Source organism: Molothrus ater, chromosome 10 (genome assembly GCF_012460135.2).
Source record: "Molothrus ater isolate BHLD 08-10-18 breed brown headed cowbird chromosome 10, BPBGC_Mater_1.1, whole genome shotgun sequence".
In the NCBI taxonomy this organism is placed as follows: Eukaryota; Metazoa; Chordata; class Aves; order Passeriformes; family Icteridae; genus Molothrus; species Molothrus ater.
In genome coordinates this window covers 4,815,923-4,884,850 of record NC_050487.2, presented here as the reverse complement: position 1 = coordinate 4,884,850, position 68,928 = coordinate 4,815,923, and the positions used below count along the sequence as shown (strand labels likewise).

At 51.8% G+C, this 68,928-nt stretch overlaps 3 protein-coding genes across 3 annotated transcripts; 1 reads left to right on the top strand and 2 right to left on the bottom strand.

Annotated features, from left to right (window-relative positions):
• The first annotated feature begins 20,559 nt into the window (after window positions 1–20,559).
• Window positions 20,560–44,148, top strand: SLCO2A1 (solute carrier organic anion transporter family member 2A1). Its single transcript, XM_036388369.2, has 14 exons — window positions 20,560–20,698; window positions 31,270–31,407; window positions 33,505–33,667; window positions 35,144–35,359; window positions 36,407–36,505; window positions 38,034–38,161; window positions 39,185–39,266; window positions 40,105–40,269; window positions 40,549–40,738; window positions 41,743–41,902; window positions 42,239–42,402; window positions 43,190–43,254; window positions 43,356–43,479; window positions 43,566–44,148. Exons 1-14 carry the CDS (start codon window positions 20,609–20,611, stop codon window positions 43,684–43,686), a joined length of 1,905 nt encoding a protein of 634 aa, XP_036244262.1. The 5' UTR covers window positions 20,560–20,608; the 3' UTR covers window positions 43,687–44,148.
• Window positions 44,149–46,455: 2,307 nt separating this feature from the next.
• Window positions 46,456–52,863, bottom strand: SRPRB (SRP receptor subunit beta). Its single transcript, XM_054515893.1, has 7 exons — window positions 52,735–52,863; window positions 52,508–52,602; window positions 51,643–51,720; window positions 50,464–50,546; window positions 49,794–49,930; window positions 48,943–48,997; window positions 46,456–48,258 (listed from the first exon to the last, which is right to left on the bottom strand). Exons 1-7 carry the CDS (start codon window positions 52,838–52,840, stop codon window positions 48,042–48,044), a joined length of 771 nt encoding a protein of 256 aa, XP_054371868.1. The 5' UTR covers window positions 52,841–52,863; the 3' UTR covers window positions 46,456–48,041.
• A 2,300-nt stretch (window positions 52,864–55,163) lies between these two features.
• TF (transferrin) lies at window positions 55,164–68,726 on the bottom strand. The gene is made up of 17 exons (XM_036388389.2): window positions 68,572–68,726; window positions 66,374–66,537; window positions 66,103–66,211; window positions 64,723–64,914; window positions 63,714–63,849; window positions 63,385–63,440; window positions 62,201–62,370; window positions 61,893–62,079; window positions 60,396–60,550; window positions 60,189–60,282; window positions 59,514–59,543; window positions 58,693–58,851; window positions 57,421–57,565; window positions 56,881–56,945; window positions 56,585–56,769; window positions 55,804–55,990; window positions 55,164–55,405 (listed from the first exon to the last, which is right to left on the bottom strand). The coding sequence occupies exons 1-17, from the start codon at window positions 68,612–68,614 to the stop codon at window positions 55,368–55,370; spliced, it is 2,115 nt and encodes a 704-aa protein (XP_036244282.2). The 5' UTR covers window positions 68,615–68,726; the 3' UTR covers window positions 55,164–55,367.
• Window positions 68,727–68,928: the final 202 nt, after the last annotated feature.

Sequence of the window (68,928 nt, the reverse complement as noted above, 5' to 3'; positions counted from 1 at the left end):
TCCTTGTCTCTCCCAAATTTGCTGTGAACCAGGACACTGCTCCAGCCCTGTGCCCTGGCCACGGTGGGCCCTGCTGGTTGAGCACCGGGGGCTGCACAGCCACGACCCAGCTGCTGCTGGGATCAGGCTGGGGATCAGGCCAGGTCAGGTGTCCAGGTGCAGCAGATGGGTTGATGCAATGTGCCTGTTCCTGTTGGGCAGGGAATGTTGCTCACCTGCCCGGGGAGGTACACGTGCTCCATGGCTTGGCACCGCCTGCCAAGCCTTAATCTCCATTATTTGACAGCTGGAGCGCTGCTGACGTCAATGCCATGGCTCAGGGGGCTTTTGGGGAGGAATGGGCAAGTCTCCGCACACGTGGGCTTAGCAGGAAAACATCACTGAAACCACAGCAGGAGAGCAGGCAGGAGGAGGAGGAGGAGCTGGAGAAAGGACAAGGGGTGCAGTGCCAAGGGACGCCGCTCCTCTGCTGACTCACAGCCCGCTCTGCCTGGCTGGGCATCATCACTGATGCAGGAAAATGCCACCCTGCATGTCCAGCTGGCTGGGAATGGCTGCTGGATTCCCTCCCCACCCATGCTGAGGGTCTGTATGTGCCTGCCCTTCTGATCCCATGGGGACAGTGGGACCACTGCCATGGGAAGCTGGATGTTGTCTGTGCTGCTGGGTGACAGCTGCTCTCCTCTCATCCTTGTCTCAAGGCCTAGGGAAGAGGTGTGGATCTGCCCTTCCCTTCACTCTATTGTCATTAAAGAAGCTGCTTGTCCCTGTCTGCATTGTGCCAGCTTTGGACATGACTGTCCTGCCTCAAGGGAACATTTCAGGATGCTGCTGGGAAGCCATGCCCATGTCACTTTTGGCTTTGGTCAACTCAGCTCTGCTGCTCTCCTCATGAAGGAAATAGGTCCTGTGAATAGGTTATGGGAACAACACCCTGTGTCTCCTCTGGGCTGATCCTGCCTCCAGGAATCCATGTGGTACTCGGTGGTCTGGGGAATGCTGAGCATCCATTGTTTCTCCTTGCAGGGGTGGTCCAGGTCCAGCTTCCTTGTGTCTGTCTTGCAAAGCCTCACTTATCTTTGGAGCCTGGATAATGCTCTGGAGAGTCCTGGCATAGATATCACTGCTGCTTCCACTTGTGACCTTAGCAACACATCCTGATGGGAATTGCTCTCCAAGGTGGAAATCCTGTCTGCTCTGCTGCAGGGCTCCTGCTCCCCAAGCAGCACGAGGTCTTTGGCCAAGGCAGTCAACCCTTCCTGCAGGGAAATCACTCTTGTTCTCTGGCACAGGGCAGCCACCCCTGGCACAGGCCCCTATCCCTGGGCCGCTCCGCTTTAACATCCTTAAAAATATTCTATATTAAAAAAAAAAAAATAAAGGCAGCAACCCAGGGATTGAGGAGACAAAAGAAGAGGAAGTCAGGAGTTATCACAAGTAGCTCTGAAGGGATTATTTTTTTCCTGGCTTAGAAAGCAACTTGGTGGCAACTGTGCTGAAGCTCAACCTGGGTCGTACCTGGGAAGTGGAAAACCCTGAAAGCCATTCCAGGTCCTGAGCTGAAAGCCAGGAGGGTGAAAGAACCCTGTAAATAATCCACTTCTCAAATGTAAGTTGTTTTCTTTTGCCCCCCACCCCTGCCAGCAGAAAAGAACCTGAGTAACGCTGGATTAAATTACTCGACATCTTGCCTTAGTTTGCCTTTGGTTATGTTTGCACACTGGCATGTGACTGTGTTTCTTCCTGAGCTCATCTTTGAGGCCTTGGAAACTGAAAGTTGGATGATATCCACCAGGCAAGGGTTTTACCAAAGTGTCTCAGTTTTCAGGTCTCTGGGGAAACCTCGACCATGGCTTGGTCCAGAGGAGGGGAAGCAGCTCAAGTTGGGCCATGGTGAGTTTTTCTGGAGAAAGCTGGATTCCTCTCTGCAATTAGTCAAAGGCTGTGATTCAGCCCTCTCTCAGCAAATGAGGCATCCAAAAGTATGCAGGGAGTTTCTTTTCCTTGAAATTCTGCTCCAGAGGGTACATGTGGGCTGTATAACTCAAGTTTTCTGTCATAGAGATAAAAATTGCTCTTGATTACCCAAAAAGCTCACTTTTCTTAAGTGAGAATCCTCTGTGTATGACCTTATCTTCTGGTCCACCTTGCCCCAGGGTGCAGTGGCAAACCCCACTATTTTTTAGCTGATATTCCAACAATATTTTCTGTCTAATATTCCAGCCAAGACTTCACGTGTGCACGTTTCTGTAGCTGGGGGTATGGGACAGGCTCTGCAGCCCAGCCCAGGCTTTAGAGACCCACAATCAGTTCTGAGCATGCTGAAGGCACTTTGAATATCAAAATAATGAACAAATCAGAGGAAATTACCATAAAAGCTAGGAGCTTCCCTAGAAACTCAGCTGGGAAGACTTAGGAGAAGTTTTGTGCATACCTTTAGCAAGATAAGGCTGAGGAGGAGACGTGGTGTTTTGGTCAGAAATATTAATAAAAGGTGTTGCTTTCTGCTACAGACCTGACCTCCTGCTCCAATGACCCCGGGGTTGGCACGTGCTGCGATTTTAGCCATGACTTACAAAATTTGTGCTCACCTGAAGCGTCAGGGAAGAGACAGGGAACTGAGTGATTGCATGGAAAAGATGCAGCCCGGTGGCACAAGGGTGAGGAGTCAGAGTGGGGCATGGAATCCCTGGTTCCATTCTTCTCTGGAATCCCTGAGCCCCCTTGTCCATTAAAAAGTGGCTGGATCATGGACAGGCAGGGAGGGTCACCTAATCACTTCTACTACAGCACCTCATCAGGATCTGGCTTTCTCCCTGAGCCACAGTGGCAGATTCCACCTCCTGGTGGTCAAGGACCAGGGGTCCCAAACCCCTTTTTGAAACAATGACAGCCCAACACCATTGGCACAGGCTGGGCTCAGCTTCCCTAAGAGCTCCCATTGTTTCACTGGCCCCAGGAACCAGGGATTGTCTGCCTGAGAGATGGTTCCTGTGGGCTCTTTACAATCAAAAATCACATGTTTTCCGTGGAAGAAAGGCTGTGAAAAGCTGACATCTGATAACCCAGGGGTTTTGGTTCTGCTGCCACCCTCCTTGGTCACAGGGCTCCCTCTGGGCAAAGCCTGGCCAGGCTGGGTCAGTCTCCACCATGACCTTGCAGATTCCAATGCTTTTGCAACACACAATTCCTTTTTCTTGTTCTTTCAGCTCTGGGAAGAGCAGGGCTGGTGCTGAGAGCTCAGCCCAGCCTTTCTGCTCATTGCTTCCTCCATTCCAGAGCGCACGCAGGCCGTGTCCCCTCCTGTGCCTGAGCTGCCAGCACTGCCAGCCCTGATCCCTCCCTGCCACATTGTCTGTGTCATGGTAGGGCTCCAGATGTGGAACACAGGATCCCAGACTGGTTTAGGTTGGATTTAGAACCTTAAAGCTCATCTCATTTCACCCCCTGCCATGGGCAGGCACACCTTCCACTAGCCCAGGTGGCTCCAAGCCCTGTCCAGCCTGGCATTGGACACTTCCAGGGATCCAGGGGCAGCCACAGCTTCTTTAGAAACCCACTCCTCTGTTTGAATCCATGGTGTTTGATCAAAAAATGGTTTCCTCAAGTTCTGCCTCTTATTGGGCTCATTTCTGCTGTTTTCCATTGAGCTCAAGTGCAACACATTCCCATTTAATTAAGGAATTGAATCTGGGAGCAAAACCTGTTTGGATCTGCTTTTACCTGGGGGCACACTTGCTTTGGGCTTTTCTCTGCTGAAATCATTGATTTTCTTCCTGAATCCTTCCCAAGGAGAACCCTTCCTACAAGAGTTTCTTGCACACATGAAAGGTGGGAGAAAACAGAACCCAGCACCCAGATGTCTCCCCTCCTGCAGCTGTGTTACCCCCACAGCTGCCTCTTTGGTCCTGGTCCAAGTCCCAGCAGTGGCAGGGGACATTCCCAGTGCAGAGGAAGCCATACCAGTCAGCATTCCAGTCACCCTTTTCAAAATAATTGCTCCAAGCTCCATCCAACCTGGCCTTGGACATTCCAAGGATGGGGCAGCCACAGCTGCTCTGGGCAGCCTGGGATATGTTTATGGAGAGATCCCCTGGAATGAATTGCAAAGGGCTCTGGGATAATTCAGCTCCCAAGAAATGGGGGGAAGAGACGAGGAAGCATCCCAAGGAGGGAGAGGTCAGGAGATTTTCCCGTCCTTTGCTGCCTGGACCACTGAGTGTGGCAGGTCCTTGGTGCTGAGATGGGGTCACAGGGAAAGAGAGGGAGAGCTGTGGGATAGTAGAGGGGAAAAGTAATGTACATAAACACCAGAGTCTTAGAACCCAGGCTTCTTAGTCTTTCTAGTAACTCAAACTTACCTCAGTGCTCACCCATTTCTGCTGACGTTTCCCTGACCCTTCACTTCTGAGAAATGGCCTTTCCTGTTCACTGAGTTCATTAGACACAACGTGCTGATTTGTGTCTGGTTGTGTGCTTTGGGGGGTTTTTGCTAGCAGAGAATGTTTTGGTAGGAATTATCTTACTCTGTAAAACCTCTTCAGCCCTAAATCCAGCAGCTTTCAGAGAAAAATCAGATGTGGGTGAAGCTTCCCCCACCCTCACTCTACCCACCTCCGTGCAGATTTCCTAAATCCATGAAACTGGGTGGAGGAGGCTGTTCCTTACTCTCAAAAATGCAAGGCTCAGGCTGGTTGTGCCAGACTCTTGGCCAACCTGGTTTCTGTGAGCATGGAAGACCTCAATGAGAAGCTCTCCCCACCACATCAGCCGATAGGAAAACCTGCTTCTGGAAAAGGACTTTCTTCCTGCCTTTTAAAAGCCAACTGCAGGGTGTTCCTGGTGGAACAGGAATATTTTCCAAGGGCTAAATAATTATGTTTAATTAGTTTTCATTAAGGTTATGCCAATCCACCCTTCTCTTTAGAAACTCAGCTTCTGAAAGGGCTTGGAAACAATGAGGCAGGGAAAATATTGTACCTGTACCTCACTCATTTCCATCTGTCATGGAAAAGGGCCACCACACTCCCAAACTCCTGGGGAAAAGGGCCCAAACAGATTGCACATTAGATGTCCATCTCTCCCAGGTGATGGGAAGCCATGGAATGTCCTGCTGAGGGACACAGGGGATTCCCCTCTGGCACCTGTGTCTGCACAGCCAGGCTGGCACAAAGCCAGCTGGGGCAGCGGATCCCTGGTCCTCACTTGGCGTATGTCTGAGCCACTGGTTTCCAGTTCACAGCACCATTGTTCCATCTGGAGCATTAAACCCTGCAATCACAGAATGGTTTGGGGGGGAAGGGACCTGTCCTTTCCCTTCCATTGTGGATGTGGAACACAGAATCCCAGATGTGGAACATAGGATGCCAGACTGGTTTAGGTTGGACAGAACCTTAAATCTCATCTCATTTCACCCCCTGCCATGGGCAGGCACACCTTCCATTATTCCAGGTTGCTCCAAGCCCTGTCCAACCTGGCATTGGACACTTCCAGGGATCCAGGGACAGCCACAGCTTCTTTAGAACCCACTCCTCTGCTTGAATCCATGGTGTTTGATCAAAAAATGGTTTCCTCAAGTTCTGCCTCTTATTGGGCTCATTTCTGCTGTTTTCCATTGAGCTCAAGTGCAACACATTCCCATTTAATTAAGGAATTGAATCTGGGAGCAAAACCTGTTTGGATCTGCTTTTACCTGGGGGCACACTTGCTTTGGGCTTTTCTCTGCTGAAATCATTGATTTTCTTCCTGAATCCTTCCCAAGGAGAACCCTTCCTACAAGAGTTTCTTGCACACATGAAAAGGTGGGAGTAAACAGAACCCACCAGCACCCAGATGTCTCCCCTCCTGCAGCTGTGTCACCCCCACAGCTGCCTCTTTGGTCCTGATCCAAGTCCCAGCAGTGGCAGGGGACATTCCCAGTGCAGAGGAAGCCATACCAGTCAGCATTCCAGTCAGCCTTTTCAAAATAATTGCCAAGGAAGAGCACACACCCTTTGTTTGAATCCATCAAGTGTCCTGTTTATCTTTCCTCTTGGATGCTGCAGGAGAATGTCCCGGTATCACCTGGCCCAAGAAAAAGGGAATTACCCATAAAGGCTTGAAACATCCCCTGTCCTGGCACTTTTCTGAGTTGAAGAGGTGCCAGCAGCCCAGGTGAGAATTCCTGAGGTGGGGATTGCAAAAGAGGCTAAAAAACATTTTGAGACTTGGCACAGTGTGGTGGGGACGGCTCTGCCCTAAGGAGCTGCGGGTCTGCTTTCCCTCTTTGCACCCCACAGCTGTCAGGTTTGCTCTGTGCCACAAGATTCTGCTTCTGTGAATTGTGTTGTTGTGTAGAAAGTGCCTCGGTGCTGCAGAGGGATATGTTGGCCTGGGAACCCATCAGAGACACCTTGGGCAGCATGGCAGGAGCAGGAGAGGGGCTGGATTGCTCTGGGTAGGTTGTTGTGCAAAGAATGGTAAATTGCTTCTTAAAGGACCTCACCATATAAACACTGAGTGTGGTAAATCAAACCCCACATCACACTCACCATTCCTGTGTGATTCCCAGCACCAAGCTGGCAGTCAAAGCACAGCATTCTGCATGCTCCATGTGATGGGGCTTGGAGCAGCCTGGTCTAGGGGAAGATGTTCCTCCTGCCCATGGAAGGGCTTTGGAATGAGATGGTCTTTAAGGTCCCTTCCAACCCAAACCATCCAGGGATTCTACCCAGTGGTTCTATGTTACCTGCAGCAACCCCAGGGAGCTGCAGCTGTCCCAAACTCTCCATATGGAGCATCTTTGGACTGTGCCAAAGGTAGCTGGGGCACCCCATGCTGCGGTGAGACCCCAACACAGTACTATGTCCCCGACAAGGTTGTCCTTCCCTGTGAGAGAGCACTGCCATGCCCTGGCGTGCCCTGGAATGTGTCCATGGGCTCTGGGAGGAGAACCACCCCCGTGGGTGCTGGTGGGAGACTTGCAGCTTTGGCACTGGTGCCCTCCTCACCACGAGGGGAGCAACCTCCTGCTCTCCTTCTGCCTGGGAACTTGGGTGCTGAAGGTGATGTTCCCGAGGCTGGTCCCTCCAGGAGAGATGTTGGCTGTCACTCAGCGCTCTGTGAGTGGCTCTGCCTCTTATCTCTGGTGCTGCAGAACAAGGAGTCCCGGGCTGGTGTCCAGCTGGGGATGCCAGCAGCTCTGGACAGGCTGTTCACAGAGCGATTCCTCCCGGTGCGGCGCTGCCACGCTCTTGTGAAATGCCCTGGCTGCATCAAGCATCAGGGCTGGCTCTGAGGCTGGAGGAGGCAGGGAAAGGCTGGCTGCCTGGGGAGCAAAGACAGCACCAAATCCTGCTCTTTCAACCCCTCTGTGCCCATGACCTGTGAGAAGGATTCCCCGTGTCTCACATCAATAGTTATTTTCCCAAGGATCTGTCTCTAGACCATGGCAGGGCACTGCTCCATGAAAACCCAGAAACTTTGTCCATCTGGATGGCACCAACTGCATTCAAGTGCCAGAGAGCTGCTGACTGTACCCACCTCCACACCAGGCTGTGATCTTTCCCTTCTAGGTTCCTCTTAGCCCCAGGTTTGCATCATATCCTTGGCATCTCTTCTGGGAATTTTCCTGGCTGACAGGACAAGTTGATGTGCCTGTCCTTGGGTCTCCCCTGCATGGAGGGGCAGCAGCTGCTGCCAGTGCCAGCACCAGCAACCTCTGCAGGAGTTGATTTTCCTTAATTTGTATGAGTGAGGAACCTACTTCCTGATGCATGGATGGATCAGGCAAGATCTGCACTGCTGTTTGTGGCAGCAGAGGGGAACTGGCTGAGTCTTAATTCCTCGTGGCATCTTCCCATCCCTCTGCTGCTGCTGTGTTTGTGCCCAGACTGGGTTTGAGTTGACATCGTTCCTCTGAGAGCAAACCTGCTGGTGGGACTGGAAAAGGAGATGAGTCTCCAGGTGCCTACGGCCTTCTGCTGACATCAAGAGCCCACAGAGGGGGCAGCTTGGATCCCTGGAAGACCCCAAACCCCAGGGCCTCTGGGGATGGGAGGAGGTGCAGCCTGAGTCATGCGAGAGAGGAACTGCTGCTGTGCTCCACCTATCTCAGTTATGTCCAGCAGGGGAGCAGGCGACCAACGATGAGTCAGGCATTGTCCAGAGGGTCTCCAGGGGACAGACATCATGCTATCATCTTTTCTTGGCTATCTCCTCAACAACTGCATCCTACAGCTGGCCTGGCGGCCTCTCCTCCTGTTTTGTTTGCTTCCTCCTGGTCTCAGACTGCTGGAAGGGGAAGTGTCGACGGTGCCTCTCAGTCTATTCTACCTAAATTTAAACCACTATTTTTATCTTTCCAGGCTCATTGTGTTTCAAATTTGGTATAAAAAAGTCACGTGAGGAAAGCTGTTGTCTGATGTCGGGTGCCTTGGTGATGAGGACCTCGGGCTGGGACAGCCCAGCCTTGCCATTGAGTGTCCTGACTGTGAGGGACAGGGCTGTGTTTCCCACACACATTCCCCAAAGGAGCAGGGAGGAGGCAGGAGCAGGATGGGATGTCCCATTTCTCTTCTCAGTTGAGTGTTTCCAGTCAAGAGGCTCCTTCAGCAGCATGTCAACACAGAGATAACAGAGGTGGGCACATTTCAGGAAGCGGTTCCCAGAAGTGGGCTGACATTTCTCACTGGTGTGACCTGGTGAATTTTCAGAAGAAGGAAAAGCAAAGCCAGAGGTCAAACACAGGAACAGGCATTGAGGAAATTAATGCTGAAATTGCTGAACTCGTGTGGATGAAAAGACATTGAACATGTCTTTGGGTGTGAGTCAGAGCTTTTCCCTTCGTGGTGCTGAGAGGAGCACTGGGGTTCCTGGTGTCCCTGGGGTGTCAGGGATCCTGGAGTCTGGGCTGAATGGGGTGAGGACTTTGGTGGCTCTCACCAAGAGAAGGGCAGTGCTTGCGATGGGATGGCTGGGCAGCCCCACTGAAATCACCCCACAGGCTGTTTGTGAGGAGCTCAGCTGGCCCCAAAAACCGTGATGGTGTCCATGCAGCTTCCCATTGCTCTGGATAGACAGTGCCCACCTCTGCCAGGTGAAGCCAATTCTCCTTAACTCCAGCTCACAGGGAGATCTGAAGAAGGGAGGGAGCTGAAGGATGACTGTGCAATCCCAAATGCTGAGCAAACTCCCCCAGTGGCCTCTACCTCCCCACCCCTAGGGCAGCACTGCGTGGTCCTCCCTTCAGGTGAGTACCTATGGGGAGTTTCTCCTCTAAAGAACAGCAGCTCCTGTCCCTCTCCTTTTGCTCAGGGTGTGGGGAAACTTTAAAATGCCACTTCCAAGGAAAAACAGGCAGCTTGCTCCATGAGCTGGCAGCTCTTGAAATGATTGATTTTGGGAGAGCTTCAGGGGCCACGGTTGACCACATCCTTTTTACACTGGGGTGTATCTCCCCTTACAGCTCTGTGCTGGCATGTCAAAGAGAGCTGGAGTGGGGTCTCTGTGCAGCCAGCCAATGTGGATCCAGCTGGTGGGATCCCACCTGTGCCTTTTGCTCTGGAATTCAAACCTCATGACAGATCCTTCATCTGACTGTCAGCTGTCAGATACAGATGAGGAATACAATGCTCCTGATTCAAAACAAGTAATTTCTAAGGTAAGTAAAGTCAAGCCCATCAGGAAGATGGTTGGTCAAGGGAGTTCTTCTGGGTGGGAGTGCTCCATCATGGCTGTCAGAACAATTTACTGATTTCCCTGTGAAAATAAACACCTGCTTCATTTTTAGGGTGAGGCTGAGCAGCCGTGGCAGAGGATGAGGAGTCACTCAGTCACTCTCTCAGTCACCTGGCGGGCGGCTCTGAAGTGGCTCAGGCAGAATGTGAAGGCAAAATGTGTGTCATGGGAGCTGGCAGCTCCTCACCACACCTGCTCCTTGCTCCAAGCTCACTCCCTGGTGTGACCTGGGTCCTTGCTGTCCTCAGAGCAGCTGGGAACAGTCAGGCTGCCCTGCTGGCATTGCAGTGCTGACACCCTGGGCAGGGACTGTGTGGGCTGGGGCTGGTCCAAGGATGTGGTGCTGAGTGGCTCCTTCCTCCAGCCCATGCCCAGCACAGCCAGGGGGACACGAGCTGTGGGTCTGGGAGCTGAAGCATCACCTCCATCAGGATGCTGGATTGTGGAATCACACAATGGTTTGGGAAGGATATTAAATCTCGTGTTCTCTAGCTGCTCAGAGTGACTCTGAGAAATGTTAGAAAGTCTCTTTTCTTAGCCTGGCGCTCGAAGAAGGAGTCAGAGCTCTTCATTTCTCAGTCTCAAGGTTGTTTATTGTTTCTTATCTATAAAAGTTTTTCTCCTGTCCAGCTGAGGTCCACTCAGCAGGACAGTCAGAGGCACTCTGCCCACCTTGGTGTTATCTTTTTTTACTAAAAACTATGTGTACAATATTTACAGTTACTTCCCAATACCCATCACCTATGTTAGACAGTGAGCTTCTACTCTAAACCAGTCCCAAAGTGCCAACATCACAGCAGAAGATGGAGGCCAAGAAGAAGGAGAAAGGCTGAACATGCCCAGATTCCTCCATCTTGCCCCCTGAACCCCCATTCTATAAACCCCAAAAAATCTATTTTTCACCCTGTGATAACTTCACTATTATTCTACCTAAACTGTCATGGCTTGCAGATCTTCATGTAAGGTTGGTAATTTGCTCCACGGGTCATAATCAAAGTCACAGAGGTGTCTTGGGCTCTGTGCCAGGGTCTCTGAGCCCCCTGGCAGGGGTCCTGGCCATCCTGGACAACCAGAGGGATGCCCTGAATTCTGACAATTAAACCCATCCAGTTCCACCCCTGCCATGGGCAGGGACACCTTCCACTATCCCAGGCTGCTCCAAGCCCTGTCCAGCCTGGCCTTGGACATTCCAGGGATCCAGGGGCAGCCACAGCTGCTCTGGACACCCTGTGCCAGGGCATCCCCACCCTCACAGGGAAGGATTTCTCCCCAGTATCCCATCTAACCTGCCCTCTCTCAGGCTCAAGCTGTTCCCGCTTGTCCCATCTCCTAAAGGAGAAGAGGAAAGAGAGGATTCTCTTTCCAACACGTTTGACTGGAATACTTTGATTTTTTTCCTGTTTGTGTTAAAAATTGTTTCCAAAGAGGAAGGAAAAAAGGGGCACCTTTTGTTTCAAACCCAAAGCTTTTCACAATCATTTAGAATGTGGGGGGGGGGGAGGGGGGATAAGGGGAGGAAGATGTTTCAGAGTCCTTCCTCAGCCCATTTTTGAGAGGAAACAGCGGCAGATTATTTTGCTCAGAAATGATTGCTTATGAATGTGAGCTAATCACATGGTGCTAAAAAAGGCATGATCTAAAGGAAATGTTTTGAAATTGTGAAAGGGTAACGCTGCAGCCAACCTGAGACTGCAACTTTCTTCTGCTGATGCAGCTTTTCAAGAACAGAGTTTTTGTCCGGATTGGAGAGGCAAGAGGTGGGAGGTTCCTTGAGTTCTCCAGGTATGAGAAACCTGAGACTATAACAAAGCAGCACTCAGATGTCTTAACTGTTACCTGTTTTCCTTCCATTTCTTTATGGAAAACTGACAGGGGTTTTGGCTTCTCTCCAGTAGCTCCTCCTGTGCCCTGTACGTGGGTCCACAGAGACTCGCTCCCACGCAGCCCACAGAGGAGATGCAAAGAGGCCTCCTCCTCCTGCCAGGTGGAAACCAAGAGCTTTAAAAACCAACCCCAGGTCACCTGTTCTGTGATATGTCACATTTCAGAGCTGTTTTTCTCCTAATGTGTTGGCCTTCCCCCAAGGTCTCATGGCTCCTCAGTCCAGAACATGTCTCGCTGTCTTGCCCTCCATTTCCCACATGGAAAGAGGTGTTTCCATGAGCTGTGCCCATGGTGGCTGCTTGGATGGCTCTCCATGCCCCTGGGTGGGGTGGTTGGATGGCTCTCCACTGCTCCTGCATGTGGCTCCATGGACCCCTCCTGCTGAAGTGGGAAGGGCCAGAGAAGGATGGAAACTGTGATGGGACGACTCCTGTGTTTATCAGCAGAAACAAAATGTCATTTCCATTGGAAAATATTTCAAGGTGTTGCAGCCTTTCAAGATGAAACAAAATCTTTCCTTGCAAGATGTTGATTCCAGCCATTGTTCCAGTTGGACTTGCCTGTTCCAAGGAAAACAAATTTCGCTTGCAATGGCTCATGGCAATAGCAGCTCAAAATCAGCTCTTCCCTGCCCGCACTCAGAGCTTGGAGAGGCTCTTATGATCCAAAAAACCTTTTCACTGTTTTGATTCCAGCTTCTCCAAACAGAAAGTTTCCAGCACGTTTTGTCTGATGGACACTGCAATTTTCCATCCTGCCCTGGGCAACGCCTGTGTTCTCCTCTGGGAATGACGCCCTGGATGGAGCCAGAGCTGCCTGTACCAAGGTGTTGATTTATTGAAAAAATATGGATATTGATCTAGCACCGATATCCAACTGCGACTGACAAAAACTCTCTGACAGTTTAAAGTTAGAAAGTGTGTGTTTATTGTGGGATAGCTCCCAAATACACAGCACAATTTACAGGTGATTACAGAGTCCTTTTATCTGTACAAGTATTGAATACCCAAAACACAAATGCATATTCATAACTTTGGTACATCCCATTCCCCACTTTCTATGGTAATTAGTTCAAAAGCCATTAACCATGCATAGTTTGTTCTTTGAAATGGGTCAGTGGTCCCTTTCATGGGGAGAGGTCCCAAAATGAGGAAGTAAATGAAGTCTTCTTCCTTCTGGCCTTTCTACCTTTTCAATGCAGATATGACAAATGAACCCTTGGTAGAACTCCTACTCCCCATCCTCAATTGGTTTCAGAACAGAGGAGGCCACAATTGTCTTATGTTCCTAAAAGCCATTTATCAGTTGCTATATTCTTCATGATAAACCCAGATAACCAAACATTGTGTTGACAAGCAATCAGTTATTAGTTAACTACTAACTCTTAACTTCATCAAGGCCTACCCATTTCTTTTAATTAACTCCAATAAAGCTTATCTCTAACTAAAATCTTAGCTCCTCTAAAATCTCTAAATTCCTTAAAGTTTATGTCTCAGTATGGCCAAGCCTTCACCTTAATCTGGGGGTTTGAGCTGCTAAATCTCAGTGCTGGAGGGAACCCCATGGGAAGAGAAACCCTTCCAAGGTGTTTTGTGTGGGGATGTAAAGACCTCATAGCAGTGGTCAGGTTTTCCTCCTTGGAAAACCTCAGAGGAGGAATACAGAGATCCAACTGCTCTGGGCATTCAGGAGTGGGTCTGTCAGACCTGATTCCCAGCTGGCCTCTACTAAACCCATGTCAGCAGGGCTTGGAGGCTGCCAGACCTCGGGGCCTTGCTCAGAGCCAAGCAGAGCAGGTTTAAAGGCTTTGTCCTGGGTGTGCAGAGGAGTTTGGAGCCTGAAATCCAGGCTGGCTGGTGGAGGGGGGTGGCCCTTCCCTGGTGACAGCCGAACCACGCAGTGACACCCCACAGCATCAGGGAGATCTGCAAGAGTTCCAACCAAACAAGGAGTTTTTATGAAACTTATGAGCAGTTGAAAAACAAAATGGAAAAAAAATGATTACACAACTTTGTTGGCACTCCTGTTGCCATCATTGTTAAATAAGTCAATATATAGTATAATAAAAATATTTTGCTGCCTATTATTGGAGACTGAAGCATTTTCCCTGCAAACACATAACTCTCATTCCATATTTAACAATGCCCAGAGCTTCAGGACTTGCAGCAGTGTGAGTGCAGTCAGAGCCAGAGATATTAGGAATGAGATGTGCTGAATTCACTCTCACTTATCCTCTTTTTATTGAATTTAACCTTTTTTTCCAGAGGGAAGCCTACAAACATCCAAAGTTTGTGGTTTTACTGTCCTTAGAACGGCTTCAGGAGGGATCAGAACAGAGCTGTAATTTTGCACAGTGCTTGGACCAGCTCCTGTCATGTAATGGGGTAAGAGCCATTAAAGCTTTTGAATATTTTTCTTTTTTTAGTTTAATTTCCATTCAGTGGTGGCTGCCAGAGCACTCTGAGATCTTTTAAAGGAGGTAAAACAGCTAAAGAAAATCATTTCCAAGCTGAAGGGCCATAGAAGCTGCGGCTGCCCCATCCCTGAACGGCCAGGTTGAACAGACCTTGGAGCACCCTGGGACAGTGGGAGGTGTCCCAGCCCGTGGCAGGGGGTGGCACTGGGTGGGTTTAAAGTCCCTCCCCACCCAGGCCATGCTGTGATTCCATGATACACCCAAAAAGGATCAGCTTTTGGAGGAAATGAAGGTTTCCAGTGGGATGTGACCAAAGTGGGCGCTTGGGTGTCCCATGTCCGAAACCACAGAGACCATCCCACCCTCCTGGCCCTTCCTGGGGTGTCTGTGGGGACTCTGTGCTCACGTCAGCCCCTCGTGTGTCAGGGAGCAGACACTCCTCACCCACAGTGAATTAGAGGGTGTCACACAGTGACACACCTAACACAGATGTGTCACCTGCCAGGCCTTCCCGAGGGACGGAGGCGGCTGACACCTGAGCCCTCTGTCTTTTCCTCACACCCAGCTGGGAGCAGGTGATGCTGAGATGTCACCACCTCCTTCCCTGGGCGGGGATGAGCCCCTTGCTGTGGGGTGTCCCCCTGGATAGGACCCTCCTCCAGCTGCTCAGCAGTCCCACATCTCAGCCCTCACAGCTCTGCAGACCTGCAGGGATTTAGGACACTCCTACAAGCAGCAGCAGGATTTGGTGCTGCTGGATGCACCAGCTTTGCCCTGCAACCCATTTTGAGGCAGAGGAGAGCCTGGAAAAGTCTGTCTCTCCAGGGTGTGAGTCCATGGAGGTGTGGAGATTAGGGAATTTTACATAAATATTTGATTCTACCTTTCCAGGCAGCAGAATCCTCGCTCAGGGGCACTGTTCCTGAAATATTTACCAACTGTGCAGTTTATTGGCAGTGGGCAGAAGCAATTTAGATTGTCTCATCGTGATCACTCGAAGCAATCTCAAGGAAGTGCAATCCTGCTTTGAATGGCTGTGTCAGATCCTTGTCTGCCTCCTTTAATTGCTTTTCCTACAGGATACTGATGCTTTAGATTGCAAATCCTCCGAGGCAAAGACTGGCTCTTTGTTCTGCTGTGCAGAACACATCCTGCAGGGAAGACTCTGGCTTGGCTACAGACATCTGGCTGCTTGAAACACTGTGCTCAGGGAGTGCCAGGAGGGTGTGAGGGCCGGAGGGGTCCTGTGGGTGCTGTGAATTCCAGGTGACCCCTGGAATTCACAGCACCCACACGGCAGCGAGGGATGAGCGTCATCGTCCGTCCCTCCGACTGCCCTCGTGTATGGCACAACACAGGAGGGCAGGGCAGGGGATAAATTATCCTGATTGCAATCTCCCACCTCCTCCTTCAGCCAGCCAGGAGAGTTTCACCTCTGGAATGTCCTGAGCTAAAGGCCCCACATGTGACTCCTTGGGGCTGGCATCTCCAGAAGCTCTTGGGGAGAACGGAGAGGTGGGAAAGGTGTCATGGAGAATGGAGAGTTGGCTCTCCCACCAAAATAATCCACCCCTCAGGCCACCTCCAGTTTAAATGAAGAGCTTCTGGTATTATTAATATGAATATCAATATGGATATTAATATTAATAATTATATTAATATTCATATTATAAGTATTTAACTGAAGAGCCTTATGGGATTGTCTTGAATCTGATGCTGAAACTCAAGTGACCTCAGAATAAACAGGAGTTACTTGAAACAGAAAAGGCAGAGGAAAAGAAAGTGGTTATTTTAAGAGACACAAAGCACCATCAGCCAGGGCTCATTTAGAAGCATTTCCTCCATTCCCCTGTTAGCCCTTAAAGATGGAGGAGCTTTTGCTGTCCTCTCTGCTCTTCCTAAAGTCCCAGCCTGCCAAAATCATGGCCTCCCATTTTCCAGGCTCCACAGCCTTCCTGCAGTCACAGCCTGGCAAAACCTGCCTTCCCATTTATTCCTCCAGAGTGCTCCTTGCTTCTGCTGCTGCCCTGCAGGAGGTTTGCTTGCCTGGCTTTGGATTTGGGATGAGCTGCCTGAGGTGCTCATTAGTCAGCCCCATGGGAGGGCAGGTGTAACCCTGACACGCAGCTCTGCCGTCACCCCTGGAGGAGCTCCCTGCCCTCCATCCCACCTTGACCTCTCTCCCAGTCCTGGGTGTAGCTCAGGCTGCCCTGCAGGGCTGGGGGTGGCCTCAGATGGAGGACAGGCAGTGCCACCTCCTGCTCTGGGGCTCAGCTGTCGCTTGTCCCAACAGCAAATCCCCTCTGGGCCTCTCCAGCGTGGGGACAGCAGTGTCCCCTCCCCAGGTGCTGGTGAAACACCTGCCCCTCACTCTCCATGCCCAGGACAGTCAGGCTGTGAGCCAGCCTAGCCTGTTCTTCAGCTACAGCTGTGCACTTCCCCTGAGCACTGTTCCTGCTCCAAATGCACAAACCCAGCTCTGTCATTCCCTGCCACAAGCGCTGGCAGGAACCACTGATGCCATTCCAGTCCTTGTTCCCCCCTGTGCCACCCCACCAGCCCTGGAGAATAAGTGAGAGCTCCACGGGTGGGGTTGGTGTGCTGCTCTGCACCCCCAGAGGCTGGCTCTGGTGACAGGGGAGGGGGCTCTAAATCCACATTCCCAGCACAGTGTTTGTACTTGCAGTTCTGAAACCTCCTGGGAGCCCAGGGGCTCCGTGTTTGCTTCCCCAGAAAATTAATTCCCATTCAGTGGTAGCTGTCAGAGCACTGTGAGGTCTTCTAGAGGCAGCAGAACAGCTAAAGAAGATAAATTCCAAGTTTAAAGTTCAGGGAAGCTGTGGCTGCCCCATCCCTGGCAGTCTCCAAGGCCAGGCTGGACAGGGCTTGGAGCAGCCTGGTGCAGTGGAAGGTGTGTCTGCCCATGGCAGGGGGTGGAACTGGATGGGCTTTAAGGTCCTTCCAACCCAAACCTTTCCATGATTTCTGTGTTTTTAAAGCCCAGTTGGCAACAAATAATTGAGCAGGACAAGTTGGAGATACCAAGTGTGGTGCTTCAGTCCCTGGCAGACGGAAGGTGGGTGGTGAAGCCGGGTGAGCCGTGGCCTCAAACAAGGATCAGGCCACCACTCAGTGGAACTGAGGAGGGGAATGTGGCACAAGGGTGTTCTCTTTACTCATGTAGAAGCAGTTTGACCCAGTCACCTCCCCAGCAGAAGGAAAGGGGCTTCAGAGGGCTCTGATGTTCTGTGAACAAGGTGAGCACCCCGCAGAGGGACTTGTCTAAGTTCCTGCGCGGCTGCACCGGTGAACGTTCACTCTGGCCATTGGAAACGTGCAAGGTGGGCATGTTCCACAAAACCCATTCCATTGTTCTGGATGAGGGAAGGGGCTGGGTTGGAGGGTGAGCTGCTGGGTACATGGAGAGCTGTGGCCTGAAGCAGCTGATTCCCTGTCAGTCAGCAGCATGAGGGGCTCTCCTTCCCCTGGTTCCTCACCAGGAGGAGCATGAAGCACAGCCTGGGAGCCCTGTGGAACAAACCAAACCCTGTGGAACAAACCAAACCCTGTGAAACAAACCCAACCCTGCCATGTGGGGTCTCTCCTACCAGGCACTTGAACATCAACCCTATTGCCCTGACCAAGCATGATGAGAAGAATGTGAAACCCAGCTCTCCACCATAAATCACTTCCCTCCCGTGCACTCATCTTCAAGATGAGCCACTCCTTGCCAAGAGAGTGAAATGCAGTAGAGAATCCTCAAAAAGAGGCAAGAGACCCCCATTTTCTCACGTGCAGCTCATTTGGTTAACTCCTGTTGCACAATCTCAAGCCCATGATTTAAAAGCAGTGTTGTTGTAGGAAAGCTGGAGATGAACATGGGCTGGAATTTCTCTTCCAGCAGGATAAAAGTGTGGGAGATGTCAGCAGTGCTCTCTGATGGTCAGAGATGACTGGACTTTAAACTCAGATTGTCAGCTTTTATTGTGTTAGGAGGGTATTTAATCTGCCATGGCTTGGGCAGTGCTCCCTGCTAGGGAAAAACTGGGAGCTGTTCCTGGAGCACTGAGCAGGATGGTCTGGGAGCTGTTCCTGGAGCACTGAGCAGGATGGGCTGGGAGCTGTTCCTGGAGCACTGAGCAGGTGGGTCAGCAGGGTGTGCAGCCCCTGGGGTGTCCCAGTGCAGTCCGTGGCTCATGGCTGGGCATGAACCAGCTGTTTTCTTGCCTTACCTATTGCAAGAGCTGCACATTGAGAAATCCAAGGGCAGCATGGTTTGCCAGCAGCATTTCTCCTGGCCCTGCTGGGGCACCTCCCCATGCCTGAGATCCAGCAGGGGCTTGCTGGGGGTGGCCAGACCCGGGGAGGACAGAGGTGCCTGGGGGCACAGGTCCTGTGCTGCCCAGCAGGTCTGAGGCTGCTCCAGCCACTGAGGGGATGTGTGGTCAGTTCCCACCAAGGACCTGCATCCATGAAGGGAATGGAGCACCAGGAGAGGCTGAGGGAGCTGGGAAAGGGGCTCAGCCTGGAGCAAAGGAGGCTCAGGGGGGACCCTGTGGCTCTGCACAACTCCTGACAGGAGGGGACAGCCGGGGGTGGTCAGGCTCTGCTCCCAGGGAACAGGAACAGGAGGAGTGGGAATGGCCTCGAGCTGCACCAGGGGAGGTTTAGAGTGGATATTGGGAAAATTCCTTCCCAGAAGGGGTGGTCAGGCATTGGAAGGGGCTGCTCAGGGCAGTGGTGGAGTCCCCATTCCTGAAGGGATTTACAGAGGTGTGGATGTGGCACTTGGAGCCGTGGGTTAGTGCTGGACTTGGCAGTGCTGGGGGAACAATTGGACTCCATGGTCTTGGAGGGCTCTTCCAAGCTAAACAATTCCAGTGGGGCAGCAGCATCCAGCCCCCAGAGGTACATGCAGAGGGTCCCAATTGCCCTTGTGGGGGTCACCATCCCCCTCACAGGGTGCCCAAGCCCTCCCATGGCACAGGCCATCGGGGCAGGGCTGTTTCCCTGCTGCCAGGCCAGGCTCAGACTTGTCAGGCATCCTCCCCACTATGTTTTGCTGTATGGAGACAAATTTGTAGGGAGAAGCTGGAGTCAGTGGCCAGAACAGCTGCTCTGTGAGGGGTTGTTATGACAGAGTGAGCCTCACAGCTGCTGCAAAATAAACTGAATAGGGAGCAGGTCAGGCACTGCCTCAAAAATTAGGTCAGTGGCACGCTGGGCTCCTGGGGAGGATGGGAGAGGAGCAGAGATGTTGGTTTGCTTGAGCTTTTCTCTTGGAGAGGCTGAAACTTCCACGTCTTGCCACAGAATGTTGGGTAAAAGTGCTTGGCTAACTCTGACGGGGGATAAGGGTCTCTTCACACCACAGATCTGGCAAATTTGGGGATGGCAGCGGAAAAGAAAGCTGGAAAACAAAGATGCTTCTTTTGTCCCCCCAAAGCCAGTGATACCCACCCATCCTGGGACAGGCTTCAGAAACTGGGAAGCTGAGAGCCCAAACGAGCTCTTTTTATCTCAGCAGCGCTGATTGTCGCCGTGCCCTGGGCAGGGTCACATCCCGAGGGTGGCCAGGGAGCACGGCAGCGCCCGGGATGCCGCTTCCCACGGGCTGCAGGCACCCTCTCGTGGTGAGCGCCCACGAACGGGGCCGGGGATGCCCCTGAGGGGGCTCGGTCCTGGGCACCGCACACAGAAACCCTCCAGCCCCCCCAGGGAAACCATGGCGGAGCTGGGGTTGGTTTATCCAGCCCCAGCACAGCCCGGGGTGCGCCCCGCTGTGCTTGGCCTGGGGTGCCCCTGCTCTCCCCGCCTGCTCTACAGAGGGAAGCGATGGTGAGGACGGAACACCTGAAGCTGGTTTCTCCTCCGGCTGGATCAACCTGCCCTTCTCCTTCTGACGCGTTTCCCCCTGAGAGGAGCTTGCAAAATAAATCAGTGCTTTGCATAAACAAAGCCCCGAGAGGTGTTGGTGAAAAAAAAACCAGCGCTCAGGAGCTTCACGAACGCAGCTTTTTCTATAAAAACAAATACTCAAGGTTTTTTTGTCCCTCCAAAACCCCACGGCCCGGTGAAGGATTTCTCCATCTGACCACCCAGTTTCCCCCTCCCACTACCTGGGAGCCAAATCTCAGCTGCTGAAAGGCTCCTCTCCTTCCTCTCGCCCCTTCAGAGGACCTTCGAATTAAAATCCCAGTGGTTTTCCTTGCCCTGTCAGCACCGTCTCCTTGCGCAGCCGGGTCCTGCAGGCTGGCACAGGGGCACAGGGGCGGCTCGGGGCGCTGGGTGTCCCCAGGGTTGGGCAGAGCACTGTCCCATCCCGCGCTCCGGAGCGTCCCCACCTGCTCCGGGCGCGCTGCCTTCGCTTCCTGCGACTTTAAAGTTCCCTCGGCGCACAAAGCGAAAGAGGGAGGAGAAAGCGTTTCATCATCGCTGCCCAGAGCCGATTTATAAGAACTTGGCGCTGCCGCTGCCGGGCTCACTCGCAGCCTCGGAGGGATTCCGGCACAGCCCGTGCGGGCGGCGGGTCGGGCCGGGCCGGGCCGGAGCGCAGCCCCAAAATCCCGGGCTCGCCGGGAAGCCCTCGCCATGGGAGTCCGCCCCGAAGTTGGCAAATCCCCGGTTGACATCCCCAAGAGCTCCGGCACCTGCTCCAGGAGTTTTTTCTGCAACATCAAAGTAAGGATGGGGCAGGGATGCTGGCGGGGAGGGAGGGGGGTCCTGCCCTGTTCCCAGCCCACCCCACGCGTCCCCGTGAAACCAAGGGGGTTTGATGATGCAGAGTTGGAACATCAGCTCCTGGGGCAGTCCTGGGGAGCCCGGGGGGCTCTGCGGGTTCAAAGTGATGCCCTGCTCGGCACGTGGGTGTTTCACCCCATGGAGCAGCTCTCCGTGAGCTTCCCCACGGCTCTCGTACACGGTGTGCTGCTGCTTGGGCAATGATTAACCACATCCTGGTCTGAGAAGAAAGCACTGCCTTAGAATAACACGGGCTTGCTTTAAAAACTTGCGTGAGCAGAGCTTTTGAGTGACAGAAACAAAAGCTCGGTGGGTTTTCCGGTGCTGGCTGCCCAGTTCCTCACCTGGGTGCTGCCCCCTGAGAGCCGGCCCCTGCCTGAGCTCCAGGCTCCTGAGCTGGCTGCTGGCGTGAGGACACACCGCTCACCCCGGCCGTGTGGCACCTTTCCTCTCCTGCTGCCTTCACACCACCCCTCACCTGGATTTCGCTCCCCTCCCGCTCTTCACCCCTTTTTTGGATGCGCCCCGAGGCTGCTGCCCGGGCTGTTCCTGTCCCCGGGATGTCCCTGGAACGGGGGATTTCCATCCTCCCTCGGCAGCACCTCCTCACACGGGCACCGTGAGCAGCCGGGTGGGGTTTTTGGGAAGGGCCGCTGCCCGGGGATGTGCCCGGGGATGTGTCATGGATGTGCCAGGGATGTGCCCGGGGATGTGCCCGGGGATGTGCCGGGGATGTGCCCCGGGATGTGCCAGGGATGTGTCATGGATGTGCCAGGGATGTGCCCGGGGATGTGCCCGGGGATGTGCCGGGGATGTGTCATGGATGTGCCAGGGATGTGCCTGGGGATGTGCTGGGGATGTGCCCAGGGATGTGCCAGGGATGTGCCAGGGGATGTGCCCAGGGATGTGCCCAAGGATGTCCCAGGGAATGTGCCAGGGATGTGCCCAGGGATGTGCCAGGGATGTGCCCAAGGATGTCCCAGGGAATGTGCCAGGGATGTGCCCAGGGATGTGCCAGGGATGTGCCCGGGGATGTGCCAGGGATGTGCCCAGGGATGTGCCAGGGATGTGCCCAGGGATGTGCCAGGGATGTGCCAGGGGATGTGCCAGGGATGTGCCCGGGGATGTGCCAGGGATGTGCCAGGGATGTGCCCAAGGATGTCCCAGGGGATTTGCCAGGGATGTGCCAGGGATGTCCCAGGGGCACTGGCGGGCAGGACCCTCCGTGCCGGGGCTGCCGGTGCTGCCCGGGCCGGGCTGTGCTTTCCCACCACTGTTCCTAGACCTGAGTGTGGGTGCTGTGCTGTGTCAGCTCTTCCCAGCCCTGGGTTTTCAGGATGTGTGACTGTGGAGGAGGTGTGGTGGTTGGGATGGGTTTGGGGGTTGTTTGCCATCACCCTGTAGGGAGGATGGTGCTGCTCCCTGGGCTGTGCTGGGGCTGCATGGGAATGCTGGAGGGTACCACGGGGCTGCTCCTCCTGACAGCTCCCAGGGCTGAGGCATGATCCCAGATGATGCCTCCCAGTCCCATACCCCTGCAGGTCCCTGCTGCCCAGGCTGGGCTGTTCCAGCAGGTGACTTGATGACGCTTTTTGGCTGTGGGCTCCAGGAGAAAGAGCTTGAGATTACCCTGGGTGGTTTCTGGGATACGCTGATGTTCCTCCGGAGGGGACTGCTGACCTGTCCTCTGCTCTGCTGGAGGTGCAAAATTTGCCCCCAGCGCCCTTCAGGCTGCTGCAGTAATGACCCTGAGTTGCAGTGAGTAAAGTCACCCAAAACCAGAGCCCTTCTTGCAGCTCTTGCTCTGCTCTGGCAACCAGCAGCAAGCAAAAACAGCCTGGAGTGAAAAAACATTGCCAAACTCTCTTGCAGGATGTCAAACTTTCAGATTAAAAAACAAAAGCCCCAACAAGTAAGTGCTGCTCCATCTGTGCAGCCCCTAGGCAGCTGCAGGGTGTGGGCTGTGGGTGCCCCAGAGTCAGGCTGGGTGTTCAGCACCCCACATGCCCCAGGGCACTTGGATGGGACCTTGTAGGGGCATCTGGCCAAGGGCACATGACTCAGGGGTGTCACTTTGCTAGTGGCTGGAAAAGCATTGCCTGAAGAAAAGCTTTAAAACTGCTTTTTAAAGTTTTTACTTCAAAACTTCTAGTTTAGAATTGTTTCTGGTTTGAAAAGTCAGCAGTCTGGCAGTGGCACCGTGCAAGCACATGAAGGAACAGTTTGAGCTCTACCCAAACAATCTCATTGGCTTCAGAGGGATGATGTGCTCCATCTGGGATGGGGGGCACTCAGGACACCCATCCCTCAGAGAAATATTCTTGCTTTTAAGAAAAAATGTATAAATTGACAGGCAACAGGATCCCCCACCCTCTCCTGATGTATTCACTCTTCCTGTCCGGTGACATTTGCATTAAACACATATACTTTAACAAAAGCACTGCTTCAGGATCAGAAAGGAGTAGCCTGTGTGCAGTGTCAGTTCCCTCAGCCCCCAAAAATGAGTAGGATGTCAGTGTCACAGTGGAATTTCCACTGTGGGGAATTTCCAATTTTGGGGAGTTCTGGAGTGAATGGTCATCAGAGGGCAAGGTGTGGCCAGCATCTGGCTTTGAAAGGGTTTGTAGCTGTTATTTGTACAAGAAGCCACTGGTGCTATGAATGATGGATTATAAAAAAGCCTCATCCAGCCCCAAATTTTCTGGGGACCTGTGGGCATCACCCTCCCCAGAGCAATCAGACACAGCATCCTCACACAGGCAATGGCAGTTTCTGATGGGGACAATATTTGCAACACAACAAAATTCCCTACTTTTAACAGGCTTGGAAGGACACAATTAAGACTTGGAAGAGTTAATCACTAAGCTCATATTTAATCCCCAAAGCCCATGTGATGGGATCATATCCAGGCTGTCTTTTGCAGGGCTGGGGCTGAAATAACAAATAATTTTTCCATCATCTTGCCCCTCCATGACGCCTGTGACAGGGACCACCACCCCCTGCAGCAGACCCCATCCCTCTCTGGGTGCTTTCCAGAACTGGAAAACTGGACCCAGAACTGGAGCCATTGCCACTGACGTTTGGAGGTGTGGGAACACAACGGTGCCAGGGATGGGCATCGGGGAGGGAGAAGTCCTGGTGGAAAGGAGCAGTTGGAGGGGTTCCATGGGGTGGGGTTGGAGTCCTGGGGATGCAGGAGCAGCGCAGCTGCACTTCAGGAAGCAATTCCCTGTGGATGTGGATAGGTGCGGTTCCAGCTGCTCCCATTCCCTCTGGAGCCCGGTGTGACAGTTCCGTGTGGTGCTGCGGAGTCACTGCCGGTCACACGTGGGTCTGCAGCGCCTGGGGCAGTGACACAGAGCGGGCTCGGTCCCTGCCGATACCGCCGGGCTCCGCCTGCCCCGGCCGGAGCAGTGACTGCTCCTGGCTGGAGCCAGCCCTGCTCTGCCTTGGGGCTGCCGAGCCCTCTGCCCACTGCTCCCACCCCCATCCCCCTGGAAAAGACACAGCAGAGCACAAAACTCCTGCAGGTGCCGGCGCTGGGAGGTTTTGCTGAGCTCTGAGCTCATCTGGAGCATCCCGGTAACTCCACAGCACTGGTGGAGATGGGGGTGATGATGGGACAGTCAGATGGGATTTTGGGGAGGAATTGTTCCCTGTGAGGGTGCTGAGGCCCTGGCACAGGGTGCCCAGAGCAGCTGTGGCTGCCCCTGCATCCCTGGAGTGTCCAAGGCCAGGCTGGACAGGGCTTGGAGCAACCTGGGACAGTGGGAGGTGTCCCTGCCCATGGCAGGGTGGAACAGGATGGGCTTCAAGCTCGCTTCCCACCCAAAACATCCCATGATTTCTCTGATCCTTCTGCTTGGACATTCACCAGAGCTCCCAGGGTTGTGCTGACTGGCACCAGGGTTTGGGGCCTTGCAGCTGTGCTGCTCAGCAAATGCAGCATGAGCCCAGCCTCAGGTGGATGCCAGCACCTGGTGGCACTGGGGACACCGAGAACCTCACAGCCTAAAGGATTGAAACAGGCTTGAAAGGTGGAGAAGGTTGCACCTTCACATGGCTGGGGCTCTGGACTGGGGGACACTGATGGGGTCCCTGACCATGGTGCTTTTGATACCCCCCATGGCCAGGGACACCATCAGTGTCCCCCAGTCCAGAGCCCCAGCCATGTGATTTAAGCTCATGTTGGGCTTGATGATCTTGGAGGTCTTTTCCAGCCTTAATGAGGCTATGATTCTATGACCATTTTCTGCTCCCAGACAACCACTGGAGAAGGATTATTTCACAGGAATTCTCTGTTTACAGAACCTCAATTATTTTGGCTTCTTCGCCTTTACTGTCTCATTCGTGGTTTTGAACTATTTTAATTGATTTTGGGATCCCCAGAAAGATGACAAGCAGGAGAGCTTTATAAATATATTTTGATTTAGAGGAGCTGGACTGGTTTCAGCTGGAAGCTGGAGAGCACAGAGGAGCAGTGTGAAAGTGTTGTGAGTGCAGGCAGGGGGAGGCTTTTTTCCGTGCCTGCAGACTGCCTGGCATGGAAAAGGAAACAGGAGGACAACAGAGAATTATTCTCACTTATGTCAGCCAGAGGTGATCCAGAGAGAGATTTAAAAGCCTTAGGAGAGCTTTAAATTGGGTGTTGTACTGGGGCAAGGAGAGGGAGGGAATGGAAGAGGGTAGGAGAGGGGGCAGCAACTTCAGGAGGAGACTGGGCTCTCAGAGTGTGATAAGGCTTGAAAGCACCCTGGGGTAAAGGTGTTGGGAGCAGTGAGCAGGAGCAGGGAGCTCTCACCTCCCAGGGGAGGCTGGATGTCTCCTGCAGAGGAAACGGAGCCTGGCCCTGGGGTCTGAGCTCCCAACAGCAGCAGGACAAGTTTTTTGTCCCTTCCTTCCAAGGGACTAAAGGAATTTGCTGAGGAGTGTATTCTAGAAGCCTGGAGATGTACCAGTTGTGCTCTCATATCCTGTTGGAAAAGATTATTAATGTCTTTGTTTAGCCAGAACAGGAGATTTATCAAGTCACAGATCTGGAGGCAGCTTGGCTGTAGGTTTGGAGAGGGGAACACAGAAAGGAGAAAGTCATGGCTGATTAGAGCCATTGATTTAAGCAGGAAAATCAAAGCAATATTGCAATTCTGGGCACTGTGCAGGCTGGATGAGTGTTTGTGGCAAAGGCACCAGGAGGGTCCTTAGTGACAGGAGAAGAAGGACCTGGGTCTTCCAGCATTTGTGGTGATGGTGCTGGCACCAGACAGCACAGGTTGGGTTTGGATGGTCCAGCACTGTGGCCACATCTGCTTTTGGTGGGATCAGGCTCCAGAAGGGAAGAACCACCTGGTCTTCACCAGCAACACCAGCAGTGGGATAAGGAAAAAGATGGGTTGGAAAGCTTAGTGGGATCAAGGTCTAGGAGACCTGAGACAAGGTAATTTTATGAGGGGCGAGGTGGTTGGGTGCCCAAACACAAGCAAGGAGTGGTCAGTGTAGATAAGATTATGGGAGCAGGACGGGAGAGGAGTGACGCTGATAGGGAGCACGAGGCCCGGGCGGGCAGGAGTGTTTGCACACACCTCTGGGTCAGGCACAACACAGCCAGCCTGGACCTGCCCTCAAGGAAACCCTCATCGGGTCCTGATGCCCCAGAATGAAAAGAGACCTTCAGGAAGAATGAAGGAAAACCAACCACCCAACCTGCCAGAGGGAGGAAAGGCTGAGGGAGGCCCGGTGTCCTATTTTGAGGGCGGTATTTTCTTGGGAAGCATCCCACACTGAGGGTCTGCCTCAGCAATCCTCTGCAGCCAAAAAGCTCCATTCTGGGCAAAGCTGGGCTCACCTGGGCCTTGCAAAGGGATACAGTGCCAGGAAATCCCGTGTGTGTGTGTTTGTTGCAAAAAGAGCAAATATTGTCTTTGCACGTGACAGCCAGGGGGTAAAACGTGTGTGGCTTGGCAGCAGACAGTCGTCATTCCAGAGTGCTTCAGGCAATCCCTGATCAGCTTAATTTTTATATTGTTTCATTATTTGCAATAGAAATCCCACTTAGGAGCCAACATCTGCCATCAGGCCAGGCTCAGAGGTTCTGTACTAAAGGATGGGCTCCATGCAGGGTCTTTGGTTCCCTTTGTGGAAATGCTGTGCTTCTTTTCATCCTTCATGGTACTTCTTGATCTGCAAATCCAGGCAGCTCCCCATAGGAAAACTATGCCAAAGAGGGATGTATTTCCCCACTCTACATATGGAAAGTGTAGGGTTTAACTCTAACCCTACACTTTCCATATCCAGCTGGATATATCTCTTTTGGACTGAGTGACCTCAGCTGTCCTACTGCAGAAGGATCTCCCAGTGTAGTAAGAGTTATCTTACTACTCTAAAATAAACACTCTGTCTTCTCCATATTAAAATTTTGGGGATATTATAAATTCCTACAGTTCCCCCTCCTTTTCCTTTTTTTTTTTTTTCTCTTGCAAGCTCAGGAGATTAAAGTGAAGGGAGACTCCAGAGGTAGGCAGCTTGGAGTCTTTTTCACCCTCTTTATCTCCAACCAGGGCTGCCAAGGGGAAGACACTGAAAAATGAGGTGAGGGATGAATTTGAACAGGAACTGTGGAAGCAGAGCAAGGGATTAACCCTTAACTCACTCCTCCAGCTGGAGCTATGGCCATGCCACGTGTAGCAGGATCCTCCCAAAACTGTGGTCCCTGCAGAGCAGAGTTAGGCTCCTGCCTGGAAGAGCCTTATCCTGACTCCTGGAGATCCCTGGAGGCTCCACAGAGATGGTTCACTCCTATGAAATGAAACCTGAGTATTTGTTGGACACATCTCAGATGGAAGTCTAGGCTGGGATTGACTGAATCCTTGCCAGCTCTCATGGAGGAACCAGTCCTCCCCCTTCTCTGCCATGGGATGGGTTTCTCTTCCTTTGGAAAAAGCACTGCCCTGGGAGGTGCTGGTCCCCACGAGCTGGGTGGGGGCAGCAGCCTGTCTCCCCCAGGAGTTTGCTTTCCTTCTAAGTGCAGCTCCTTTTGGAAAGGAGCCAAGTGCCTTGTACAAGCAGCCTGGAGTCAGGATTGCTCTGAAAGAAGCGCGGGGACGATTACGAGGGGATTTTGGGGGCGTCCACGTGGGTCCACGCCTTTGGCCTTCCTGTGCTGCTCCCTGCCTGTCTGCACTCCTTGCCTGCAGCTCCAAAAATACTCCAGGCTCCCGTGGGAGCCTCTGCTCCGGAGGGTCAGCACTTGGGAGCGCCCCCGGCTCCTCAACCTCCCACCGCGCCTTCGCCCTCGCGTCGGCTTCGCGTCAGCCAAACCTCCCTGCAAGCGAGCTCGGCTCTTGCTGAAGAGCCCCTTCTTGTCATCAGGGAAGATGGATTAGGGCAGCTCCCTCCCCTCCCGGGGCTGCTGGGCGGGAGCGTGGGGCAGCACAGCACATCTGGAGCAGCTGGAAGGGCTGGGACGGGGCTGGTTTCCATGCACCGGCAGGTTGTGGGTGGTCAGAACGAACATGTAGGGACGGGAACGCGTGGGAAGAGAGACAGGGATGGGAGAGACCTGTGAGGGGACACAGGAGGATGGTGCCCCTCATGTCCACCAGCCTCAGGGGGTGCATGGACTCCTTTTGGGGAGCCCTCCAAGTTAGGCCCTCTCTCAGTTTTTTGCACTCAGAGCCTTCAAGGTTTAGGATGTCCTTATTATAATTAAAACTGAGTCTGCTGAATTCACGGGAATTCATCAGAATCCTCATCTCACCTCCAGACACTTGGAGTGTGTCTGGAAAAGCCAGACTCCACTGCACAAGTCCTGGAGCAAAGGTTGTTTTGCCTTTCTCGGGCTGTTTTGGGTGCCAGGTTCTTCCCAAGAAAAAAATCACCCCTGCCCTTCCCCTCCCATTCTCTGGGCTCTGCACATCCGAGGGCTGAGGCTGCTGTGTGGTCTCAGGGTGGGATCACATCCCTGGAGGATCCAGGCTTTGCCGCCTTTCCGGTTGATCCTGCAGACAGGAGCTGCATTAGAAGGACCCATGGGCAGGGGGAAGCAGTCACACCCCAAGGTTTTCCTCTCCCTTTGCTGGTGCTCTCCAGCTGCATTTCTCTCACCTCATCTTCCCTCCTGGCAGGCAGCCCCAGCTTGTTCCCAGGCATCTCTGGATCCAGGGCTCCGTTTTGGCCATCCCAGGTTATCACCAAGGTATTAACACATCTCAGGGCACCTCCTGGCAGCTCTGCCTTTTCCTCTCATAGCTTGTCTCTCTCCCCTCCTGCTGTGGTTCCCATGGTCCTTCCATGCCTCCATCCCATCTCCTGCCACCCCCAGCATTCTGGGGAGCCAGCCTGCCTCTCCTCCTCATCTCCCCTCCGTGCCAGCATCCCCTCTGTCCTCGACACTCTGTGTCCCTGTCTGCCCCGGGGTCAGGCTGACATTTGCTGTGCTAAATTCAGCCCTGGTGATCCACCCTCTTCCCTCCCTGTTGGTAAACAGCTTTTCTTCCCTGGCTGGCGCCTGGCTCCAGGAGAGCTCTGTGTCCAGCTGCTCTGTGGCTCCCAGACCACTGCTCTTCAGCCGGCACTTCCTTGCTCCAGGGCCTTCTGTAGAGTCTGCCCAGAGCCACATGGACAAAAAATGATGTTCTCTAGCAACAAGATCCCCTCTCCAGTTGCCATCCTCACCCCTCTGCTCCAGATCAACCCACGTAGATTCCAAGTCAAGCCTGGGGAAGTGGTGGATCCAGCTTCCACCCACAGGATTTTGTCCTGGGATGGGATTTCAAGTGTGGGAGCTGATAGTGGGAGGATGGAGAGGTCATTCATCTTCAAGAGTTTACTGGCAGATATTTCACTTCCACTTTGGCCCTGTCTGGGAGGATTTCCCACGTTACACCCCAAATTCCTGTTCTGCAGCTTTTTGTCGGGGCAAAGTCCCAGCTTGGGACTTTGTCCTCTCCTGGTTATTGCAATGGCAATGCCAGCCTGATGCCAGCCTGATGCCAGCCTGATGCCAGCCTGTCTGCTCTCACTCCTCCCAGATGTGGCTGGGGACTCTGTGATGGCAGCTTGTGCCTGTGGTCCTTCTTTCCTCATTTTGGGGTGTTTGCCTTTCTCCCTCATCTTCCCCATGGTCTCCAAGTTTTTCTAAGCCTGCCCTCACGCTGCCGGGGCTCCATTTTCTCCTTCTCCTTCATCTCCATCCTCTCCTCTTTTTCTGTCTGTCAGCATCTCTCCCATCCCTTATGCTTTTAGATTCCCAGCCAAGCCTTTTGGCTGGATTTCTCTTCCTTCACAGAAGACTCCCAAGAAACCATTTTCTTGCCCATCTTCTACCCAAATTCTGCTACAATTTCTGGGCCCGGCCATGCATCATCCTCTGCTCCCTAAACACACTCCACCCACTTATGGAATTTGCATCCTCCAAGCTGGTCTTTTTTGATTTTTTTTATCATTTAATGGGTCAGAGCTACTGGGTGCTACCGCCCTTCCAGATAAATACTCATAAGGACTATTGCTGCTGTTCTGGCCAAGAACATCAGGAATTTGTCAGCCCTGCAGTCCCTTTGATCCCTCATCCATCATCTTGCACTTCCCGACGTTATCATTGAGGGACACTCTTCCGGTATTCAGCAAATATTTGATTTCCTGTGAATCTAAATTAAAAGATCTTCCCCCATTTGGTTTTTTTTTTATTTGTTTGTTGGGATTTTTTTTTAATTGATTTAAAAATGCTTTTGGCACCGTGTGGATGCATTCCATTCCAAGAAAAATAAAGGAAAACTGTTCTGACTAAATATAGATCAAGGGACACTTGTGAGCTGCCTCTTGCATCCCTGGCTGAGAGCGCTCTCCTCTCAGAGCCCACCCAGGCTATTTCAGCCAGATTTCTCCCAGACTCTCTGTATTCCCTCCTCTGCCTCTGCTCAGCTTGGCTCCTGGCTCAGCTCACTGCCCAGCTCAAGGGAAGTTGCTGGGTTTGGAATACTATTTTGGAATCTTCCAGCAGTGAGACCATGCTGTGCATATTTCATCCTCTCCCTCTGGGGCTTTTAACACCCTTTTTCAACTTTTTCTAGCAACACCCCTTGGAGCAGGTTCAGTTAATTGACTTTCCAGCTGAGTGAATCCCAAGATGCTCCATTCCAGGGGTGCAGCCATTGGCCAAAGCCAGCTGGAATACACTCATCAGGATGTGGCCACCAGCAGTTACACAGCAGCAGGGCACTCTGGTCTCATATGGCCTCAAAGGGTGCATGGAGAGGCCCACATCGGATATCAGGGAAAATTCTTCACTGAAAGAGTGGTTAATCATTGTAACAGGCTGCCCAGGGAAGTGGTGGGGTCACCATCCCTGGAGGTGTCCAAACAGCAAGTAGATGTGGCACTTCTCAATATGGTTTAGTGGGCATGGCAGTGCCTGGTCAAAGGTTGGACCTGATGGCCTTGGAGGTCTTTTCCAACCTTAATGAGTCTGTGATTCCAGCGGGGTCCTCACTGGGGTGGCACTCTTTGTTTGCCCACAGGTGTTTGTGCTGTGCCATGGGCTCCTGCAGCTCTCCCAGCTCCTCTACAGCGCCAACTTCAAGAGCAGCCTCACCACCATCGAGAAGCGCTTCGGGCTCTCCAGCCTCTCCTCAGGCTTCATCTCCAGCTTGCACGAGGTAACTGGGAGAGGAGCACCCAAAGGGTGGCCAGGGCCTGGGGGGCACCTTCCCAAAACAGAGTCTCAGGGCTGTTCACAGCCAGGGCTTCCTCAGGCTCCGTGTGCTGGGAGAGCAGCGGTGCTGTGCTCTGGGACACCTTGTCACACCTCGTTCTGCTCTGCCACATCCAGGGGCCAATGGGGGGATCCTGTGGGGGTGGCCCTTGGACAAGAGCAGGCTTACACTGGATGGAATTCTGGAATGGTTTGGGTTGAAAGAGACCTTAAAGTTCATCCCATCTCATTGCACCCCTGCCATGGGCAGGGACACCTCCCACTGTCCCAGGTTGCTCCAAGCCCCATCCAACCTGGCCTTGAACACTTCCAGGGATCCAAAAGCAGCCACAGCTGCTCTGGGCACCCTGTGCCAGGGCCTCCCCACCCTCACAGGGAGGAATTACTTCCCAATATCCCATCTAACCCTGCCCTCTGGCAGTTTAAGGCATATCACTGAGCTGGCTGAGGATTTTCTCACAAACACTTTCTTATCAAGAAATCCCTTGGAATAAGTTTCCTCATTCACATTTCCAGGAATTCTGTTCTTCCTAGCAGCTCTTCAAGGCCTGGGAAATGACAGGAAAAGATCTGCTGGCAGAGAGTTTTTTGCTGGCACCAAGTGGCAGCACACTTGCTCATGAGCTCCCTGGTGAGCACAGGGGATGCTCCATCCAGAAGCTGGACACTGGGAATCTTCCTGGATCCCTGGGCAAGTGAATGCCTCAGTCTTACCTCAACCAGCATGGACACTTGGGATTAAAAAGATGTCTCAGTGCCCACTGAGACTTCCTGCTGTCTGTGTCTGCGTGAGGTGCCCTGCGTGTCCAGGACAACAATCTTAGTGCGTTGGTGCCTACAGCAATTCCAAGAACAAAACCCACAAAGAGACAAACAAGAGAGCCCACACAAACATAAATACAAAGTTTTCTTAGCCATACATAGAATCACAGAGTGGTGTGGGTGGGAAGGGACCTTTAAAGGCCATCTTGTTCAACCCCCTGCAACGAGCAGGGACAGCTTCAACATGCCAAAGTTAAAATGATGTTTAGGTTGTCCTGTTAAAGCCCATGTAATGGGAATTTTGTGGTGTTCACCCACTTGCCTGAGCAAGCTGTGTGGTTTCATGGCTTTCTAGTTGATGGTGTCTGCAGTTGCAAATGCCCAGGGTCATAAATATTTGCAGCGAGCCGGACTTTGTAGCAGGGCTTATGTCCGTTTGAGTCACAGGATGGAGGCAATATGTTTCATTCCTTGCTGGTTTTGGAGGAATTGTCAGTTTATGCCGCATCAGTCAATGTCTTCTCCCAGGGAACGAGGGACAGGACAAGAGGAAATGGCCTCAAGCTGGGCCACGGGAGGTTTCGTTTGTGTATGAGAGAAAATTTCCTCCCAGAAAGGGTTGTCAGCCCTGGCACAGCTGCCCAGGGCAGTGGTGGAGTCCCCATTCTTGGAGGGGTTTAACAGATGTGTGGATGTGGCACTTGGGGACGTGGGGCAGTGGTGGCCTTGGCAGTGCTGGGGGAGCAGTTGGACCTGATGGTCTTGGAGGGTTTTTCCACCCTAAATGATTCTGTGATGCCTGTGGGGTGGGGGGCAGGTGTGGGTGCTGAAAGAGCCCCAGCCAGATCACAGGGAGGCTGTGGTGTCATTCATGCCAACAAGGGATGCCCAGAGGTGACCCTGTGGCTGGAGATGAGGAGGGAGCACTGCCGTGCTGTGGACACACAGGGCCAGGGGATGCTCCTGTGGAGGTCAAACACCTCCTGATGAGAGCCCTGTCCACCCCGCCAGGCACAGCCATAGGGCCTGGATGTCCTCTTTCACCAAAAAAATAATAAAGTACTGGCATGTACCCCGTGTTGAGTGCTCTTCCCAGGGAGGTGGCAGAATCACCATCTCTGGATGTGTTTAAAAAAGCCTGGACATGGCACTGGATGCTATAGCCTAGTTGAGGTGTCATAGGTTGGACTCAGTGATCTTAGAGGTCTCTCCCAACCTCATTATTCTGTGATTCTGTGTGGATTCTCACGCTCCTCCCTATTCCCTGTGCCTTTTCCAGATTGGCAACGTGGTGCTCATCATCTTTGTCAGCTACTTCGGCAGCCGCGTGCACCGCCCGCGCGTCATCGGCCTGGGGGGGCTGCTGCTGGCCCTGGGCGCCTTCCTGGTCACCCTGCCACACTTCCTCTCGGGCCCCTACGAGTACACTGCCCTCAGCACGGGTGAGTGCCACCAGCTGGGCCCCACAAACCCACACCCAGCTGCTCCAGAGGGGTGATGTGTGACTGCCCCCCAAAAAGGGGGTGTTTCCAGGGCACGCGTGATTCAAACACAGCCTTAAGGTGTGGAGTGGCTGGTTAAACCCGATGTCATTATGGCTTTGGAAACCCTTCTGAATGCAAAAAAATATGTGTGGGGTTTCTTCTGCCCCTCCCAGCACATGTTATTCCAGCTGTTGTTAGAGAATCATGGAATGCCTTGAGTTTGAAGGGACCTTAAAGCCCATCTCATTCCACCCCCTGCCATGGGCAGGGACACCTTCCACTGTCCCAGGTTGCTCCAAGTCTGTCTTTGAACACTTCCAGGGATGAGGCAGCCACAGTTTCTCTGAGACAGTAGGTTTAGATTAAATATTAGGGAGGCATTTTTCCCTGTGAGGGTGCTGAGGCCCTGGCACAGAGTGCCCAGAGAAGATGTGACTGCCCCTGGATCCCTGGAAGTGTCCCAGGCCAGGTTGGACAGGGCTTGGAGCAACCTGGGATAGTGGGAGGTGTCCCTGCCCATGGCAGGGGTGGACCTGGATGGGCTTTAAAGTCCCTTCCAACCCAAACCATTCTGGAATTCTGTGATATAGCAAAGCTCCCCTTTCCCCAGGGCCTGCTCTGGCCAGGATCCTGATCTGATCCAGCCCAAGGAAGGCTGCTGCTTTCACTGGGAAGGCTTTGGGAACAAGCTCATGTGAACAATGACAGCTCGATTTTTGATGCAGAATGGAAATGACCCAAAAGTTCTGTACAGAACACAATTCTTTCAGAGCACCTTTCCTAAACTGAACAGGATTAGAGGATGGACTGCAAAAACAGATGGACAGGGCAGAGATAGTGACATTATGAGGACTGCCTGATGGAAAAGAGCACATTCAGTCTGTGAACAGCCCCTGAAAATACTTCAGTCCTGGTTGGAGTTTCCATGGCAGTCTGGAGCAGAATGAAGACCTCCCAGTGTCTGGGCTGTATGAAGAAGCAAGGGCCATGTTTTGGAAGGAGCTGGGCTACTCCTGAGCCATGGGGACAGCAGGGATTCAGGGCAGGGTGTCCTGCTTAGGGCAGCCAGCTGACCCCAGAGGGCATCACTCCCTGTTCCTGCCTGGGTACCACGAGGGAGCAGAGACCAGAGACAGCAAAAACCAGCCATGGGTTAGCTCTGCCCTCATTAATCCCAGAGCACCCTCACTCCATGGCTTGAACTCTTTAAAAGTGGGATTAAAATCACAGCCTGCTTGCTTGCTGACCTCAGTATAGTACTCCAAAGGAAGTGTAGGGTGATGAGAACTGCTGAACAAAATGAGCAATCCATCCAAAATCCAGCAGCTTGTGCCTACTCAGCGAGTTTGGGAGATTCCTGCTATTTGGGGACTTAGTGTGGGAGGAGGCAGGGAATGTACCCAGTGTTGAAACGCTCTTTTTTTTCCCCTCCAGGTAACAAAAGCCAGGGGCAGGATGAGCTGTGCTATGCAGAGAATAGATTTGTGTGCTCAAACAGCACCAAGGACCCTGAGAAGGAGGCCAGCAGCGTGTGGGCCATGATGGTCATTGCCCAGCTGCTGGCTGGGATCGGCACCGTGCCCATCCAGCCCTTTGGGATATCCTACGTGGATGACTTTGCAGAGTCCAACAATTCCCCACTCTATGTTGGTAAGTGGGACCATTGCTGTGCATTGTTTTGTTTCACAGAATCCCAGGGTGGTTTGGGTTGGAAGGGATCTGAAAGCTCATCCAGTTTCACCCCCTGCCATGGGCAGGGACCTTCCACTATCCCAGGTTTCTCCAAGCTCCAGCATCCTTGTCTCCCCTCTGCAGTGAGGGATCACTGTCCAATGAATTGTCCCACTGATCCCTTAGAATTCCCAAACCTGCTAGGAAAACAATGGAAAGAGGACTGAAGGAACCTGAAAGGTTCTGAAGAGGAAGGAAAGAGGGACTGGTGTGTTGTTTATAAAACAGGTGCTCCCTTTAGGGCTGTCAGGGTGAATGGCTCCAGGGTTGCCTCAATATAGCAGAAATTCCATGTCCCCAGGTCCCATTTCATTTTATGTCTGATGCAGCTCAAGCTCACTGCCTCCTTTTAAATGCCTTGAGAAAGTTGTGTAAAGAGTTTCTCTCAAGGAGGGAACTTGGATTCTGTCATTGCAAACAAATGAAAGGAAAATGTTCTGACCGTATGGGTTATCTATTTTGGAATGGGAGGGTTCAGCAACACCCAGGGTGGTCTGGTGGCCTTTTTGCCCTCAGAATCTTTCACCTCTCCTAACATGTGAACCAAATGTTTTTCCTTGGATCTGAGCATTAGGATGTGTTTTTTCCCTTGGCATCTTAGAGGACACAAAGGTCTCAATCACCTGTGTGAGCCCTGGATGTCAGTGCCCTGCTGCTCCCTGGGGCTCATGAATACCATGGATATTAATGATGTAGCTGACAATTTGCATTGTGTCAGCAAAGCCTTGATAGCAACAGAGCAGAGGGAATTTGTCCACAGGCAGCTGCCTTCCCCCTCTGTGGCTGTCAGACAAACACCACCTTCAGTATCAGGGCAGTGGGGACCTTCTCACCATGTTGACGGGTGCTTTCTCCCCTCTGTGTGTTGTGCCACCACTCCTGCATTTCCTGGGAAGACAGAAGCCACATCTGCATGGAAACTATAATTCCCTGCTTACAGGGGCTCTCTCTGTTCCCTTTTCCCAGCCATCCTCTTTGCCATTGCTGTGTTTGGCCCAGCCTTTGGATACTTGCTGGGCTCCGTGGTGCTGCGGCTCTTCGTGGATATCGGGAGGGTTGACACTGGTGAGTATTGCTCAGGTAGCACAGGTCCTAAACACCCTCTGTGGGCCAGAAGGTCACTCTGAGATGAAAGGTGACAAAAAACACCAGTCCTGTGACCCATAAAACCCTGGAAAGACCCAGCCTCGAAAAGCACCCCCAGCATACTCCACTCCATCACCCCATAAGATACAGGTGGTCCTGACACCACCACTGAAGCAGAGCCCTGGGGCAGGGACATTCCAATGCCCAGCTCATGGTGCTGCACTGGAGGTCATGGCTGGGGTCTGCCCACAACCCCAGTGTGGTGGTGGAGAGGAACAGGGAAATTTGAGGAATCCAGGGATGGAGAAGAGAACCAGAGAGCAACCACTGCCCTATGGATACAGAGAACTTGGGTGTACTCATCCTCCTCCCCAGCACCCAGCATCAGCACCTGCAGAGAGAGGGGCTGAGCTGACGCCACCACAGGGATAATTTTCTTTATCCATGGCATGTGCTTATTATTTCTGGTAACTTAATCACTAAAGAATTCACCCCAGCTCCATCATTAACGTGGCTTTTCCTGTGTTTCCTTAGAGAGATCAGAACCTGCCTGACATTTTTGTCCGGTGCCTGATAAGAATAATAAATGAACGTGGGCAGGAAATGTCAAACAGCCTTGGCCCACTCCCCGCGGCGGCAGACGGATTTAGCAGCCTCTGCCTGGTCGCTCCATGATGACGTCCAGGCTCCAGAGTGGAGTGGTCCTGTTTGGGGAAGTGGGCTGATTGTTCCAGAGGGGTGTGGGCTCCTCTCCTGTCACACCCTGGCACGGGGCTGGCCGTGGTTCCATCCTGGCCATGGGCAGCCGTGTCCCCAAGGCAAGCCAGGCAATCTGTCAGACCTCTCATGAGCATCCCTTGGCCCAGCCAAAGGATGTGTGTGCTGCAGACAGAGAGGCTCTCACCTTCTCCTCCTTTTTCCGGAGAAGGCGCCCGGAGTTTGGTCCACTTGGAAACCACGAGCTTCTGCCAGCACAGGGCCTTCCCTCGGTCCCTGCGAGCAGAAAGTGACCCAGCCTGGAACAATGGGACAGCAACTTTTTCCAGGAAAGCAGCACAGCCTTTCCCAGTCCCTGTCTTGGCTCAGCATCCCTGTCAGCAGCATGGTCCAAGCCACTGTGTTCTCTGGGCAGAGGATGGACTCAGGCCCCCATAATCTCTGCCTCACTGGTTGGCTCAGGGGTTAGAGCTGAACCTGTGCCACCAGCCTGCTTCCATGCTGACCAAATCCATCCTGCACTCACCTGGGAGGCTTGGTGCAGTTGGGATGAGTGGCAGTGGTTGTTTTCCTAGCCAGGGAAAGCACAGGCCAAACACAACCAGTGCCGGTCTTGCTGCCAAGAGGTGGGAGCTCCCACCCCCATCCATTTCTCTTACATGCCAGTGCAGAGCCCCCTGGGTTGTGCCTACAGTGACTCTGCATACTCCTCCAGCCCATATTTTCCTGGAGCTCTGTCCCTGTCACCCCTGGGGCTCTCACAGTGTGTCCCTGTGTGTTGCACTGACAGTGGAGCTGACGCCGAGCGACCAGCGCTGGATCGGAGCCTGGTGGCTGGGGCTGCTCATCTCCTCGGGCTGCCTGGTGCTCACCTCCATCCCCTACTTCTTCTTCCCTCGGTACATGCTGAAAGGAGAGGTGAGACCTCATCTCCAGAGGCTGGAATGTCCTGGAGCCAGGGATGTGCTCAGGGAGGGAATACCTGTCCCCAGAGGAGAGGGGTGGGAGGGAGGAAGGCAATCCAGCAACCCTGTCCTATTAAAACTAATTTTAAAAAGGTGGAAAATAATTAATGTGTATCATTTTGGTGTTTTCAAAGCCAAACCCCACTGGTTTTGCTACAGAAATACTTTAGTTTGGTTTCGAAATTGTTTACTCATTGATTCTTTAAAGGTAAAATCAAACCCAAAATATTTCACAGTTATGGCTAAAGGACTCCTCAGATTTGAGCTGAACTATCTCTAACTTTCATTTTCAGACTCTTAGCAGAGTTAAAAGGGAGGTGTTTTGTCAGGATTCAGGGGAAGAAAGATTTCCAAGTTCTTAAAACCTCCCAACAACAAGCTGTTGTCTTGCTGCTCTGCTCAGGGGCTGCAGTGACATTTAAGATAATTCACCCCTGTAATCACAGAATCCTGGAATGGTTTGGGTTGAAAGGACCTTAAAGCTCATCCTGTTCCACTCCCTGCCATGGGCAGGGACATGGTTCACTATCCCAGGTTGCTCTAAGTCCTGTCCAGCCTAGCCTTGGACACTTCCAAGGATCGGACAGGCATAGTACTCTGGATACCCTGTGCCAGAGCCTCCCCACCACAAGAATTTCTCCCCAAGATCCCATCTAACCCTAATGGCAGTGTGAAGCCATTCCCTCTTGTCCTTTCACTCCAGGCCCTTGTCCCAAGTCCCTCTCCAGTTCTCTTGGAGCCCCTTTAGACCCTGGAAGGGGCTCTCCCCAGAGCCTTCTCTTCTCCAGGAGAACACTCCCAGCTCTCCCAGCCTGGAGAAGTGCTCAGGGCACATGGGATGTGGCTTTGCTGTAATTGTCAGGCTTGGCTGGGGGTCAAAGGCCCCTGGGACAGACCCTGGCCCTGCTGAGCCTCCCTGTGCCAGGACAGTGCCAGCCCCTGTCATCAGCACAGGCTGCTCCTCTCTCCCTGCCAGGAGCGGAACACGGAGGCCGGGATGCTCAGGAAGATGGAGACAGGGGCTGCTCAGGACACCTCCCTGCTGGAGTTCATCAAAAGTAAACTCCTGGGGGGTCCAGGAGGGGGTGGATGGGGATGCTGGACTGTGCTGGGCCATGTGGGGTGGGTGAGGACCTGCAGGTTCCCACCAAGGGGGTTTGTTGGGTGTCCTTGGGAGCCCAGCACTGTGTGTGGACCAGCTCCAGCACCACGAGGGCCTAAGGACCAGGGGGAGGTGGGCACAGCCTCCCTCTGTGGGGCCTCAGTTGTTTCCAAATTTTGCATTGAGGACCTTAAAGTGGGAGGAGTGGGCCAGAAAAGGTTCTCTGGGAGGTTTAGCCCCAGCTCCAGGGATGGGCATGGGGCTGCCGGCGCCAGCAGCTCCTCGACGAGGTCACCCCACTGCAGCTGACACTGTTTATGTGGAGCCAAAACAGGCTTGAGAGGGATGTCACTGCTGAGGGACCAGATTAATGACTCATTTAGCTCCAGGAGGATTTCTTCCCAGATAAAGCCCCTCCCTCCTTGCCTCTTTCTCCACTGCAGTCACATCCTGGAGCTGTCAGTTCCCTCTTCTCCTCTCTTTGGGCTTTAATGGATGCTGGTTCTCCACCACTCTCTGCTAATTAGAAAACTCATAAGAGACCAAATAAACAGAGTTGCTCCCAGGGTCCATCTGCCTCTGTTGATGGGGCCAGAGGACACAGTGTCCCATCCATGGTGCTGCCAGCTGCTGGGACATATTAGGGTGTCTCCCCTCCTGCTTTCCCATGCCTGCAGACATCCCCAGCAGATCAACATCATCCCACAGACATCCTTACTGGGAACTGGCTAAGGGTGGGGGTTTATTCCCAGTACAAATAGCTAAAAGGCATTTTTCCTACGTTTTCCCTGCAGGATTCCCAAAGATCTTCCTCCGGTTGCTGCTCAACCCCCTCTTCATCCTCCTGGTGCTGGCTCAGTGCAGCTTCTCCTCTGTCATTGCGGGTCTGGCCACCTTCCTCAACAAATTCCTGGAGAAGCAGTATGGTGCCTCCCCCTCCCAGGCCAACTTCCTCATAGGTGAGCATGGATGGAGGCAAAAAATATCCATCAGCAGGGAGCCAACTGCCCATATTCTCCTGGCTTTTAAAATCCTGGAGAAGAAGTCAGTGAAAGCTCATTTTTGGATGAGGGGTTCACTTTGGGGTAGTTGGTGACTTTCCTGACCTGTAGTTCCCCAGCTGCCTGTCTTGGACAACAGTTGGATCTGTGGGTTCTCCCAGATCCAGAGAGCTGCCCCCTGCCCATGGAGGGGTTCTGGGCAGGCAGGGCCCCCCTGAAGGCTCCATCCCTCTGCAGGAGCTGTGAACCTGCCAGCAGCAGCGCTGGGGATGCTGCTGGGGGGGATCATCATGAAGCGCTTCTCCTTCTCCCTGCGCGCCATCCCGCGCTTCGCCGTTGTGGTGCTCGTCTTCTCCATCCTCATCTGCCTGCCCATCTTCTTCATGGGCTGCTCCACAGGGCACATTGAGGGCATCTACCACCCCAGGTAATGCAGGTGCTGCTCCCAGCTCCTCCTTTCTCCAGCTCTTATCTGTGGGGAGGGACACGCACAGGTGGAGAGGCAGAAGACATCACCATGATGCTTCTTGCTCCTTGATCCCCTCTGCACGGAGGAGATCTGGGTGCTTCACAGCCCAGAGAGCTTGGGAGGGTGTTTATCCATGATTTTCTAGGCCAAACAAGCAGGGTGTAATTTTTCACTCTGGATTTTTAGGGGAAAATTAGTAACATTGTGTCCACATCACTTCACACGCTCACAGTGTTCCAGCTGGACATCATCTTTCTCCTCACCTCAGTGGATATTTTTGGCTCTTACCATGACTTCCTAAGATAAAAAATGACATTTGTGTACAACCAGGGCTTGATGTCAAGTGCATTGAGCTCATTTCCCAGCGCACTGCCAGCAAGGAAGAGATTTCTGATGCCATCTTCCCACAGGGGGTGGAGCAGCCCTATCCCACCCTGCCCAAGGGCAGCTCCCCAGTGCCACATTCCTGCAGGATTCAGGCTGTGTGACTCCAGCAGATGCACTCCTTGGGGGACTGAGGGAAGACAGGGCAGATTTGGGTTTTTCCTCTTCACTTCCACAGCCATCAGGCTTGTTTGGGAACGTGCCCACTTTCAGTTTGTGTCCGTGTGGTGTTTCCAGCTGTAGATGTTCAAACATCTGTTTGTGCAGCTCTGGATGGAGCCCAGGTCCATTTCTACAGGCTGAGATTAATTTTCAGCTGAGAAAAAAAAAATGGAAAAGAAGTGTGTCAGTACTTGCTTGTAGACATAACATAATTCCTGTGACATTCACTGCACGCTTCCAGAGGTACCTGCAGGGATCAGGGGCTGGCAGAAGGCCAGGCTGCTGCTGGCAGTGGCCCAGCCCAAACAGGAACAGGAAAACTGCTCAACTAGTAGAAGGGATTTTTTATTTTTTTTTAATTCCTCCTGTCCTATTTCTTAATTTTTTACCAATTTCTCCCCCCTCCTTTCTGGCAGTACACCCAATTCCCAGCAGCAGGTTAAGGCACGGGCTGGGTGCCAATGCTCTAAGCAGATCTTCCACCCCGTGTGCCGGAAAAACACCACGGAATACATCTCCCCCTGCTTCGCTGGCTGCACCAACAGCACCACCAACCCCTCCAACCCCAGACAAAAGGTGAGTAAAGCGAGTGGCTAGCAAAGCAGCCTTGCTGGGAATAGTGGAGTGATGCTGCAGGAGCCCAACAAATGCAACAAGGGAGTGGAATCTTTTCCACATGGTGTGCTGAGCCCTGGGAAGGTGCCCTGGAGAATTGCTGTAAGGCCCTGGGAACCTGCTTGGAGGAACAGGGATGGTGGGAAATCCCATTAAAGGATGCCATGGCTGTGCCTTAAAACTGGAGCTGGTGCTCTTACGAGTGTCCTGCACAGGGATGTGGGATGATTTGTCCCAAGAAGGCTGCTGCTGGCACTGGGAGTCTGATGTCTGTTTTGTTCCAAACGTTTCCAACAGATCTACCACAACTGTTCCCTGAATGGGAATGAGCTGTTCTCCACCTACACGGGCTCTTGTCCAGTCAGCTGCTCCCACATGCTCCTCCCTGCCATATTCCTCATCTCCTTTGCTGCCCTGATTGCCTGCCTGTCCCACAACCCCCTCTACATGATGGTGTTACGGTGAGTGGTGTGCGGGGCCCTCGGTCCCAGGGGGGGCTGTTATGATGGTTCCCCATGTTGGGATCAACGGGATGTCATAAATGTGCAACCAGTCCAAGTCTTGGCCAAATCTAGAGCCAGCAGCTCTGACCTCTGTCTCTGTCTCTCTGGGAGCCTCTCAGGAGCCCCAGCCAGCCCTGACACAGCAGACAGCAGGGAGACACTCTCCTGTGCCCCCAGGGTACTGAGGGCAGCTGGGCTGGTCACCTTTGCAGCACAAGAGACACCAGAGACAGGGGTATGGGATAAAAGGGCCAACCCTTAGCAGGGGTTAATCCAAGGTTTTATTCTAGGAGTCCCGAAGGAGCCCCTGCACCTCAGGGGGCTCCTGCTGAGAGCCCGGGAGATGTGCAAAGGTTACATTTTAAGGGAGGTGGAAACCCAAAGTAGAGAACATTTTACTGACCAATAAGTGACCCTAAGGGATGGGTACTGGGGGTAGACATTTAGGACAGAGTATGGGGCAAGGCTTGGGGGGCTGACCCCTGGCCTCTGGCTAATCACTCAACATCCTGGACCGAAGCTTCTGGATGGAGGGGATGGGATGCTGAGAGATTGACAGAGAGCCAGGGTGGGGATTTGGGGATGATCTCAGCAAGGGAAAGGGATTGCACAGGTAAAGGGAGGGGGTGCAATCTGGGATAAACCATTTGGGAAAAATAAGGGGATACAAAAACAAAACTATTATAAAGTATTAGAAAGTATAAAAATGCACTACAACAGACCTCCTGTGGCTTCTCCCCTGCAGGGTGGTGAACCAGGATGAGAAGTCGTTCGCCATCGGAGTCCAGTTCTTACTGATGAGACTGCTGGGTGAGTGCTCATCCCTGAATGAGGCTGGGGGGCTGCTGGCGCTGCAGGAGGCACTGAACCTCCTCGGGATCAGCACTGACTCCATCCTCTCTCCCTGCCAGCCTGGCTGCCGGCCCCAGCCATGTTCGGAGCCCTCATCGACTCCTCCTGTATCTACTGGCAGCAGCAGCAGTGCGCCCCGGGCCGCTTCTGCGCCTACTACAACAACGATTTCCTCCGAAACAGGTACCCTGCGTGTGCCCCTCCCCTCCCGGGGGCCGGCTGGAAGTGCCAGCTGCAGGGGTGACATGTCCCCGCTCTTCTCCCGGCAGATACCTGGGGCTGCAGGTGGGCTACAAGGTGGTGGGCACGGTGCTGCTGGCCCTCATCAGCTGGAAGGTGAAGAGGAGCAAGGAGTACAACGTGCAGGAGAAGGCGGCGGGGCTGGTGTAGCCCCCGAGGACTGACTGGCTCCCCCATCACCCACTGCCACTACTTTATCTTGTTTGGGTTCGTTTTACTTCCCACGGGAGCGACTCCTCCCGCAGCCCAGGCGCTACCGGCGAGGGATGCTCCGGGCCAGCCCCGCCCTGGGCACGGCATCTCCCGGGGTCCCCAGCCCGTCACCCTGGGCAGGGACAGCCCCGGCCCGCCGGAGCAGGAGGCAGAGGGGGCTGGAACACACGGAGCCGGAGAAGTGCCTGCTGCGGGCAATGGTCCCGCTCCGCTGTGACATTCCCGGCCGGGACAGGAGCAGGGGAGGTGGCTGCCAGCCCGGAGGGGCTGCCCGGTGTCCCCACGGAGGGCAGCAGGGACACCGCACACGTGTTGGGACAAGACAGCACAAGGGGTTTATTGCACAACATCTGGGGTTTGATGCTCTTTTTATATTTTAAATAAAGGTCACTTTTCCAACCGTGGTGCGTTCTTGGTCTCCCCCTGAGCAGCAAGGCAAGCCCTGGGGAGGCGGCAGTCACAGCCTGGCCATGCTGAGCACATTCCAGCTGGGAAAGGGGAAGAAATGGTGGCAGAGGGGGACATTCTTCTGCAGCTCCACCGGTGATGGGCAAGGGCTGGCAGGGGCTACACAGCCAAGGAGCCCTGCCTGCAGTCCCATGGCACCTGCCCAGCCCTGCCCACATCTCCCTGACAGGCACAGGGACACAGGCAGGGGCTGCAGGCACAGCAGAAGGTTTTACCTGAGGTTCTCATCCCCCATGGGTTTGTTGGCACAGATCAGTTCAGGTATTCAGTTGCCCAAGCTGGTGGCTCAGAGGAGGGACCATGAACAAAGAAATGCCTGGCAATTAAAAAGTTTCATTCCCTCTCCCTCACACCAAGAGCCTGGGGTCCTTCTCACCCTTCACTGCATTGCTGTTTGGGTTGTTTCACACCCCTCAGGTGGGTTTTGGTGAGGGTTTGGTGGGTGGGTTCTGTTAGTCCACACTGTGATGGAACCCCATACTGTGTTCCAGTACACAGACCACAATCTGCTCCAGCATTTTAAGGTAATATTTTAACTGCAGCTTTGCCTATTCTACTATTATTAATGATCTTTACTATTACTATTGATCAGATTGTCAGCTCCTGGTTTCCTTCTGATCCATCTCTGCCTGACACAGCACAGCCTTAGGCTTCACATCAAGCTCAACCCATGGCCTAACAAATCAGCTACTTATGTCAAGCACTGAGCTACTTCAAAATCCTCTAATTTTTTCAATGCAGTGGGGCTCTGGGCAGGGTGCAGTGGGTTTGGGGCATTCTTTCAGAGGTTTTATGGGTTTAATGTATTCAGGCCCTGCTGTCTCTGTGGTTGTGGCCCTGCTGCATCCATGATCAGGGAGGGAGAGGGAAAGGAGAGGACAGGAGCAGACCTGCCCTGGATTTGCTCTGGATCACCGAAGTCCTCACAAAAAAGAGCCCTCCCCATGTTAACCCTATTCCTTTTCCACCTCTACCTGGAAGATTTGCCCTGAACACCCACCTGACCTTCTGTAACTTCCTCCACTTCTCTCACACCAGGGGTAACACCCAGCAGGACAAGCCCCAGGAAGGGCTGGTCACAAAGGGCACACGGTGGCCCAAATGGGGCCAACAGAAACTCCTGGTCCCAAAGGTGGTGGCTCTGTGCACAGGGAAGGTAACAGCTGGAACAACTGTCCTGGGGAGCCTAAGAAACCACCCCTTGGGCTGCTGATGTCTAGGCATTGTTATTTTTGCCTTTCAGCAATCTCTCCTCCTCTTTCAGGTTTTCTGCTACCCCAGTTGTCACTGTGCTCGACATTCTCCTCCAAAAACATCTGTCTTGTCCAGGGGAACAATTCAGAGTACAATGCATAGCAAAAAACATTGACCAAAAGAGCTGTAGCACAGTGAGGGCCTCAGTGCCTGGGGATGCGTGAACACAGCACGTTCCTGACTCAGGGTCAGGCAGCTGCAGCAAGAAGGGGCTGAGTTTATCACATCCCACTGTCCTGCCAAAGCTATCCCAACACAGCCCTGCAGAGCTGCAGCCTCAGGGGCAGCACTCCCAGCTGACAGAGCCACGGGCCGGGAACAAGGTCAGGAGAGCAAAGAACAAAGCACAGAGCTGACTGGGGAATCAAGAAAAACAAGAAAACAACACTCAGACTTTCCAGTCCTGCTCTCTTCCCTCAGCCACTGGGGGAAACCAGCCCTGAGTATTTAAGTATTTAAAAAATCACGAAAAGAGGCCCAAAAAACTCCTGGAGTTCAGCTCTGTGCTCCAGCACGAGTGGCTCTGGGCACAGCCCCAGCTCAGCCATGGCCGTGCAGCCACTCCCCAGCCCAGGAAAGCTGAGGCATCTCCTCTCCATCCAGCACAGCCACAGGGTGCCACAGCCACCTCCAGGGCACAGCAGTGCTGCTCTGCCACCAAGCCACCACAGCTGGCTGGAGCTTTCCTGTGCACACCACCTAAGTGCCTTTCAGTTATGATTTGTGGGTGGTTTTTGCTATGGGATTATCAATTTCTCAATTAGTCAGACCAAGAAGTAAATACAAAACCAAAAAAAAACCAATCCCAAAGTACTCTGTGTGAAGAAAACTCAGTTTTTTGACAACACAGAGCTGGCCACAGAGCAGGAAGGGTGATCCCCAGCACTGTGCTGAGCAGGAGCAGAGCCCCATCCATGTGGATCTGACACTGCTGGGAAGAGCCAAGGCAAACACACAGACTGAAGCAAGACTTGAGAACAAACATTTGAGCATAAAAGAATTTACTTAAGGAATACTTTTAAAAATAATAACTTAAAACCCACCATGGCCTCATGGTACCTCCCCCCTTAAGCTGAGGCTGGTGCTTGGCTTCTTCATCTTTGCAAGAACAATCACATAAAGAAACAGCAATTTTTTTGCCCAAAATCATTTCAGCATAATGGATTTGAAGCAGGCAGCTCAAGACCTCCAGCTAAAGGAGTTCAAAGCATGACAAACACGTTCCAACAGGACTCTGCCTGCAGGAAACAGAAGAATGTAACATGTTTGGTAAATATAACCCTCCCCACCTCCTGCACGGATGGCTCCCGAGGCTGGAAATGCAAGGACCAGCTTCATTACAGGCACAGGCCTTTGCTGAAGGCTGTTCCTGCTCTTCCCAACACCTGGCAATGCCCCAGAGAAGGAAAAGAACATAACAGATGAACTGAGGGATGAAGGAGGCATCAAACCACAGGGGAGAGGGGGCTACAAACTACAAAAAGGGTCTGCCAGGAGCCAGCCACTTCCCCAACCCTAAACAACAGGGGAAGCCACAAAGGAAAAATGACACTGCACTAGAACTCTGCAATGTGCAGTGAGATACAGACTGGGAAAATCTCCTATTTCTTTCCCCTCTTCCTTGAGCATCCCTGCCACAAGGAGGAAGCACACCCACGTGCTGGCAGCTCCTTGACTTTCCCTCTCACTCTGCCATAAGTGCTGACTAAATAATTACACACAAAGCAAGACCTTCCTGCAGCCACTGCAGCAGGAGACTGCACAGCAAATGCCTGGCAGGTCCCAGCTGCAGGTACAGATCTGAAAGTGTGCCCATCTCACAGTTTCATGCCATGACCCCCCTGCAGCCCTGCCACTCTTTGTTCCTGGCTGTGGGAGGAGAAGTAGAGTGAAGCTTTCAGGACACAGCCCTCAACTAAAGAAAAACTGCCAGGAGCTGATCAAGAGAGGAAATCAGCAGACATGGGCACAGAGCCTGGTTTAGGGAGTAAAGCAGGGCAGGCAGTCTGGTTTGGACATTTCACACTCCTCCTGCCCCACAGAAATGGGGCTGCACCACCTTGGAACAATGGGAAGGCAGACACAAAGAAGAAAAAAGCTTTTTCTACTCTCTCAATGCCTGCCCAACTTAGGGAGCTTGTACAGGGCTCCCCAGCAGCCCCAGCCATAAGGTGGTCAGGGCTCTGAGAGGCAACAGGGGTCTAAACCGTGGCAGGAAACAAAAGGCTCACTCCAGTCTCTAAAGCTCATCTGCCAGTGCACTCCTTCCTAATTTGCTTGGCAGCTACCAGATGAAAAGCCTAAAGATTAAGGAAAAGAAAAGCCCAGAGGTTCAGCAGCGCAGAGGAGGGCAAGGGAAGAGGGGAGAAAATAAAAACATTGCATCATGAAGGGCCAGCCAGAGGGAATCACACCAGCAATTGTCAGGTCTCTCCCAAGCCCACAAGCTGCAGAAGAAGACGCCACAGTGCTGACTTCCAGCTGAAGTTCCTTCTTTTTACATCAAGATGAGATTTGAGTGCTCCAGACCATTTTTTTCCCTTCAGCCCCCCAGCCCTGTCCATCTGTGTTCAGGCCACCTTCACCAACCACTTCTGGAGGGCCTCCAAGTCAGCCTCTCCCTCCTCTCCCTTGCTGCCTCGAGCACTGCACTCCACAAACTCCACCTTCATGGGCAGCTGGGAGAAGTCAAAGTCCTTGCCCTTCTTCCCCAGCTGGGCAGGGCCCCCTGTGGCTGAGCCATCCAGGCTGGTGGGGGCTGCAGAGCGCGTCACCCGCAGGGTATTGCTGCAGGGAGAGAAGGAAAAAGGGTCAGGAATTGGGGACCAGAGGAGGATCACCTGCACCATGGCTCTGGGATGTTTGGGGTGTCAGCAGCATGCCAGCTACATCAAGGACACAAGGCACAGCACTGCCCTGCGAGGCTCAAGGGAGTAGGAGGGCACTCAGGTTTGGTTTTGTAATAAAGGACAGCAGAAGTCAGATAATGATGATGATGATGATGATGTCCTTATCCCAATTTGCCCACGGTAACATTGGAATAACAGTGCCTAACAGGGCACAACAACTCCCTAGAAATCCAACACCTACACACAGCTGGCAAATGCTCAACAGAACAAGCAATTTATTGCTTATTTTCCTGGAGAATGTGAATGTGTGGCAACTAACTCCTGTGCTAAAAGCCAGGAGGAGGTTGGGTGTTCAGCCTGGAGGAGGCACAGCACAAACAGCCCTGCTGCCGTCTGCTGGCCAAAGGGGTTATAGATCCAGGGAATCATTCAGCTTGGAAAAGCCCTCTAAGACCATGGAGTCCAATGTAAACCCAGCACTGCCAAGCCCCAGACCAAAGAGACTGTTCCCAGTTCCACAGAGAACTCAGACATGGCTCAAGGGAGCTCACTGAGCACTGAGGTAAGAGAAAAAGGACAAGAGGAAAAGCTCAGAGGGATTGAGATCCCATTCCATACTCACAGCTCTTTCTCCAGCTGTTGCTGGATGAGTTTTGCTGATTTTGCCATTGTGACATCTGGAGAGAAAATAAGGAAATCAGCTCTTTGGTTGTCAGAATTCAGAACCTTGTTCCTCCTCCTAAAGTAAGGCCAGTTCACATTGTGCACTCACTGGAGCTACCAGGACAAGGACAGCTGTGCCTGCAGTGGGATGAGGGATGCTGGAGCTTTGGGATAGCAGGCATGAAGGGGAACAACCCAACAGTCTGACATAATGAGGGAATTAACTTCTCCTTGCTGGGCAGGAAGATACTTCAGAGGATGGGTTTGATGCACCAGCACTCCCTCCTGTCCTGTGCTTTCCACCCGCAACACACAGAGCCATGAAGGCCTCAGGCAGCTTCTGAGTTAGGGCAAGAAATAATTACAAAACCCAGATCTAATACTGCCCCAAAACATCCCACTGTTACACAGGGACCCCACTTCACTGCAGAACTTGTAGGAATCTGAAAATCGAGTCTTTTTTAGTAGCTGGGAATTCAGGCTACTCCAGAGAAGACATGGAACTCTGGCAGCTGAACATTTTAACTTTGAAGCTGCTGAGTGTATAGGGATAGTTCACTGTGCTTGAGCTGATCCTATTTCCTGCTGCCTGGAGACGGAGGAACAGCTCTGAACAAAGCCAACAGAAACAAAAAGCCACCCAAAATCCACCGGCATCACCCACACCCACCCAAAGAGCTGCAGCTCTCCCAAGCAGTCCTGCTGAGTAGTCAGAGTTTAAACCTCAATTCCAGCCTTCCTTTTGCTGCAGTCCCAGCTCCAAGCTGCAGCAGGTGTGGCAGAGAGCCCTGCAGGCCCAGCCCAGGGTACCTTGCTTGTTGCAGGCGATGAGCAGCGCGGGCGCATTCCTGAGCACGGTGCTGTCCACCAGCACCTGGTACAGGAACTCTGCCACGTCCTTCACCTCCCGCTGGAAGGCCACGCTGTCCACCACAAACACGATGGCTCTGGGCAACAGGCAAGGACAGGGCATGGGGATGGAGCTCTGCAGTCACCTTCCCCTGCAGGTATTCCAGCCTGGGCTGAGATTTTCACATCTGGTCTCACCCAGCACAAGCGCAGGCTGGCAGCGTGTGCTGGATGAAATACATCCCATGGGCAGCTCCAGCTCCAGCAGGAATTCTTCCCCTCTCTCCCAAGATATCCCCCTGCCCCAGGATATCCCACACCCCCTAGAGCTCCCTGCTGCACTGGCTTTGCCTCCTGGTGCACCACAAGCACAGGTAAGTAAGAAATTCATGGTGCAATTCTGGGATTGTCCTGTGCAGGGTCAGGACTCCATGATCCTTGTGGGCCCCTTCCCACTCAGGATATTCCATGAAGACAAAGCAAAAATTAACCAGCAACCCCCCACAGCAGAGCTCTGACTCTGGGGGCACCACCAGGCCAGCTCACAGCATTCCCAGCACCATCATTTGGTTTATCCCTTTTCCAAAGGATCTCCTGTCCCCTCCTGCCCTGCTGATTCCCTCCAGGTTACCTGGCTGCAGCCTTGAACCTCTCCAGGAACTGCAGCCTCAGACTCTCATGGCCTGGAAGGTCGATCAAGGTCACATTTGTGCTCTGGAACACAGGCAAGAAGGAATTAACAACACCTGATGGGGGGGTGACTGTGATCACAGACTGGGGAAAAGCAGCCTGACCCCGGATTTGTGTCCCAAAGGCGCAACCCCACCTGCCCTGACACAGAACACAACAGCCTCACCTAGTCACACACACCAAGCCTCCCCAAATGCACCAAACCTCGCTGGGAATAACACAAAAATGCCTTTGCAAGAGCCTTTTTTAAATGAAGGCTGCAGAGGTTTCCCCTCCCAGGAAAGGAAGCAGCCAAAGGCAGGAGGTGGCAGAGAACACAGAGCTGAGCAGGGCCACGTCACTGCTCTCCAGATAAGGCTGCAGCAGCCCCTTCCTGCCCACTGCTCTTGGATTTCACTGGAAACCTTGGCCATGGTTAAAAAAAGAATCAAAAAAGCAATCTGCCTTGCAATTACTTGTCTGCTCAATTAGAGAGACACAAAAATAGAAAAAAATTTCAAAAACTGTGCATGTTATTTTACAAAGTTTTTGGCCTTATTATCACTGTTGTTAAGAATGACTGAGAAGGTGAAGCCACAAAACCACCCTCTACTTTCACAATTCACCAGCAGTTAAGGTGCTGTCAGCATTTGGCTCTCCCTGCCACGTGTGCATCCAGCACAGGAGATTTCCAGAATGAATTAATTGCCAAAAACTGAAAACAACCACATCTGGGAACCTAAAAATAACAGGACCTAAATCCAGGACTTAAAAATAACAAAATCCTTTCTGGGACCATATAAAGCCCAGCTGGAGCCTCTGCTTAAACCTGATAAAGCTTTTAATTTCAGGTTTTCTTGGCAGAAACAGAAATTACTGCTGAGGAAATAAACCAATGCAACAGAACAGTGAAACCCTCAGAGGTGTGGTTTTCAGTCAGAAATGTTTCCTTATTTTACAAGCAAAGAAAAAAGAAACTGTGGAGCTCAGTAATACATTACACACCCCATTTCTTTTTCAGTATGCATTGCCTGGAAAAATCCTGTCCTGCATTCAAACTGGGGCCTGAGCAGCACAAAATTCCCAGGTTTATGAGGGGGAGCAGGAAAAGGCTGCAGCAGGGTTGGGGCAGGGCACTCACCTTGTCCTGGCTGAGCCTGTAGACAGCAGAGCTGTCGGTGATGGAGGTCTGGGTGTCCCGGTACCGCCCTGACAGCAGCTGGGGGAACAGGCACAGCCTCAGAACCACAGCCTGAGAGGCTCCCCAGCCCCACCCTCAGCCTCCTCAGAAACTGAAATGGTCTCACAGGGTAATGAGCAGCAGAGATCTGATCTCAGTTTCATGCAGGCAACTACACCTGCGGTCACTTTCTCCAGTTAATTAATAAATGGTCATTAGGAAAATATATGCGTATTTACATTGTGAATCTCCACTAAAACAAGAAGGAAGAGAGTGTGCCTGAAAATCCTCCAGAGTTTTCCAGCTGGGGCCATGGTAAGCACGGCTGTGCCCCTTTCTTTTTCAGACTCAGCAGTAACAGAATATCCAGGGTTGGAAGGGACCCACTAGATCATCAGCCCAACTGCTGGCCCTCCATGGACACCCCAATAATCCCACCCTGTGCCTGTGAGCATTGTCCAAACCCTCTTGGAGCTCTGGCAGCCCTGGGGCCGTGCCCATTCCCTGGGGAGCCTGGGCAGTGCCCAGCACCCTCTGGGGGAAGATTCTTTCCCTGATCTCCAGCCTCAGCTCCCTTGGCACAGCTCCAGCCGTTCCCTGGGGTGCTGCCCCTGCTCCCAGAGATTGGAGCTGCAGACTGCGGTGAGGTCAAGTACCCCTAAGCCTTTTACTATAACAAATTCAAACCAAAACGCAATTTCCTTGGACACTCCGTGGTGGCCAAAACTCGCTCTCCATCCCTCCTTACACCCATAAACCCCGACTTTTCATTAAAAGATTAAAAACCGAACTAAAGGGAACTCCTTCACCGGGCCTTCCCGCTCACCCGAGCAAAAAGCAGCGTCTTCCCCGCGTCGCAGAGGCCCAGCAGCAGCACGGCCTTGCGGCTGCTCTTCCTGCCCTGCACGAACCGCCAGAGCACTGCGGGAGAGAGGAGCACAGGAGGATGAGGATGAGGAGGATGAGGATGGGAAGGGGACACCCGAGCCCGCCGCTGCCGGCACCGCCGCGCCCTCAGAAGGCCGCGGGGAAAGGGAAGTTCCCGCAACTCACGGAAGGTGATGGCGACGGCGATGAGCGCGACGAGCACGGAGAGCACGGCGGGGCCGCCCAGCTCCTGCCGCAGCGCCGCCAGGTGCGGCTCCAGCCCGCCCGCCATGGCCCGCACTCGTGGCCACGCCGCACTTCCGCTTCCGGCCCCGCGGCACGCCGGGAAGGGCGGGGCGCGGGGCCTCATGGGAGCTGTAGTTCTCTCCTTAGGAGCCTGGAGGAACGTGGCGTGGTTTAGATGGAAAAGCTCTGTGACCCCAGCGCTGCCAGGGCCACCACTAAGGCGTGTTCCGAAGTGCCACACACACAGGGCTTTTAAATCCCGGGCAGATGCGCCAGGGCTGGACAGCTCATTCTGCAAAGAAATTTTCCAATGTCCAACCTAAACCTCTGCTGGCACAACTTGAGGCTGTTTCTCCTTGTCCTGTCCCTGTTCCCTGGGAGCAGAGCCTGACCACCCCCAGCTGTCCCCTCCTGTCAGGAGTTGTGCAGAGCCAGAAGGGCCCCCCTGAGCCTCCTTTTCTCCAGGCTGAGCCCCTTTCCCAGCTCCCTCAGCCTCTCCTGGTGCTCCATTCCCTTCCCCAGCTCTGTTCCCCTCTCTGGACATACTCCAGCCCCTCCATGTCCTTCCTGAATTGCTGGGCCCAGAACTGTCCCCAGGGCTGGAGGTGCCTTACAGGTCCCAGCACAGAGGGACAGTATGAAAAATGTGTATTTTATGATTGGCTTTTCGTGAATATTAAAATGAATATTATATGTGTTGCGTTAGAAAGTTATGCTGTATTAATTTTCTCAAGTAGTGTGTTAAATATAGTTTAAGGTTATAACATAATGTTAAAATTGAAACTGTGCTATGTAGGATACTTTTTTTAAAGAGAGGGCTCGCACTGAGATGGCAGCCACAGGACACCTAAATCTTTCAGAGAAAGAGAATTTATTGCTCCATTATCAAGTTCTTCCCACCTCGATCAGCCCTGAAGACACCATCAGGATTCAGAGGAAGAAGATGATACTGACCAGACAGAATCCTGTGTTTGAATAGAATTTATGCATCATGTATGAGGTGTATGAATATGCAACAGGCTGTTGATTTTAATGGTTAATCCTCTGTTAACGTGGGCTCTTTTTGGGCTTATTTTGCCCAGAAAGAGGTACCCGGACTGTCTGTAACTCTTTGTTTTTATTGTCTCGTATTGTCCTAATCCAAATTGTCCAAATTATTATTACTCTAATTATATTACTATTTTTATAACCATTTTATTACTATTAAACTTTTAAAATTTTAAACATAAGTGATTGGCGTTTTTCACACTGTCCTTGAGCAGGAGATGGGATTAGAGACCCCCAGAGGTCCCTCTAGCTTGAGGGACCCTCCAGTGAGGTTTCTTTTATCCTTTAATGCCTTCTACCTCTGGGACAAGAGTTTAAACCTGATATGAAATGCAGAGGGCGCAGCTTTTTTAGGGAAAGTTCTCTGAGTTGTAGAAACAGCCTGTTAGAGGTACTGATTCTCTTTCTTTGCTAATTTTGAAGAATGGGTTAAAAAACCACCTGTTCAGTGTATTCATCCTACATAAACTGAGGGACTACATTTCATCCTTTCCTGTCACACTCTGCATTTCTGCCATCCAGGGGGATTTTCAGCCAGGCTGCTGGACTTCTCACCACACTTACCATATGCATCCAAAAAATCATCAAAATATTCATTCCCTCAAAGCCAGGAGCTTTGTGCTCTCAGCAGCTCCTTCACACCTGCCTTGACAGCAGAATTGGGACACCCTGGATGAGCCCAGGCTGTTCCTCTGGAGCAGAGAGCTTCAGCAGCCCTTTTTGCCTTGCCTTTTTATTTTCACTGTGGTTCAGAATCAGGCAAAACAAACTACATGTTTGTTTTCAGGTCAGCAGCACAAAATCAGACAGGCTGCCTAAACAAACACGTTTCTGAGCAAATCCTAGATTTTTCCAGAAAGTAAAAGAGATTGATTGGACTCTCCCCATCAATACATGTCCTACCTGCTGGAAGGGACTCAGAGCCACCCAGCTGAGATCTGAGACATAGCAGCTTCTGTTCACACCTCCCATCTTAGTCCCACTGTTTTATATTGGTTTGGAGTGATTTTTATTCTTCTTCATCTTCCCTGACACAAACATTCTCCCTCTTCCCGTGTCCCAGCCACACTGGGGAACCCTCACCTGCCAGGGAGACAATGGGATAATCTGGGCAAAGCAAAAGCACAGAGAGTATAAAGCATCTGTTAATTAGGCTCCAGGGTATATTCAATCCATTTTGCTTTGGCAAATGGTGCAAGAAATTTCCCTAAAGGGCAGCAGTAAGTGACAAGAGCCATGCTGGTGTCTATCACTGTCCTACAGTGAGAGGCACTGAGGAAGGAATGGCTTTAAGGACCATTTGGAAAAATCTCAGGACACCCTTTTAGATTTTAAATTTTATTTTTTGCTGTGCTGGCAGCAGAGAATTGTAAAGTGTCAAAAGAGCTACTTTCAGAGTGATGAGGGAGGGCAGAGAAAGCAGTGAAGGCAGAGGGCCCTCCGTGGGTCAGTGTTCGCTGCTGAGGGCATGAGAGGAGTCATGGCTTGAGGTTTTCTCCCCCACCTCGAGGATCCTTCCCATCTCACTACTTGTCTGCAAGGAAGGTGCACACCTGGAGAAGATCTGGAAAGGGAAAGGACAGGAAAAAGTTCAGATCCTGCTTTTAAACACTCCAGTCCCACCAGGACACACCCAGCCATGCCAACAATGTCACACCATGGAAAATCCACAGTGTGCCACAAAAAAAGAGCTTTAACCACAAATCCCACACTGCTGGCTCGGGGGGGTTCTCTGTGCTGTTTCTCAAAGTCCATATTTTCTAAAGGAAAAGTCTTTTATTCACATTGCTGCCAGAGCAGCAGATTTTAAATCTGTTCTCAGTTCACCCAATGAACTTTGAGAAAAGAATATTGGCATTTTCTTCCTTTAAAGGCATGGAATGGACAGTTCCAGAAGAAACTTCTCATGCCTGCAAGGTAAGAACTGCAATTCAGGACTTCCTCTGGGGCTGTTCCAGTTACCTGATGGATTGCAGGTGTTGAGGCTGGCAAGTGAAGCATAGTATTTATCTCCAAGGAATTCCTTGTATGATATTCCATCACGGAGCTTGATCAGGCACTTTGTCCGGTCTTTAAACAGAAGATCCTTGGATTCATATGCAAACATATTGAAATCATCTCTCCTGGTTCCTTTTGATCCAAACAGCCTCTGAAATAAAGGCACAAAGAGGAGAGAAGTAGAAAGCTGGCTTACTTCTTCTTCCTGGATCTTCACCATCAGTCTGGGAAGCCTCAAGCCAGGCTCTGGAAATTTAGGATTGAACCTTCTGTCTGTATGCTTAGAGGAGGGATTAGTAGGCACATTTCTTGCCCCATTTTAACACGTCCCTGTGTGCAGAGATGCTGCCAGCAGGTCCTGTAACTTAACCATGAGTAGAAGCAAAAGACCAGACCTCTCACCAGACCCTGATGGTGGAGCCCATATTAATGTTTGCAGGGAGAAACAGATGGCTCAGCCTGGTTCTGGTAAGCTGTGTATGTGCAGGGAGCCTGCTGTTGGGGCTGAGCCTGACCCAGCTGTGGTACAGACCAGGCACTACAAAGGAACTTCTGAAACACCCCAGCAAGAGCTGCAGTCCCACTGCTACCTAAAAGTGTGTTTGCTAAGGTGGCAGAGGAGAAAGAGCACTGGGGAAGGGATGGAGGAAGGGGGAGGCCAAGGGGTAAAAGCTTCCACCTCACACTGACTTGGAGAAAATCAGAGCAACCCCACAATATTTCTTCTACTCTCAGCACTACAAACCTCTTGGTTCTCCAGCATCTCACGGACTTGTGATGCTTTCTCAGGACGTGCCATCACAGCATGGGTAGGGACTTTGGCCAGGTTGCATCTTCTGTAATCCATGACATTTGCCCGCTGCCCATCAGTGCACAGCAACTCAAATTGGTCCATTTTCAGATCTTTGGCCCAGCTTTCTGTATTTTTGCCTTTAAAGAGAATGAGTTTGGAGATTCAGAGAGCTTGCATAGCAGGAGAACAGCAGCCTCAACACCACCTAGGCAGTCATGCAGATGGGGAAGGCAGCCCTGACCACGTACCATCAGTGTTCTCCTCAACGATGGAATGCTTGATAAAGGCCACATCCCCCTGCTCAACCAGACACCTGGGAAGTAGAAAAAGAGGCCAGTGATGTAAAGGTCTGAATCCTGTCCCTTTCCCACAGATTTGAGTCTTATTCTGTACAATTAATCTTAGACTTGAGTCTTATTCTGTACAATTAATCTCCAAGGACATCCAGGTCTAGAAACCCTGCCACAAATATTTTAAATATATCTGAAACACAGCCTTTACACTCCTTATTTATGTTAAGAGAGGAGCACTTCTGCCATTGTGGCAGGGCTTGAGCCTCTCTGGGTTTGCCTGGAGGCACCAGAACATGACTTTTACAGAACAGGAACATTTCATGCGTATTTTCAGAAAGCAAAGAAAAAGTACATCTAGTATTACAGAGACATGCCCTTTCAGTGGTGTAATGAAGAAAATGAGTTAGTGTGGGCATGAGGCTGTGCTCCAGTTGTGGCCTGGCCTCTGTGAGCAGCCCCAGGGCATGGAGGCAGCCTGGCTGTCCCAGCACGTACCGAAAAGCCCCGGTGTATCCGTAGTACTGCTCGTGGCTGCTGGCAACGCACTTCTCCGGAGGGACCCCCCCTGAGCCCTTGCACAGCTGGCAGAGACGGGAGCTGGGAGGAGAGCCGGGAGCACAGCCCTGGCTGAAGTATTCATCTGGAGGCAGGGATAGGAGAAATTCACTTTTCCTGCCCTGAGAAGTTGGGTTTTATTGTAATAACGCGTTCTCGCTTACTGCAGAGGTGGAAATGGGCTGGGAGAAGGGGCATGACTTAGTGGGCAGCACATCACATGCATCCAGCTTTGACCATGGAACTTGGGTCCTGTTATTATTGATAATTATTGTTATTGTTGATAATTATTGTTGCCCACAGAAGCTGTGACTGCCCTGGAAGTGTCCAAGGCCAGGTTGGACAGGGCTTGGAGCAGCCTGGGTTAGTGGAAAGTGTCCTGCCCATGGCAGGGGGTAGAATGGGATGGGCTTTAGGTCCCTTTCCACCCAAACCATTCCATGATTCTGTAATGAAGCAGAACCTAAGGCTCAAGTGCAATAGGCACTATCTTGGCATAAAAAGAGGAATGTTTTCCCTGCAAACCATTCCCAGTTCCCACAGAGCCAGCCCGAGCCTCCTCAGCCTTTATTGGTCAGCAGAGGTGCATTTGGCAGCAGTGTCAGAGCTCTTGGGGTACAAGGGACAGTGGGAAAGGAAGGCAGGAGGATAGAGAAGCCAAGAATTGAACTTACTAACACTAATATCTTCAATCTTTTAATAATTATATGCTTACTTTGTCTTGGTTGTTAACAGTGATAATGTTTCCAAATTATTTTTGTTGGACCATAACTCTCAATGAAGTCTTAGGCAGCCAGATTAAGTTTCTTAAAGATCAGCCTCTATCCCCTGTTCTCAGCCCTTCCCCTCCCTTTGAGTTTCATCTTTTATCCCCACTCCACACCCTGCACAAGCACCAGGCCCATGTGGGGCAGCCCACATTCCCTTTTTGGGAACACCTCTTGGGCTGCTGCAAAAGGAAGGGGAGAGATGTGGAAAAAAAAAGCAAAGAACCCCCAAGGAGCTGATGTGCCATATCATACTCTGAAGCAGATGCCAAAAGCCTAAAATTTTGCTCAGTGAAACCCTAAATAACAGCATCTTCTCCATTTCCTCCCTTCAGGAGGGAACCTTTGAGGCACAAGAAACTTTGAAAACCCGATGAAGGATGGTAAAAGATTTTTTTATGATCAGATTCCCAGCTCAAAGAAATGGATTCCCAACTGGACTCACCAAAGTTGCAGTTGCCTGTCCTGTTGTGGATCAGGCCCATGGGGATGTTCCAGCCAGCAGTTCTCCCCACGGCGGTGTGGCACGACTTCTTACCCTGCAGGTTGTTCCAGCTGATATCCTTGTCAGACTTCTTCACAACAGCCACAGCAAAGTAGGTTGCTTTCAGAAGATAAAATAGAGAAGAACTGAGGTCTGGCACAAGGATCCCACTGTAATCCCTTAGGAGAGAGCACTGGCTTCACTTGGGAAAAGGCACCTATGAGCAGCACAGAATTACTTTGTGCTTCTAAGTACTTGGGCAAGCAGCAACAATGGAAGAGTTTGTAGATGTGATGCATCTACTTCCACCACACTCCTGGGAAATTATTATCCCTGACATTTCCCTGCCCTCCAAAGCTCTGATACCTGGATATAGGAGAAGGCTATGAGAGGGCAAGGCACATGTGAGGATTTTGTATCCACTCCTGATTTTTATTCTCTCCTTAGCAAAGAACAAAACCCTTCCCTCTTCTCCCCCTTTCCATTTCTAGAAAGAAAAATTTCCTAATGCTGCAGCCCAGCCCCTCTTTCTCTGTTCACAGCCCTGACACTGTTATAGTGTGACCACACCAATCTCTGCCACTACCAAATGCTTCACCTTAATCTTATTGCAGCCCCTAATTTTCCCTCCAACTGCTAAACTTATGTCCCAAAATTCTAATATCTACACTGGACACTCTTTGGGTGGAGACTGGCCATTTATTCTCCACTCATGACTCATATCTACTTTTCTACTAACATCCTTCTGGACTGTTTTCTGTCCCTCTGTTGGCAGTAATTACCTGGTTCTTCTTGTGATTCGCAGTGATTGTCTGTGGGAGGGGAGAAGAAGAAGATGTTAAGTTAAATACACCTCAAATCCAAAAGAAGAATCAAGCTCACTAATTTCTGGAGAAACTCTGTTGTGAAAGTGACCCATTTCAAGTAACACCTTGTGAATCAGCAGAACAAAGCACAGCCTCCAGCTGCTCCTCTGAGCTAAAACAAGCAGTTTTACCAAGGCTGGTGCTAAAGGACCAGGGCATCCTAATTAAAACAGAGTTCCTGACTATCCATGCCTGCTCTGCCTTCATGGAAAGACAAGGCATGCAATGGTGAGCAGAGTTGCTTCAGAGCGCTGTGTGTTAGGTTGGGTATGAGGGAAAGGTTCCTCCCCCAGAGTAGTGGGATGGTGGGACACTGAGCAGCTTCCCCAGGGAATGGGCAGAGCCCCAGGGCTGCCAGAGCTCCAGAAGCCTTTGGACAATGCTCCCAGGCACAGGCTGGGATTGTCAGGGTGTCTGTTCAGGGCCAGGAGTTGGACTGATGATCTTGGTGGGTCCCTTCCAACCCAGGATATTCTGTGATTTCTGCAGGATGCAGCACTGCAGCTGCTTTGCAAGATTCCAGAATAGAACCAGGACTTTGGCACCAGCCCAGTCCCCACCAGCTGGACCCTGAGACAGAGCTGTGCTTACCCTCATAGCTCTCTGCCATCACTGGCACCAAGCCACACATGCCAGCAGTGTAGACAAAGCCTCCATCTAAGCTGATGGCATCTGCTTCACCTTTCTGAAATGGAAAGGTGCAGAAATGAAACACTGCACATCCCCAGGCCAGCGCTTTCCAGAGCTCAGATGGTAAAAGAAGTTCACAGTGAGAAGAAAAGGGGAAAAAAGCTGTACCATGATCTTTGTGATGCATTCCTTGGTGTCCTCTGCCACAACACACTCCACATCCCCGTTGCTCATCACGCTCCAGACATCACATTTCTTCTTCTCATCCCTGCCAATGGCACACCACTGGATCTTCTTGTCCCTGCGGCTGGGGCTCAGGCGATCTGCAAAGGGAAAACAGGGAAAGCAGGGATGAGCCCTGCAGAGCCACCTCCTGGTGTCACTGACGTATTTCCTGAAAAATCCTTTCATTAGGATCTTTTCTCCTGAGAAGCTGGGAAGCTTCAGCTTGCCCATGTTTTGCTGCTTTGGAATGTGATTTGGAGAATTGTTTACTCAGCATGTGAAATTGCTTTTACTTGATGACCAATGACAGCCACCTGTGTCGAGGCTGTGAGCAGTCACAGGATTTTATTATGATTCCTTCCTTGTTAGCCTTCTGATGAAATCCTTTCTTCTATTCTTTTAGTATAGTTTTAATATAGCATTTTCTTTTAATATAACATATATAATAAAATAATAAATCATCCTTCTGAAACACGGAGTCAAGATTCTCATCTCTTCCCTTGTCCTGGGACCCCTAGGAACACCACCACATCCTGGTGTGAGGGACTTGGCCACAAACCACCAGTACACACCAACCTGCTGCTGCTCAGGGCAAGGAGTTCTTGTTAATTAAGCCCTGAGCTGGCAAGAATAGAAAATAGTGGTTCTTGAGCTGAAGAAGTCTCAAAAATCAACTTACAGGTCAGAAAGGTGAATTGCTGCATAACACAAGCCATTCAGGCAGATTTCTGTTAGCTAAAACAGCACAACCACCAAACACCTGTGTGAAAATAGTAATTGGAATTGCTGCCTGAAATATGTCCCACATTTCTGCACTCCTCACAGCCCAGACAGCCATGAGACTAAGACCACACTGAACTAGAAACCTAGTTATGTTTCTGCAGAACAGCACTCGAATAATCTGGTGTGATGCTATGTGAAGTCCATTCACTCCCAGAAATATCACTTAACAGAAGTGAAGTACTTTAAATTGTACTATGAATTCAAAGTGGGTTTCAGAAATCATTTGTGGGATGTTTGACTCTCAGAAAGCTATCAGAATATGCTTGATGAGTCTAGATGGAAATCAAGGACATTGTTTCCCTCAAGTGTCTGAACCTGGTGTCCTGGGATGTTCCTTCTTTTTACAGCCCAGAAATGGTTTTTCTAAGCAGCAGTTTTGACCATGCCCAATCTCTACCACCAGCTGAATAACTGGTGTGGAGTTTGTGTAGATTTTCCATATTTGTCAGTGTGGTGATTTGGGTTTGGATACAACAAATTCCGTTATTGATGTAAGTGAAGCTTGTGAAGGTTCTGTGATTTCACATTAAATATTTTGCAGATAATACAGTCTGTGTCTGAAAAAATCATGTTCCTTTTGCCTGGCTGTATTTGCCAATGCCAACTCTTCCACACAGCCCATGCTGACATGACACTGGTGTTTGATGTCCTGCCTACCTTGCTGGAGGCTCTGGACAGCACTGTAATACTCAAAGCCCAGGTAGAGCTGAGAATCCATCAGTGATGGGATTTGCTTCAGCTGTACTGCAGAGTCTTTGAAAAGCAAGTCTTTGAGGGCTGGGTCCTTCTTGCCAGGTGGCCCAAAGAGGTGGAAGGTGCTGGTTGTGCCCACACCAAATTTTTCCTGCCACAAGGGAAAAAATAATCAGCAAACAACCACACCCAAACTCTTAGAAAACTGGAGAAAGCAACCAAAACCAGAGGACAGGGGATGTTAGAGGAAGGAAAGGAGAGACTGGTGGTACCTGTGCTTTGGAGAGGAAGTTCCAGATGTCATTGACCTTGCTGTCATCTCGAGCCACAACAGCATGAGCAGGAACCCTGGCCCAGTGACAGGCCTTGTAGTTGTCCACAGGCTGGCGGGTGCCATCCAGGCACAGCAGCTCATACTCATCCTTCTCTCCTGGGGCATTTTCTGAAGGAAGGGAGGAACCATGAGTTGCAGCACCATGAAAATAGACAGAAAGGTGAGTTTGGGAAGCTTTGTGATTAATTTATTTCTGTTGAAGCTCCAGGGGGAATTCTTAGCAGAAGACAGGTTGCAGGCACCTCCCTTGCAATGGGGTCATCTTGGGCGTATGAAGGCAATGCCTTTGGAAGAGAGATCACCTCAGCCTCTGCCATAACTAACCCAACAGTATGAGGATTTCTGCACAAAGGGATACAAATAGGTTTACAAATCCCATACAAATGGATTGAGCAGGTCAGGAGCTGCACATGGCCAGTGAAGGCCAGTAGGTGAATAATGTCAAGGCTGCAGACAAAGCCCAGGATGGAGATCACAAGGTTACATGAGAATTCAAGAGTGGAGGGACTTTTGAAGATCCCTGATCAAGGCAGGGACAGAGCAGGATGTTTCAGGTAGATCTTGAAACACTTCAAGGATGGAGAGTGCACAGCTGTCCTGGACAACCTGTCCCACTACCTCACTGTCCTCAAGGGGAAAATAATTCCCCTTGGATCAGGTTCCCAGGCTGATGAAGCCCATCCCACAGAGCACCTCCTTGCAGGACAGTTATCCCTGCCCCATGACCACCTTGGTGACCCTCCACTGAGCTCACTGCAGGTCCTGGGTGTGCCAGGCCACCCTTGGTCTTCACAGAGTTAGTGAAGTCTTGCTGTGGGCTGAATTCCCTCCAAAATCCCATCCTGCTCAGGTGCTCACATTACAGCTGGCTCTGAGATATGGCACCAAGCAAGTTTTCCAATTACAAAGAAGAACCTCAGAGAAGAAAAAGTGGATTCACCATAATCCCATTTCTCATTAAGAAGGATGATTCAGTTCACAATGTGCAAAACTTTTTTCAAGAGATGAAAGAGGCATTTGGGCCTGGAGAGGAATGAAAGCTGCACAGTGTAGACAAATGGATGGAATGGCAGTGAGAGGTGGGGCCAGAAAGAAGAGAAATGAGGGATCTTGCAGGTGTACCTTGAACAGTTGTGTGTTTCACAAAAGCCACGTCTCCTTTGCCATCTTTCAGACAGCTGCAGGTGGGAGGAACAGAAGAGAAGTTAGAAAAACTGACATTGTGACTTCCTATCTCCTATTTCAACAAATTATTTTTGGCATAAACTGCAGGCATAGAGCAGTAGTCATCCCCAAAAAGGCTATGCTGGAAGGGAAGAAATTGTAATGGCAGAGAAGCAATTCAGGCTCCTCAGGACCCATGATTTCAACACAGCCCTCCTTGGTACAACAAAAACTTGTATGTGTCAGGGCTAGAATGTTCCCCCAAAGGAAAAATAACTCTCACTCACTGAAAAGCTCCAGAATATCCAGAATAAGGTCCCGTGCGGGACATTTTGGTCTTGGCATCCCCCTTGCACTGACGGTACAGTTTGGCTTCAGTGGTGACACCAGGAACACAGCTGGCAGAGAAGAAATTGGCCACAGCTATGGATGAGAAGGAATCAACAGTTGGTCAAAAATTCACTTTTAGGAGGACTGGGAAGGGAGAGGACCCACAAGAAATATCAGTGCCCTGTGAAGTACCTCTGGACCCCCACAGAAGATTGGGCAACACCCCTTTCACAGTGACACCAGCCCTGGCTGAGCTCCCACGCCAGTCTCACCCTGACACTTGGTGTCACCCCTTTCACCATGATACCAGCTGGTGTGGTGTGATGTCATGGTTTGCCTCAGATACCCCAGGTTCCTCCCTGATAATTCCCTGCCAGGTGTGTCAATCATTCTTCCTTTCCACACCCTGACCCCTGCCGAGTGCTGTTGGTCAATCCTGGCATTCCAGAAGGGCGTTGAGTGATTGGCAGATTCAAAAGATGCCCCACACTCCTGAGGAGACATTGGGCCATCCAGGTGTCCTCTGTCCCTTGAGACTTTCCCCCCATCTGGTTGCTGGTCCCTCGTGTTCCTTCCCTCCCCCTCTCCCTGGGGTTGAAAGGAACAGCAACCACGCAGCTCGGGGAGTTCTGTTGGAGGAGTTGCTGGGTACAGAGGCCTGTGGGTCAGAATAAAGCTCTGGATTGAAACCTTCCATCAGAACCAGCTCCTTTTCTTCACCATCACCTTAAAGCTTCTTTGCCAAGGTAAACCTGGGCTCCTGCAAGCCTGGACTTGCCTCGCTGTGCCCAGCTGCAGCATCCAGCCAGCCAAAGGTGTCTCTGGGGTGAAACACCGCTGCTGCCTTTTGGTCAAGCAGCAAGGGCCAGACAAGCCCAGAAATGTCCTGTCCAGCTATACTGGTAATTATTCCAATAACCAGCCCTGGCTGAGCTCCCACCCCAGTCTCTGCATGCCCCAGCTCACCTTGCTCGATGGAGCCCGAGTCTTTGCCGTCCCACTCGATGGCCCCACGGTGGATGAGCGTCCCAATGGGGATGACCCAGCCTGCTGACCTGCCCAGCCCTGTGTGGCAGGAGGTCTTGCCCTGCAGCTCATCTATAGAGAAGCCTGTTCCTTTCTTCACAACGGCCACGGCGTAGTAGCTGGTAGTGGAGCCTGCAGTGCAGGAAAAAGGAATGGAGCAGTGGGAAATGAGGACTTAGGGACATTTCAAATCCTGCTCAACCCCCAGTTTCAGGGAACAAAGTGCTGTGCTTCTAAACAATCAGCTAATTTGGTTGAACACTTGCGGTTTTCTCATTTTCTTGGGGGTGAACTAATGCTGCCCACATTGAACTAATGCTGCACATTACAACTTCCAGTAAGTGACCTGAAAATGCTATCACATTCAAGGTGCCATAGTTTTGTAAGGAACTTCAATAAATCTTTTTGCAAGTCTCTTCTCAAATGCTGTTGCCCACAGATGCCTTGTGAGACTGAAATTCCATATCTACAGTCTTTAGAATTTTACCCAGTCTGTCACATGCTATATTTGGGTACAGTGACTGAGTTGTAAGGGTGGTACAGACCTCAGCCTTTAAGGTTTAAGATCTTTTTCTTAACTACCACGTTGGGAATGACTCTGCTGTGTTGCTTTGATCCTGAATATTGTGTACAAATAGGCTGAACTCCAGGGAGGAGGTCAAAAGAGATTGGAGCTTTGGATGTGACAGGGAAATCGCATCTGTTTGGCTCCCAAGAAAAAGATGGGAGAGACGAAGGATGGTACAATGGGTGAACAGGGATGGAGCCATGGATCTCACTCTGATCAGAAGGGATTGTTGCAGAGCCCTTTTTATGCTTCTTTTTTCCTGGCGATTGCCTGCATTTCTTGCCTCAGTGATCTCACCTGGGTGTCCCTCCCAACCACAAGTAATGCTGCTGCCTCTCCAATAATTTTTTTTTTTTCTGTCTTGGTGACTGCAGAGGAAATCACAGAACTCATCTGTGCCTCCCAGCTCTGTGTTTTACCCACAGAGTTCAAGGCCACTGAAAGCAGAAGATCTCTGGGAACAGCACCATTTTTATGCCATGTTTCAGAAGGATCATGATTTCTGCTCATGGGATCAGAGACCTTCACTGCAGCAAATGACAAGAAATGGAGCACTGGGTCCTGTAATCATGGGTGATGATTCACATTTTGCTGAACTGCCCCCCCATGCCTTCCCCTCTGGGAGCTGGAAACCAGGGGCAATATCTTGGACCCTCAACCAATATAAGTGGGAACTCTACATGCAAGGGATGGCCTCTGCACTCTCAGTTTGTTACCACCATTTGGCTTTAAAAAATGGCATGGAAATGTACCTTCACTGTGTTCGTAGACCTCAGCAGCAATGGGCTTCAGCTTGTAGGGAGCAAGGCCTGCCTCAAAAACTTGACCTCCATCCAAGCTAATGGCATCTGCTTCACTGTTCTAAACAACAAAGAGATTTAATCAATTAACAAAGAGCAGGAAAAGCACTTCCCAGAGTCTCTCCTGGATCCTTGTGTATAACAGGAGGATCACAGGTAACAACCAGAAAGGAAACTCCATCTCCAGGTGAGATCCCAGCAGAGGAATTTGCTGCCCACTCACCGAAATGGCTTTTATGCAGTCAAGGTATGATGCTTTCTGCAGGCAGCTGAAAGCAAAGTTCTCCTGCTGCATGTTGTCCTTCAGGCTATTGCATTTTTTCTCTTCTGCTGAGGATATTGTGCACCACCTGACACTTGGCTTTTGGGGAGCAGCAAAACACAGAGCTGTAGAAAGAACCAGAAATAATTAGTCTCAGAGAGGTAGAAAGGCATTGATTGGAGAGGAACAGCATCTCTGTGAGCACAAGGTCTATGGTTCCCTGTGAGCACAAGGTCACTGCTTCTCTGTGGCCACATGCAAGATCTCCCAAGCCACACAGGAAGGTCCTTTCTTTCTTTCTTGCCTGACTTGTGCCCCATCAGGAACATCTGGGATGACCATTCCTGTCCCTGGACTATTGAGATTCAAGCAGCCTGGACTCACAGCAACATCTACAGCATTAGGAGAACAAATCCACACACTTCAATAGAAATCAAGCTCAAGCCTTTGCAAAAACAGAGAGAAAAGTTGGAGCACTGAAGCAGTGCCTGTGCCAATAACCCCATAGGGGGAGCAGCTCTGACCTGGCCAGGCTGTGTGCAGTGCATTGCCACTCTCACCTCCTTGGCAGCTGAATGATCTGATCTACTGAACTGTCCCTCTGTCTCACCTGCTCCATTGCACTCCCTGAGAGATGCCACAGCACCACCACAGTCCTTCCATGAGTGCCCCAAGCAGCAAAAGCAGCTGAATGGCTGCTCTGGGGGACAATAACAAAGCAAAAGCCTCTGGTGGATGCAGATTCATGTCTCCTCCAAAAACCTGAGCCCAGGAATGCTGGAAACTTGCAGTTCAAGGAAGTGGCCAGCCTGTGCTGTCACTTCACCTCCACTCTGCCCCTTCTGGGCAGGGCTGTGCAGACCAAGAGGCCACTTGCACCCCGCTATCTCTCCAAACCTCAATGGTGCATTTCCTCCAAACACCTCCAGATTAACCTGTGTAGTTTCCATTTTCTCCTTCACCTCAGAAATAGCCTCTCTTTACCAGATTCCTGAGCCTCCCAGTGGAGGTGCTGGATTTGGCCACAGGGAGAATCCTTAACCTCAACTCATATGGCCACCTCCTCTTTTTTCATATGTTTTTCAAGTTCATCATACATTTTTTAAGTCTTGGCTGCACAAAGCCATGGTCACCTAATGCTGGCAAGCATCCTGCCTGGAGCAGAGGCTGGGTGGGGACCTCCTGAGGGAGTCAACCCAGCTGCACGGGTGACACTGGGAAGGCAATGGCAGCCTGAGTGCCCTGGCCACTGTCACAGACCTTTTGGGTGACCTCTTGTCTCTTTCTGTGCAGGGAAGGAAGAGGAGGAACCATTAAAAAACCATCTTTGCATGCTAATATTCAGCAGAGTTGCTGAAGGACTTCCTGATGCCAGAGGCACAGGGAGCACTTCCTAACAGAGGATATTAATCAGCACCACACTTTATGGGGGATCAGAAGAGACCTGCTGCCTACTCCAGGAAGGAGATCCCTCTTGCCCTGTCCAGGCATCAGTTCCCAGGCCAGATGCAGCCAGCAGTCTCCTTGCCACAGCTACCTGCTCATTGCTAGCCGGAGCTGTGAGCAGAGAAAGAGGAAAGAATTGCTCCAGGGAGAGCCAGCCCCGCAGCAGCACAAATTTGGTATAAAATAGGCAGGAGCCTGAGCAAAGTACAGCTGCAGCAGCAGGACAGAGCAGCGCAGGAGCAGAGTGGGAAGCACACAACATCTTTCATTATATAAGCTCTATTTTACTGTCCCTGCCCTCAAGTTTAACCAAATATATGCACAAGCTTGACAGGCAGGTGTTGCAATAATTTCTCTCCCCTGGCTGAGCCCGTGCTCCTCTCCCAGCACAGCATTGGCCGGAGGATGATTTTTCCCTTCACCCCGTGACAGCCGGAGCGCGGAGCCTGTCCCAAGCATCCCTCCTTGCAGGGTGGGCATCGGCAGTGTGGGCAGCTGCAACCCTCCCTCCATCCCACAAAGCTGTCAGTACCATCAAAACACCATCCTCCTTGACAGATCCACGGCTGCCAAAGCAAGCACCGCTCGTGTCCCGGCTTTTCCTTAACAGCTGCCTGGGTCTGGCGTATGCCACAGCTCCGAAACAGCCTTGCCTGGGGCACACAGAGGTTTTGACCTCCTTCCCCCAAAGTTTGCTTTCAGCAGACACTTACCCACTATCCCCAAGGATAGCACAGTGAAGAATGTGAGTTTCATGCTTGAGCAGGGGGTCGGATGCCGTGGGAGGGGTGCAGCAGCCTTGGTCACAGACTGTCCCCTCCGAGTCTGTGATGGCTCTGGAACCGCTTTCTGTCCCTTTTATAGAGGAACAGCCTTGGCTGTGTTTGCAGAAGCAATGACCTAACACTGTTTGTCCTTCCTTGTTTCTCAATAGCTCCTAAATCGCCCCCCTCCCTGGATCAGCCCATTTTTAGGAAGCCTTTCACTTTGGCACTGAACCCTTCCCAGGCGGGAGTTGGAGCAGGGCAAAGCGCTTTGCATTTTACAAGGGGCTTCAGATGGAAAATTCC

Excerpts from the sequence above, each read along its gene's own strand:
- SLCO2A1 (XM_036388369.2), top strand. The coding sequence starts at position 20,609 with ATGGGAGTCCGCCCCGAAGTTGGCAAATCCCCGGTTGACATCCCCAAG. Across the intron at positions 36,506-38,033 it reads TATCGGGAGGGTTGACACTG|TGGAGCTGACGCCGAGCGAC; the intron begins GTGAGTATTGCT and ends TTGCACTGACAG. Across the intron at positions 40,739-41,742 it reads GAGGGCATCTACCACCCCAG|TACACCCAATTCCCAGCAGC; the intron begins GTAATGCAGGTG and ends CCTTTCTGGCAG.
- SRPRB (XM_054515893.1), bottom strand. The coding sequence starts at position 52,840 with ATGGCGGGCGGGCTGGAGCCGCACCTGGCGGCGCTGCGGCAGGAGCTG. Across the intron at positions 51,721-52,507 it reads AGACGCTGCTTTTTGCTCGG|CTGCTGTCAGGGCGGTACCG; the intron begins GTGAGCGGGAAG and ends CTGTTCCCCCAG. Across the intron at positions 50,547-51,642 it reads ACAGGCTCAGCCAGGACAAG|AGCACAAATGTGACCTTGAT; the intron begins GTGAGTGCCCTG and ends CCTGTGTTCCAG.
- TF (XM_036388389.2), bottom strand. The coding sequence starts at position 68,614 with ATGAAACTCACATTCTTCACTGTGCTATCCTTGGGGATAGTGG. Across the intron at positions 66,212-66,373 it reads ACTGCATAAAAGCCATTTCG|AACAGTGAAGCAGATGCCAT; the intron begins GTGAGTGGGCAG and ends TTTGTTGTTTAG. Across the intron at positions 60,283-60,395 it reads AATGCATCACAAAGATCATG|AAAGGTGAAGCAGATGCCAT; the intron begins GTACAGCTTTTT and ends TTTCCATTTCAG.